Raw genomic sequence first — 72,089 nt, 5'->3', positions numbered from 1 at the left:
CTATTCAATCTGTTGGAGCAACGCCCTAGGGTGTAGCCTAGGTTGCCCGGAAAGTAGAAATGACCACAACTTTCATACTGGTTGCAATTACTCGTTTGATATGATGGAAAGACTGTTGTATTTATATTGTATTTTATGCTTCTGGCGTTCACTTCTTAGGCCCTAACTATTCGATCTGGTGGAACAACGCCCTAGGGTGAAGCCTAGGTTGCCCGGAACGTAGAAATGACCATAACTTTGACACTGGTTGCTATTATTTGTTTTATACGATGGAAAAACTGTTCTATTAATTTTGTGTTTTATGCTTCGGGCGTTGACTTCTAAGGCCCTAACTGTTTGATCTGGTGGAGCAACGCCCTAGAGTGAAGCCTAGGTTGCCCGGAACGTAGAAATGACCATAACTTTCACACTGGTTGCTATTATTCGCTCTATACGATGGAAAAACTGTTATATAAATTTTGTATTTTATGCTTCGGGCGTTGACTTCTAAGGCCCTAACTGTTTGATCTGGTGGACCAACGCCCTAGAGTGAAGCCTAGGTTGCCCGGAACGATGAAATGACCATAACTTTCACACTGGATGCTATTATTCGTTCTATACGATTGAAAAACTGTTATATTTATATTGTATCTTATGCTTCTAGCGTTGACTTCTTAGGCCCTGACAATTCGATCTGGTGGAACAACGCCCTAGTGTGAAGCCTAGGTTGCCTGGAACGTACAAATGACCATCACTTTCACACGGGTTGCAATTATTCCTGTTATAGGATGGAAACCTGTTGTATTTATACTGTATTTTATGCTTCGGCCGTTGACTTCTAAAGCCCTAACTATTCGATCTGTTGGAGCAACGCCCTAGGGTGAAGCCTAGGTTGCCGGAAAGCAGAAATGACCATAACTTTCATACTGGTTGCAATTATTCGTTTTATACGATGGAAAAACTGTTGTATTTATATTGTATTTTATGCTTCTGGCGTTCACTTCTTAGGCCCTAACTAATCTATCTGGTGGAGCAACTCCCTAGAGTGAAGCCGAGGTTGCCTGGAACGTAGAAATGACCATCACTTTCAAACTGGTTGCAATTATTCCGGTTATATGATGGAAAAACTGTTGTATTTTTATTGCATTTTATGCTTCGGGCATTGACTTCTAAGGCCCTAACTATTCAATCTGTTGGAGCAACGCCCTAGGGTGTAGCCTAGGTTGCCCGGAAAGTAGAAATGACCACAACTTTCATACTGGTTGCAATTACTCGTTTGATATGATGGAAAGACTGTTGTATTTATATTGTATTTTATGCTTCTGGCGTTCACTTCTTAGGCCCTAACTATTCGATCTGGTGGAACAACGCCCTAGGGTGAAGCCTAGGTTGCCCGGAACGTAGAAATGACCATAACTTTTACACTGGTTGCAATTATTCGTTTTATATGATGGAAGAACTGTTTTATTTATATTGTATTTTATGCTGCTGGCGTTCACTTCTTAGGTCCTGACTAATCAATCTGTTGCGTCAACGCCCTAGAGTGAAGCCTAGGTTGCCCGGTATGTAGAAATGACCATAACATTCACACAGGTTGCAATTAATCCTTTTATACGATGGAAAAAGTGTTGTATTTTTATTGCATTTTATGCTTCCGGCGTTGACTTCTAAGGCCCTAACTATTCAATCTGTTGGAGCATCGCCCTAGGGTGAAGCCTAGGTTGCCCGGAAAGTAGAAGTGACAATAACTTTCACTCTGGTTGCAATTATTCGTTTTATACGATGGAAAAGCTGTTGCATCTTTATTGTATTTTATGCTTCAGTCGTTGACGTCTAAGGCCGTAGCTATTAGATGTGGTGGAGCAACGCACTAGAGTGACGCCTAGGTTGCCTGCAACGTAGAAATGACCATTACTGTCGCAATGTTTGCAATTATTCATTTTATACGTTGGAAAAACTGTTGTACTTATATTGTATTTTATGCTTCTGGCGTTGACCTCTTATGCCATAACTATTCCATCTGGTGGAACAACGCCCTAGGGTGAAGCCTAGGTTGCCCGGAACGTAGAAATGGAAATAACTTTCACACCGGTAGCAATTATTCGTTTTATACGATGGAAAAACAGTTCTATTTATTTTGTATTTTATGCTGCGGCCGTTGACTTCTAAAGCCCTAACTATTCGATCTGTTGGAGCAACGCCCTAGGGTGAAGCCTAGGTTGCCGGAAAGTAGAAATGACCATAACTTTCATACTGGTTGCAATTATTCGTTTTATACGATGGAAAAACTGTTGTATTTATATTGTATTTTATGCTTCTGGCGTTCACTTCTTAGGCCCTAACTATTCGATCTGGTGGAGCAACTCCCTAGAGTGAAGCCGAGGTTGCCCGGAACGTAGAAATGACCATCACTTTCAAACTGGTTGCAATTATTCCGGTTATATGATGTAAAAACTGTTTTATTTTTATTGCATTTTATGCTTCGGGCATTGACTTCTAAGGCCCTAACTATTCAATCTGTTGGAGCAACGCCCTAGGGTGTAGCCTAGGTTGCCCGGAAAGTAGAAATGACCACAACTTTCATACTGGTTGCAATTACTCGTTTTATATGATGGAAAGACTGTTGTATTTATATTGTATTTTATGCTTCTGGCGTTCACTTCTTAGGCCCTAACTATTCGATCTGGTGGAGCATCGCACTAGAGTGAAGCCTAGGTTGCCCGGAACGATGAAATGACCATAACTTTCACACTGGATGCTATTATTCGTTCTATACGATTGAAAAACTGTTATATTTATATTGTATCTTATGCTTCTAGCGTTGACTTCTTAGGCCCTGACAATTCGATCTGGTGGAACAGCGCCCTAGTGTGAAGCCTAGGTTGCCTGGAACGTACAAATGACCATCACTTTCACACGGGTTGCAATTATTCCTGTTATAGGATGGAAAGACTGTTGTATTTTTATTGCATTTTATGCTTCGGGCATTGACTTCTAAGGCCCTAACTATTCAATCTGTTGGATCAACGCCCTAGGGTGTAGCCTAGGTTGCCCGGAAAGTAGAAATGACCACAACTTTCATACTGGTTGCAATTACTCGTTTTATATGATGGAAACCTGTTGTATTTATATTGTATTTTATGCTTCGGCCGTTGACTTCTAAAGCCCTAACTATTCGATCTGTTGGAGCAACGCCCTAGGGTGAAGCCTAGGTTGCCGGAAAGCAGAAATGACCATAACTTTCATACTGGTTGCAATTATTCGTTTTATACGATGGAAAAACTGTTGTATTTATATTGTATTTTATGCTTCTGGCGTTCACTTCTTAGGCCCTAGCTAATCGATCTGGTGGAGCAACTCCCTAGAGTGAAGCCGAGGTTGCCTGGAACGTAGAAATGACCATCACTTTCAAACTGGTTGCAATTATTCCGGTTATATGATGGAAAAACTGTTGTATTTTTATTGCATTTTATGCTTCGGGCATTGACTTCTAAGGCCCTAACTATTCAATCTGTTGGAGCAACGCCCTAGGGTGTAGCCTAGGTTGCCCGGAAAGTAGAAATGACCACAACTTTCATACTGGTTGCAATTACTCGTTTGATATGATGGAAAGACTGTTGTATTTATATTGTATTTTATGCTTCTGGCGTTCACTTCTTAGGCCCTAACTATTCGATCTGGTGGAACAACGCCCTAGGGTGCAGCCTAGGTTGCCCGGAACGTAGAAATGACCATAACTTTTACACTGGTTGCAATTATTCGTTTTATATGATGGAAGAACTGTTTTATTTATATTGTATTTTATGCTGCTGGCGTTCACTTCTTAGGTCCTGACTAATCAATCTGTTGCGTCAACGCCCTAGAGTGAAGCCTAGGTTGCCCGGTATGTAGAAATGACCATAACATTCACACAGGTTGCAATTAATCCTTTTATACGATGGAAAAAGTGTTGTATTTTTATTGCATTTTATGCTTCCGGCGTTGACTTCTAAGGCCCTAACTATTCAATCTGTTGGAGCATCGCCCTAGGGTGAAGCCTAGGTTGCCCGGAAAGTAGAAGTGACAATAACTTTCACTCTGGTTGCAATTATTCGTTTTATACGATGGAAAAGCTGTTGCATCTTTATTGTATTTTATGCTTCAGTCGTTGACGTCTAAGGCCGTAGCTATTAGATGTGGTGGAGCAACGCACTAGAGTGACGCCTAGGTTGCCTGCAACGTAGAAATGACCATTACTGTCGCAATGTTTGCAATTATTCATTTTATACGTTGGAAAAACTGTTGTACTTATATTGTATTTTATGCTTCTGGCGTTGACCTCTTATGCCATAACTATTCCATCTGGTGGAACAACGCCCTAGGGTGAAGCCTAGGTTGCCCGGAACGTAGAAATGGAAATAACTTTCACACCGGTAGCAATTATTCGTTTTATACGATGGAAAAACAGTTCTATTTATTTTGTATTTTATGCTGCGGCCGTTGACTTCTAAAGCCCTAACTATTCGATCTGTTGGAGCAACGCCCTAGGGTGAAGCCTAGGTTGCCGGAAAGTAGAAATGACCATAACTTTCATACTGGTTGCAATTATTCGTTTTATACGATGGAAAAACTGTTGTATTTATATTGTATTTTATGCTTCTGGCGTTCACTTCTTAGGCCCTAACTATTCGATCTGGTGGAGCAACTCCCTAGAGTGAAGCCGAGGTTGCCCGGAACGTAGAAATGACCATCACTTTCAAACTGGTTGCAATTATTCCGGTTATATGATGTAAAAACTGTTTTATTTTTATTGCATTTTATGCTTCGGGCATTGACTTCTAAGGCCCTAACTATTCAATCTGTTGGAGCAACGCCCTAGGGTGTAGCCTAGGTTGCCCGGAAAGTAGAAATGACCACAACTTTCATACTGGTTGCAATTACTCGTTTTATATGATGGAAAGACTGTTGTATTTATATTGTATTTTATGCTTCTGGCGTTCACTTCTTAGGCCCTAACTATTCGATCTGGTGGAGCATCGCACTAGAGTGAAGCCTAGGTTGCCCGGAACGATGAAATGACCATAACTTTCACACTGGATGCTATTATTCGTTCTATACGATTGAAAAACTGTTATATTTATATTGTATCTTATGCTTCTAGCGTTGACTTCTTAGGCCCTGACAATTCGATCTGGTGGAACAGCGCCCTAGTGTGAAGCCTAGGTTGCCTGGAACGTACAAATGACCATCACTTTCACACGGGTTGCAATTATTCCTGTTATAGGATGGAAAGACTGTTGTATTTTTATTGCATTTTATGCTTCGGGCATTGACTTCTAAGGCCCTAACTATTCAATCTGTTGGATCAACGCCCTAGGGTGTAGCCTAGGTTGCCCGGAAAGTAGAAATGACCACAACTTTCATACTGGTTGCAATTACTCGTTTTATATGATGGAAACCTGTTGTATTTATATCGTATTTTATGCTTCGGCCGTTGACTTCTAAAGCCCTAACTATTCGATCTGTTGGAGCAACGCCCTAGGGTGAAGCCTAGGTTGCCGGAAAGCAGAAATGACCATAACTTTCATACTGGTTGCAATTATTCGTTTTATACGATGGAAAAACTGTTGTATTTATATTGTATTTTATGCTTCTGGCGTTCACTTCTTAGGCCCTAGCTAATCGATCTGGTGGAGCAACTCCCTAGAGTGAAGCCGAGGTTGCCTGGAACGTAGAAATGACCATCACTTTCAAACTGGTTGCAATTATTCCGGTTATATGATGGAAAAACTCTTGTATTTTTATTGCATTTTATGCTTCGGGCATTGACTTCTAAGGCCCTAACTATTCAATCTGTTGGAGCAACGCCCTAGGGTGTAGCCTAGGTTGCCCGGAAAGTAGAAATGACCACAACTTTCATACTGGTTGCAATTACTCGTTTGATATGATGGAAAGACTGTTGTATTTATATTGTATTTTATGCTTCTGGCGTTCACTTCTTAGGCCCTAACTATTCGATCTGGTGGAACAACGCCCTAGGGTGAAGCCTAGGTTGCCCGGAACGTAGAAATGACCATAACTTTTACACTGGTTGCAATTATTCGTTTTATATGATGGAAGAACTGTTTTATTTATATTGTATTTTATGCTGCTGGCGTTCACTTCTTAGGTCCTGACTAATCAATCTGTTGCGTCAACGCCCTAGAGTGAAGCCTAGGTTGCCCGGAATGTAGAAATGACCATAACATTCACACTGGTTGCAATTAATCCTTTTATACGATGGAAAAAGTGTTGTATTTTTATTGCATCTTATGCTTCCGGCGTTGACTTCTAAGGCCCTAACTATTCGATCTGTTGGAGCAACGCCCTAGGGTGAAGCCTAGGTTGCCGGAAAGTAGAAATGACCATAACTTTCATACTGGTTGCAATTATTCGTTTTATACGATGGAAAAACTGTTGTATTTATATTGTATTTTATGCTTCTGGCGTTCACTTCTTAGGCCCTAACTATTCGATCTGGTGGAGCAACTCCCTAGAGTGAAGCCGAGGTTGCCCGGAACGTAGAAATGACCATCACTTTCAAACTGGTTGCAATTATTCCGGTTAGATGATGTAAAAACTGTTTTATTTTTATTGCATTTTATGCTTCGGGCATTGACTTCTAAGGCCCTAACTATTCAATCTGTTGGAGCAACGCCCTAGGGTGTAGCCTAGGTTGCCCGGAAAGTAGAAATGACCACAACTTTCATACTGGTTGCAATTACTCGTTTTATATGATGGAAAGACTGTTGTATTTATATTGTATTTTATGCTTCTGGCGTTCACTTCTTAGGCCCTAACTATTCGATCTGGTGGAGCATCGCACTAGAGTGAAGCCTAGGTTGCCCGGAACGATGAAATGACCATAACTTTCACACTGGATGCTATTATTCGTTCTATACGATTGAAAAACTGTTATATTTATATTGTATCTTATGCTTCTAGCGTTGACTTCTTAGGCCCTGACAATTCGATCTGGTGGAACAGCGCCCTAGTGTGAAGCCTAGGTTGCCTGGAACGTACAAATGACCATCACTTTCACACGGGTTGCAATTATTCCTGTTATAGGATGGAAAGACTGTTGTATTTTTATTGCATTTTATGCTTCGGGCATTGACTTCTAAGGCCCTAACTATTCAATCTGTTGGATCAACGCCCTAGGGTGTAGCCTAGGTTGCCCGGAAAGTAGAAATGACCACAACTTTCATACTGGTTGCAATTACTCGTTTTATATGATGGAAACCTGTTGTATTTATATTGTATTTTATGCTTCGGCCGTTGACTTCTAAAGCCCTAACTATTCGATCTGTTGGAGCAACGCCCTAGGGTGAAGCCTAGGTTGCCGGAAAGCAGAAATGACCATAACTTTCATACTGGTTGCAATTATTCGTTTTATACGATGGAAAAACTGTTGTATTTATATTGTATTTTATGCTTCTGGCGTTCACTTCTTAGGCCCTAGCTAATCGATCTGGTGGAGCAACTCCCTAGAGTGAAGCCGAGGTTGCCTGGAACGTAGAAATGACCATCACTTTCAAACTGGTTGCAATTATTCCGGTTATATGATGGAAAAACTCTTGTATTTTTATTGCATTTTATGCTTCGGGCATTGACTTCTAAGGCCCTAACTATTCAATCTGTTGGAGCAACGCCCTAGGGTGTAGCCTAGGTTGCCCGGAAAGTAGAAATGACCACAACTTTCATACTGGTTGCAATTACTCGTTTGATATGATGGAAAGACTGTTGTATTTATATTGTATTTTATGCTTCTGGCGTTCACTTCTTAGGCCCTAACTATTCGATCTGGTGGAACAACGCCCTAGGGTGAAGCCTAGGTTGCCCGGAACGTAGAAATGACCATAACTTTTACACAGGTTGCAATTAATCCTTTTATACGATGGAAAAAGTGTTGTATTTTTATTGCATTTTATGCTTCCGGGGTTGACTTCTAAGGCCCTAACTATTCAATCTGTTGGAGCATCGCCCTAGGGTGAAGCCTAGGTTGCCCGGAAAGTAGAAGTGACAATAACTTTCACTCTGGTTGCAATTATTCGTTTTATACGATGGAAAAGCTGTTGCATCTTTATTGTATTTTATGCTTCAGTCGTTGACGTCTAAGGCCGTAGCTATTAGATGTGGTGGAGCAACGCACTAGAGTGACGCCTAGGTTGCCTGCAACGTAGAAATGACCATTACTGTCGCAATGTTTGCAATTATTCATTTTATACGTTGGAAAAACTGTTGTACTTATATTGTATTTTATGCTTCTGGCGTTGACCTCTTATGCCATAACTATTCCATCTGGTGGAACAACGCCCTAGGGTGAAGCCTAGGTTGCCCGGAACGTAGAAATGGAAATAACTTTCACACCGGTAGCAATTATTCGTTTTATACGATGGAAAAACAGTTCTATTTATTTTGTATTTTATGCTGCGGCCGTTGACTTCTAAAGCCCTAACTATTCGATCTGTTGGAGCAACGCCCTAGGGTGAAGCCTAGGTTGCCGGAAAGTAGAAATGACCATAACTTTCATACTGGTTGCAATTATTCGTTTTATACGATGGAAAAACTGTTGTATTTATATTGTATTTTATGCTTCTGGCGTTCACTTCTTAGGCCCTAACTATTCGATCTGGTGGAGCAACTCCCTAGAGTGAAGCCGAGGTTGCCCGGAACGTAGAAATGACCATCACTTTCAAACTGGTTGCAATTATTCCGGTTATATGATGTCAAAACTGTTTTATTTTTATTGCATTTTATGCTTCGGGCATTGACTTCTAAGGCCCTAACTATTCAATCTGTTGGAGCAACGCCCTAGGGTGTAGCCTAGGTTGCCCGGAAAGTAGAAATGACCACAACTTTCATACTGGTTGCAATTACTCGTTTTATATGATGGAAAGACTGTTGTATTTATATTGTATTTTATGCTTCTGGCGTTCACTTCTTAGGCCCTAACTATTCGATCTGGTGGAGCATCGCACTAGAGTGAAGCCTAGGTTGCCCGGAACGATGAAATGACCATAACTTTCACACTGGATGCTATTATTCGTTCTATACGATTGAAAAACTGTTATATTTATATTGTATCTTATGCTTCTAGCGTTGACTTCTTAGGCCCTGACAATTCGATCTGGTGGAACAGCGCCCTAGTGTGAAGCCTAGGTTGCCTGGAACGTACAAATGACCATCACTTTCACACGGGTTGCAATTATTCCTGTTATAGGATGGAAAGACTGTTGTATTTTTATTGCATTTTATGCTTCGGGCATTGACTTCTAAGGCCCTAACTATTCAATCTGTTGGATCAACGCCCTAGGGTGTAGCCTAGGTTGCCCGGAAAGTAGAAATGACCACAACTTTCATACTGGTTGCAATTACTCGTTTTATATGATGGAAACCTGTTGTATTTATATTGTATTTTATGCTTCGGCCGTTGACTTCTAAAGCCCTAACTATTCGATCTGTTGGAGCAACGCCCTAGGGTGAAGCCTAGGTTGCCGGAAAGCAGAAATGACCATAACTTTCATACTGGTTGCAATTATTCGTTTTATACGATGGAAAAACTGTTGTATTTATATTGTATTTTATGCTTCTGGCGTTCACTTCTTAGGCCCTAGCTAATCGATCTGGTGGAGCAACTCCCTAGAGTGAAGCCGAGGTTGCCTGGAACGTAGAAATGACCATCACTTTCAAACTGGTTGCAATTATTCCGGTTATATGATGGAAAAACTCTTGTATTTTTATTGCATTTTATGCTTCGGGCATTGACTTCTAAGGCCCTAACTATTCAATCTGTTGGAGCAACGCCCTAGGGTGTAGCCTAGGTTGCCCGGAAAGTAGAAATGACCACAACTTTCATACTGGTTGCAATTACTCGTTTGATATGATGGAAAGACTGTTGTATTTATATTGTATTTTATGCTTCTGGCGTTCACTTCTTAGGCCCTAACTATTCGATCTGGTGGAACAACGCCCTAGGGTGAAGCCTAGGTTGCCCGGAACGTAGAAATGACCATAACTTTTACACTGGTTGCAATTATTCGTTTTATATGATGGAAGAACTGTTTTATTTATATTGTATTTTATGCTGCTGGCGTTCACTTCTTAGGTCCTGACTAATCAATCTGTTGCGTCAACGCCCTAGAGTGAAGCCTAGGTTGCCCGGAATGTAGAAATGACCATAACATTCACACTGGTTGCAATTAATCCTTTTATACGATGGAAAAAGTGTTGTATTTTTATTGCATCTTATGCTTCCGGCGTTGACTTCTAAGGCCCTAACTATTCAATCTGTTGGAGCAACGCCCTAGGGTGAAGCCTAGGTTGCCCGGAAAGTTGAAATGACAATAACTTTCACTCTGGTTGCAATTATTCGTTTTATACGATGGAAAAGCTGTTGCATCTTTATTGTATTTTATGCATCAGTCGTTGACGTCTAAGGCCGTAGCTATTAGATGTGGTGGAGCAACGCACTAGAGTGACGCCTAGGGTGCCTGCAACGTAGAAATGACCATTACTGTCGCAATTTTTGCAATTATTCATTTTATACGTTGGAAAAACTGTTGTACTTATATTGTATTTTATGCTTCTGGCGTTGACCTCTTATGCCATAACTATTCCATCTGGTGGAACAACGCCCTAGGGTGAAGCCTAGGTTGCCCGGAACGTAGAAATGGAAATAACTTTCACACCGGTAGCAATTATTCGTTTTATACGATGGAAAAACAGTTCTATTTATTTTGTATTTTATGCTGCGGCCGTTGACTTCTAAAGCCCTAACTATTCGATCTGTTGGAGCAACGCCCTAGGGTGAAGCCTAGGTTGCCGGAAAGTAGAAATGACCATAACTTTCATACTGGTTGCAATTATTCGTTTTATACGATGGAAAAACTGTTGTATTTATATTGTATTTTATGCTTCTGGCGTTCACTTCTTAGGCCCTAACTATTCGATCTGGTGGAGCATCGCACTAGAGTGACTCCTAGGTTGCCCGGAACGTAGAAATGACCATTACTATCGCAATGTTTGCATTTATTCATTTTATATGTTGGAAAAACTGCTGTACTCATATTGTATTTTATGCTTCTGGCGTTGACCTCTTATGCCATAACTACACCATCTGGTGGAACAACGCCCAAGGGTGAAGCCTAGGTTGCCCGGAACGTAGAAATGGAAATAAGTTTCACACCGGTAGCAATTATTCGTTTTATACGATGGAAAAACAGTTCTATTTATTTTGTATTTTATGCTTCGGCCGTTGACTTCTAAGGCCCTAACTGTTTGATCTGGTGGAGCAACGCCCTAGAGTGAAGCCTAGGTTGCCCGGGACGTAGAAATGACCATAACTTTCACACTGGTTGCTATTATTCGTTCTATACGATGGAAAAACTGTTATATTTATATTGTATCTTATGCTTCTGGCGTTGACTTCTTAGGCCCTAACAATTCGATCTGGTGGAACAACGCCCTAGAGTGAAGCCTAGGTTGCCTGGAACGTACAAATGACCATCACTTTCACACGGGTTGCAATTATTCCTGTTATAGGATGGAAAGACTGTTGTATTTTTATTGTATTTTATGCTTCAGGCGTTGACTCCTGAGGCCGCAGCTATTCGATGTGGTGGAAGAACGCCATAGAGTGAAGCGTAGGTTGCCCGGAACGTAGAAATGACCATAACTTTCATACTGGTTGCAATTATTCGTTTTATATGATGGAAGAACTGTTGTATTTATATTGTATTTTATGCTGCTGGCGTTCACTTCTTAGGCCCTAACTATTCGATCTGGTGAAACAACGCCCTGGGGTGAAGCCTAGGTTGCCCGGAACGTAGAAATGACCATAACTTTGACACTGGTTGCTATTATTCGTTTTATACGATGGAAAAACTGTTCTATTAATTTTGTATTTTATGCTTCGGGCGTTGACTTCTAAGGCCCTAACTGTTTGATCTGGTGGAGCAACGCCCTAGAGTGAAGCCTAGGTTGCCCGGAACGAAGAAATGACCATAACTTTCACACTGGATGCTCTTATTCGTTCTATACGATGGAAAAACTGTTATATTTATATTGTATCTTATGCTTCTGGCGTTGACTTCTTAGGCCCTAACAATTCGATGTGGTAGAACGACGCCCTAGAGTGAAGCCTATGTTACCCGGAACGTAGAAATGACCAGTACTTTCACACTGTTTGCAGTGACTCCTGTTATACGACAGAAAAACTGTTGCATCTTTAATGAATTTTATGCTTCTGGCGTTGACTTCTAAGGCCCTAACTATTCTATTTGGTGTATCAACGCCCCAGAGTGCAGCCTAGGTTGCCCGGAAAGTAGAAATGACAATAACTTTCACTCTGGTTGCAATTATTCGTTTTATACGATGGAAAAGCTGTTGCATCTTTATTGTATTTTATGCTTCTGTCGTCGACGTCTAAGGCTGTAGCTATTAGATGTGGTGGAGCAACGCACTAGAGTGACGCCTAGGTTGCCTGCAACGTAGAAATGACCATCACTTTCAAACTGGTTGCAATTATTCCGGTTATATGATGGAAAAACTGTTGTATTTTTATTGCATTTTTTGCTTCCGGCTTTGACTTCTAAGGCCCTAACTATTCAATCTGTTGGAGCAACGCCCTAGGGTGAAGCCTAGGTTGCCCGGAAAGTAGAAATGACGTTAACTTTAATACTGGTTGCAATTATTCGTTTTATACGATGGAAAAACTGTTGTATTTATATTGTTTTTTATGCTTCTGGCGTTCACTTCTTAGGCCCTAACTATTCGATCTGGTGGAGCAACGCCCTACAGTGAAGCCTAGGTTGCCCGGAACGTAGAAATGACCATAACCTTCATACTGGTTGCAATCATTCGTTTTATATGATGGAAGAACTGTTGTGATTGTATTGTATTTTATGCTGCTGGCGTTCACTTCTTAGGCCCTAACTATTCGATCTGGTGGAACAACGCCCTGGGGTGAAGCCTAGGTTGCCCGGGACGTAGAAATGACCATAACTTTGACACTGGTTGCTATTATTCGTTTTATACGATGGAAAAACTGTTCTATTTATTTTGTGTTTTATGCTTCGGGCGTTGACTTCTAAGGACCTAACTGTTTGGTCTGGTGGAGCAACGCCCTAGAGTGAAGCCTAGGTTGCCAGGAACGTAGAAATGACCATAACTTTCACACTGGTTGCTATTATTCGCTCTATACGATGGAAAAACTGTTATATTTATATGGTATCTTATGCTTCTGGCGTTGACTTCTTAGGCCCTATCAATTCGATCTAGTGGAACAACGCCCTAGAGTGAAGCCTAGGTTGCCTGGAACGTACAAAAGACCATCACTTTCACACGGGTGGCAATTATTCCTGTTGTAGGATGGAAAGACTGTTGTATTTTTATTGTATTTTATGTTTCAGGCGTTGACTTCTGAGGCCGCAGCTATTCGATGTGGTGGAAGAACGCCATAGAGTGAAGCCTAGGTTGCCCGGAACGTAGAAATGACCATAACTTTCATACTGGTTGCAATTATTCGTTTTATATGATGGAAGAACTGTTGTATTTATATTGTATTTTATGCTGCTGGCGTTCACTTCTTAGGCCCTAACTGTTCGATCTGGTGGAACAACGCCCTGGGGTGAAGCCTAGGTTGCCCGGAACGTAGAAATGACCATAACTTTGACACTGGTTGCTATTATTCGTGTTATACGATGGAAAAACTGTTCTATCAATTTTGTATTTTATGCTTCGGGCGTTGACTTCTAAGGCCCTAGATGTTTGATCTGGTGGAGCAACGCCCTAGAGTGAAGCCTAGGTTGCCCGGAACGAAGAAATGACCATAACTTTCACACTGGATGCTATTATTCGTTCTATACGATTGAAAAACTGTTATATTTATATTGTATCTTATGCTTCTGGCGTTGACTCCTTAGGCCCAGACAATTCGATCTGGTGGAACAACGCCCTAGAGTGAAGCCTAGGTTGCCTGGAACGTACAAATGATCATCACTTTCACACGGGTTGCAATTATTCCTGTTATAGGATGGAAAGACTGTTGTATCTTTATTGTTTTTTATGCTTCAGGCGTTGACTTCTGAGGCCGTAGCTATTCGATGTTGTGGAAGAACGCCATAGAGTGAAGCCTAGGTTGCCCGGAACGTAGAAATGACCATAACTTTCATACTGGTTGCAATTATTCGTTTTATATGATGGAAAAACTGTTATATTTATATTCTACTCTATGCTTCTGGCGTTGCCTTCTTAGGCCCTAACTGTTCGATCTGGTAGAACAACGCCCTAGAGTGAAGCCTATGTTACCCGGAACGTAGAAATGACCAGTACTTTCACACTGTTCGCAGTGACTCCTGGTATACGACAGAAAAACTGTTGCATCTTTAATGAATTTTATGCTTCTGGCGTTGACTTCTAAGGCCCTAACTATTCTATTTGGTGTATCAACGCCCCAGAGTGCAGCCTAGGTTGCCCTGAAGGTAGAAATGACAATAACTTTCACTCTGGTTGCAATTATTCGTTTTATACGATGGAAAAGCTGTTGCATCTTTATTGTATTTTATGCTTCTGTCGTTGACGTCTAAGGCTGTAGCTATTAGATGTGGTGGAGCAACGCACTAGAGTGACGCCTAGGTTGCCTGCAACGTAGAAATGACCATCACTTTCAAAATGGTTGCAATTAGTCCGGTTATATGATGGAAAAACTGTTGTATTTTTATTGCATTTTATGCTTCGGGCATTGACTTCTAAGGCCCTAACTATTCAATCTGTTGGAGCAACGCCCTAGGGTGTAGCCTAGGTTGCCCGGAAATTAGAAATGAACACAACTTTCATACTGGTTGCAATTACTCGTTTGATATGATGGAAAGACTGTTGTATTTATATTGTATTTTAGGCTTCTGGCGTTCACTTCTTAGGCCCTAGCAATTCGACCTGGTGGAACAACGCCCTAGAGTGAAGCCGAGGTTGCCCGGAACGTAGAAATGACCACAACATTCATACTGGTTGCAATTACTCGTTTTATATGATGGAAAAACTGTTGTATTTATATTGTATTTTATGCTTCTGGCGTTCACTTCTTAGGCCCTAACTATTCGATCTGGTGGAGCAACGCCCTAGAGTGAAGCCGAGGTTGCCCGGAACGTAGAAATGACCATCACTTTCAAACTGGTTGCAATTATTCCGGTTATATGATGGAAAAACTGTTGTATTTTTATTGCATTTTATGCTTCTGGCATTGACTCCTAAGGCCCTAACTATTCAGTCTGTTGGAGCAACGCCCTAGGGTGTAGCCTAGGTTGCCCGGAAAGTAGAAATGACCACAACTTTCATACTGGTTGCAATTACTCGTTTTATATGATGGAAAAACTGCTGTATTTATATTGTATTTTATGCTTCTGGCGTTCACTTCTTAGGCCCTAACCATTCGATCTGGTGGAGCAACGCCCTATAGTGAAGCCTAGGTTGCCCGGAACGTAGAAATGACCAGAACTTTCACACTGGTTGCTATTATTCGTTTTATACGATGGAAAAACTGTTCTATTTATTTTGTGTTTTATGCTTAGGGCGTTGACTTCTAAGGCGCTAACTGTTGGATCTGGTGGAGCAACGCCCTAGAGTGAAGCCTAGGTTGCGCGGAACGTAGAAATGACCATAACTTTCACACTGGTTGCTATTATTCGTTCTATACGATGGAAAAACTGTTATATTTATATTGTATCTCATGCTCCTGGCGTTGACTTCTTAGGCCTTAACAATTCGATCTGGTGGAACAACGCCCTAGAGTGAAGCCTAGGTTGCCCGGAACGCAGAAATGACCATCACTTTCACACTGGTTGCAATTATTCCTGTTATGCGATGGAAAAGCTCTTGTATATTTAATGTATTTTATGCTTCGGGCGTTGACTTCTATGGCCCTACCTATTCGATCTGGTGGAGCAACGCCCTACAGTCAAGCCTAGGATGCCCGGAACGTAGAAATGATCATAACTTTGACACTGGTTGCTATTATTCGTTTTATACGATGGAAAAACTGTTCTATTTATTTTGTGTTTTATGCTTCGGGCGTTGACTTCTAAGGCCCTAACTGTTTGATCTGGTGGAGCAACGCCCTAGAGTGAAGCCTAGGTTGCCCGGAACGTAGAAATGACCATAACTTTCACACTGGATGCTATTATTCGTTCTATACGATGGAAAGACTGTTATATTTATATTGTATCTTATGTTTCTGGCGTTGACTTCTTAGGCCCTAACAATTCGATCTGGTGGAACAACGCCCTAGAGTGAAGCCTAGGTTGCCTGGAACGTACAAATGACCATAACTTTCACATGGGTTGCAATTATTCCTGTTATAGGATGGAAAGGCTGTTGTATTTTTATTGTATTTTATGCTTCAGGCGTTGACTTCTGAGGCCCTAACTATTCAATCTGTTGGAGCAACGCCCTAGGGTGTAGCCTAGGTTGCCCGGAATGTAGAAATGACCACAACTTTCATACTGGTTGCAATTACTCGTTTTATATGATGGAAAGACTGTTGTATTTATATTGTATTTTATGCTTCTGGCGTCCACTTCTTAGGCCCTAACTATTCGATCTGGTGGAGCAACGCCCTAGAGTGAAGCCGAGGTTGCCCGGAACGTAGAAATGACCATCACTTTCAAACTGGTTGCAATTATTCCTGTTATATGATGGAAAAACTGTTGTATTTTTATTGCATTTTGTGCTTCGGGCATTGACTTCTAAGGCCCTAACTATTCAATCTGTTGGAGCAACGCCCTAGGGTGTAGCCTAGTTTGCCCGGAACGAAGAAATGACCATAACTTTCACACTGGTCGCTATTATTCGTTTTATACGATGGAGAAACTGTTATATTTATATTGTACTTTATGCTTCTGGCGTTGCCTTCTTAGGCCATAACTGTTCGATCTGGTAGAACAACGCCCTAGAGTGAAGCCTAGGTTACCCGGAACGTAGAAATGACCAGGACTTTCACACTGTTTGCAGTGACTCCTGTTATACGACGGAAAAACTGTTGCACCTTTATTGAATTTTATGCTTCTGGCGTTGACTTCTAAGGCCCTAACTATTCTATCTGGTGTATCAACGCCCTAGAGTGAAGCCTAGGTTGCTCGGAATGTAAAAATGACCATAACATTCATACTGGTTGAAATTATTCGTTTTATACGATGGAAAAACTGTTATATTTATAGTGTATCTTATGCTTCTGGCGTTGACTTCTTAGGCCCTAACAATTCGACCTGGTGGAACAACGCCCTAGAGTGAAGCCTAGGTTGCCTGGAACGTACAAATGACCATCACTTTCACACGGGTTGCAATTATTTCTGTTATAGGATGGAAAGACTGTTCTATTTTAATTGTATTTTATGCATCAGGCTTCGACTTCTGAGGCCGTAGCCATTCGATGTGGCGGAAGAACGCCATAGAGTGAAGCCTAGGTTGCCCGGAACGTAGAAATGACCATAACTTTCATACTGGTTGCAATTATTCGTTTTATATGATGGAAGAACTGTTGTATTTATATTGTATTTTATGCTTCTGGCGTTGACTTCTAAGGCCCTAACTGTTCAATCTGTTGGAGCAACGCCTTAGGGTGTAGCCTAGGTTGTCCGGCAGGTAGAAATGACCACAACTTTCATACTAGTTGCAATTACTCGTTTTATATGATGGAAAAACTGTTGTATTTATATTGTATTTTATGCTTCTGGCGTTCACTTCTTAGGCCCTAACTATTCGATCTGGTGGAGCAACGCCCTAGAGTGAAGCCGAGGTTGCCCGGAACGTAGAAATGACCATCACTTTCAAACTGGTTGCAATTATTCCTGTTATAGGATGGAAAGACTGTTGTATTTTTATTGTATTTTATGCTTCTGGCGTTGACTTCTGAGGCCCTAACTATTCAATCTGTTGGAGCAACGCCCTAGTGTGTTGCCTAGGTTGCCCGGAAAGTAGAAATGACCACAACTTTCATACTGGTTGCAATTACTCGTTTTATATGATGGAAAAACTGCTGTATTTATATTGTATTTTATGCTTCTGGCGTTCACTTCTTAGGCCCTAACCATTCGATCTGGTGGAGCAACGCCCTATAGTGAAGCCTAGGTTGCCCGGAACGTAGAAATGACCAGAACTTTCACACTGGTTGCTATTATTCGTTTTATACGATGGAAAAACTGTTCTATTTATTTTGTGTTTTATGCTTAGGGCGTTGACTTCTAAGGCGCTAACTGTTGGATCTGGTGGAGCAACGCCCTAGAGTGAAGCCTAGGTTGCCCGGAACGTAGAAATGACCATAACTTTCACACTGGTTGCTATTATTCGTTCTATACGATGGAAAAACTGTTATATTTATATTGTATCTCATGCTCCTGGCGTTGACTTCTTAGGCCTTAACAATTCGATCTGGTGGAACAACGCCCTAGAGTGAAGCCTAGGTTGCCCGGAACGCAGAAATGACCATCACTTTCACACTGGTTGCAATTATTCCTGTTATGCGATGGAAAAGCTCTTGTATATTTAATGTATTTTATGCTTCGGGCGTTGACTTCTATGGCCCTACCTATTCGATCTGGTGGAGCAACGCCCTACAGTCAAGCCTAGGATGCCCGGAACGTAGAAATGATCATAACTTTGACACTGGTTGCTATTATTCGTTTTATACGATGGAAAAACTGTTCTATTTATTTTGTGTTTTATGCTTCGGGCGTTGACTTCTAAGGCCCTAACTGTTTGATCTGGTGGAGCAACGCCCTAGAGTGAAGCCTAGGTTGCCCTGAACGTAGAAATGACCATAACTTTCACACTGGATGCTATTATTCGTTCTATACGATGGAAAGACTGTTATATTTATATTGTATCTTATGTTTCTGGCGTTGACTTCTTAGGCCCTAACAATTCGATCTGGTGGAACAACGCCCTAGAGTGAAGCCTAGGTTGCCTGGAACGTACAAATGACCATAACTTTCACATGGGTTGCAATTATTCCTGTTATAGGATGGAAAGGCTGTTGTATTTTTATTGTATTTTATGCTTCAGGCGTTGACTTCTGAGGCCCTAACTATTCAATCTGTTGGAGCAACGCCCTAGGGTGTAGCCTAGGTTGCCCGGAATGTAGAAATGACCACAACTTTCATACTGGTTGCAATTACTCGTTTTATATGATGGAAAGACTGTTGTATTTATATTGTATTTTATGCTTCTGGCGTCCACTTCTTAGGCCCTAACTATTCGATCTGGTGGAGCAACGCCCTAGAGTGAAGCCGAGGTTGCCCGGAACGTAGAAATGACCATCACTTTCAAACTGGTTGCAATTATTCCTGTTATATGATGGAAAAACTGTTGTATTTTTATTGCATTTTGTGCTTCGGGCATTGACTTCTAAGGCCCTAACTATTCAATCTGTTGGAGCAACGCCCTAGGGTGTAGCCTAGTTTGCCCGGAACGAAGAAATGACCATAACTTTCACACTGGTCGCTATTATTCGTTTTATACGATGGAGAAACTGTTATATTTATATTGTACTTTATGCTTCTGGCGTTGCCTTCTTAGGCCATAACTGTTCGATCTGGTAGAACAACGCCCTAGAGTGAAGCCTAGGTTACCCGGAACGTAGAAATGACCAGGACTTTCACACTGTTTGCAGTGACTCCTGTTATACGACGGAAAAACTGTTGCACCTTTATTGAATTTTATGCTTCTGGCGTTGACTTCTAAGGCCCTAACTATTCTATCTGGTGTATCAACGCCCTAGAGTGAAGCCTAGGTTGCTCGGAATGTAAAAATGACCATAACATTCATACTGGTTGAAATTATTCGTTTTATACGATGGAAAAACTGTTATATTTATAGTGTATCTTATGCTTCTGGCGTTGACTTCTTAGGCCCTAACAATTCGACCTGGTGGAACAACGCCCTAGAGTGAAGCCTAGGTTGCCTGGAACGTACAAATGACCATCACTTTCACACGGGTTGCAATTATTTCTGTTATAGGATGGAAAGACTGTTCTATTTTAATTGTATTTTATGCATCAGGCTTCGACTTCTGAGGCCGTAGCCATTCGATGTGGCGGAAGAACGCCATAGAGTGAAGCCTAGGTTGCCCGGAACGTAGAAATGACCATAACTTTCATACTGGTTGCAATTATTCGTTTTATATGATGGAAGAACTGTTGTATTTATATTGTATTTTATGCTTCTGGCGTTGACTTCTAAGGCCCTAACTGTTCAATCTGTTGGAGCAACGCCTTAGGGTGTAGCCTAGGTTGTCCGGCAGGTAGAAATGACCACAACTTTCATACTAGTTGCAATTACTCGTTTTATATGATGGAAAAACTGTTGTATTTATATTGTATTTTATGCTTCTGGCGTTCACTTCTTAGGCCCTAACTATTCGATCTGGTGGAGCAACGCCCTAGAGTGAAGCCGAGGTTGCCCGGAACGTAGAAATGACCATCACTTTCAAACTGGTTGCAATTATTCCTGTTATAGGATGGAAAGACTGTTGTATTTTTATTGTATTTTATGCTTCTGGCGTTGACTTCTGAGGCCCTAACTATTCAATCTGTTGGAGCAACGCCCTAGTGTGTTGCCTAGGTTGCCCGGAAAGTAGAAATGACCACAACTTTCATACTGGTTGCAATTACTCGTTTTATATGATGGAAAAACTGCTGTATTTATATTGTATTTTATGCTTCTGGCGTTCACTTCTTAGGCCCTAACCATTCGATCTGGTGGAGCAACGCCCTATAGTGAAGCCTAGGTTGCCCGGAACGTAGAAATGACCAGAACTTTCACACTGGTTGCTATTATTCGTTTTATACGATGGAAAAACTGTTCTATTTATTTTGTGTTTTATGCTTAGGGCGTTGACTTCTAAGGCGCTAACTGTTGGATCTGGTGGAGCAACGCCCTAGAGTGAAGCCTAGGTTGCCCGGAACGTAGAAATGACCATAACTTTCACACTGGTTGCTATTATTCGTTCTATACGATGGAAAAACTGTTATATTTATATTGTATCTCATGCTCCTGGCGTTGACTTCTTAGGCCTTAACAATTCGATCTGGTGGAACAACGCCCTAGAGTGAAGCCTAGGTTGCCCGGAACGCAGAAATGACCATCACTTTCACACTGGTTGCAATTATTCCTGTTATGCGATGGAAAAGCTCTTGTATATTTAATGTATTTTATGCTTCGGGCGTTGACTTCTATGGCCCTACCTATTCGATCTGGTGGAGCAACGCCCTACAGTCAAGCCTAGGATGCCCGGAACGTAGAAATGATCATAACTTTGACACTGGTTGCTATTATTCGTTTTATACGATGGAAAAACTGTTCTATTTATTTTGTGTTTTATGCTTCGGGCGTTGACTTCTAAGGCCCTAACTGTTTGATCTGGTGGAGCAACGCCCTAGAGTGAAGCCTAGGTTGCCCGGAACGTAGAAATGACCATAACTTTCACACTGGATGCTATTATTCGTTCTATACGATGGAAAGACTGTTATATTTATATTGTATCTTATGTTTCTGGCGTTGACTTCTTAGGCCCTAACAATTCGATCTGGTGGAACAACGCCCTAGAGTGAAGCCTAGGTTGCCTGGAACGTACAAATGACCATAACTTTCACATGGGTTGCAATTATTCCTGTTATAGGATGGAAAGGCTGTTGTATTTTTATTGTATTTTATGCTTCAGGCGTTGACTTCTGAGGCCCTAACTATTCAATCTGTTGGAGCAACGCCCTAGGGTGTAGCCTAGGTTGCCCGGAATGTAGAAATGACCACAACTTTCATACTGGTTGCAATTACTCGTTTTATATGATGGAAAGACTGTTGTATTTATATTGTATTTTATGCTTCTGGCGTCCACTTCTTAGGCCCTAACTATTCGATCTGGTGGAGCAACGCCCTAGAGTGAAGCCGAGGTTGCCCGGAACGTAGAAATGACCATCACTTTCAAACTGGTTGCAATTATTCCTGTTATATGATGGAAAAACTGTTGTATTTTTATTGCATTTTGTGCTTCGGGCATTGACTTCTAAGGCCCTAACTATTCAATCTGTTGGAGCAACGCCCTAGGGTGTAGCCTAGTTTGCCCGGAACGAAGAAATGACCATAACTTTCACACTGGTCGCTATTATTCGTTTTATACGATGGAGAAACTGTTATATTTATATTGTACTTTATGCTTCTGGCGTTGCCTTCTTAGGCCCTAACTGTTCGATCTGGTAGAACAACGCCCTAGAGTGAAGCCTAGGTTACCCGGAACGTAGAAATGACCAGTACTTTCACACTGTTTGCAGTGACTCCTGTTATACGACGGAAAAACTGTTGCATCTTTATTGAATTTTATGCTTCTGGCGTTGACTTCTAAGGCCCTAACTATTCTATCTGGTGTATCAACGCACTAGAGTGAAGCCTAGGTTGCTCGGAATGTAAAAATGACCATAACATTCATACTGGTTGAAATTATTCGTTTTATACGATGGAAAAACTGTTATATTTATATTGTATCTTATGCTTATGGCGTTGACTTCTTAGGCCCTAACAATTCGACCTGGTGGAACAACGCCCTAGAGTGAAGCCTATGTTGCCTGGAACGTACAAATGACCATCACTTTCACACGGGTTGCAATTATTTCTGTTATAGGATGGAAAGACTGTTCTATTTTAATTGTATTTTATGCATAAGGCATCGACTTCTGAGGCCGTAGCCATTCGATGTGGTGGAAGAACGCCATAGAGTGAAGCCTAGGTTGCCCGGAACGTAGAAATGACCATAACTTTCATACTGGTTGCAATTATTCGTTTTATATGATGGAAGAACTGTTGTATTTATATTGTATTTTATGCTTCTGGCGTTGACTTCTAAGGCCCTAACTGTTCAATCTGTTGGAGTAACGCCTTAGGGTGTAGCCTAGGTTGTCCGGAAGGTAGAAATGACCACAACTTTCATACTGGTTGCAATTACTCGTTTTATATGATGGAAAAACTGTTGTATTTATATTGTATTTTATGCTTCTGGCGTTCACTTCTTAGGCCCTAACTATTCGATCTGGTGGAGCAACGCCCTAGAGTGAAGCCGAGGTTGCCCGGAACGTAGAAATGACCATCACTTTCAAACTGGTTGCAATTATTCCGGTTATATGATGGAAAAACTGTTGTATTTTTATTGCATTTTATGCTTCTGGCATTGACTCCTAAGGCCCTAACTATTCAGTCTGTTGGAGCAACGCCCTAGGGTGTAGCCTAGGTTGCCCGGAAAGTAGAAATGACCACAACTTTCATACTGGTTGCAATTACTCGTTTTATATGATGGAAAGACTGTTGTATTTTTATTGTATTTTATGCTTCTGGCGTTCACTTCTTAGGCCCTAACTATTCAATCTGTTGGAGCAACGCCCTAGGGTGTAGCCCAGTTTGCCCGGAACGAAGAAATGACCATAACTTTCACACTGGTCGCTATTATTCGTTTTATACGATGGAGAAACTGTTATATTTATATTGTACTTTATGCTTCTGGCGTTGCCTTCTTAGGCCCTAACTGTTCGATCTGGTAGAACAACGCCCTAGAGTGACGCCTAGGTTGCCCGGAACGTAGAAATGACCATCACTTTCACACTGGTTGCAATTATTCCTGTTATACGATGGAAAAGCTCTTGTATATTTAATGTATTTTATGCTTCTGTCGTTGACTTCTTAGGCCCTAACTATTCGATCTGGTGGAACGACGCCCTAGAGTGAAGCCTAGGTTTCCCAGAACGTAGAAATGACCATCACTTTCACACTGGTTGCAATTATTCCTGTTATACGATGGAAAAACTCTTGTATATTTATTGTATTTTATGCTTCGGGCGTTGACTTCCATGGCCCTACCTATTCGATTTGGTGGAGCAACACCCTACGGTGAAGCCTAGGTTGTCAGAAACGTAGAAATGAACATAACTTTCACACTGGTAGCAATTATTCGTTTTATAGAATGGAAAAGCTGTTCTATTTATTTTGTATTTTATGCTTCGGGCGTTGACTTCTAAGGCCGTAACTATTCGATCTGGTGGTGCAACGCCCTAGAGTGAAGCCGAGGTTGCCCGGAACGTAGAAATGACCACAACTTTCATACTGGTTGCAATTACTCGTTTTATATGATGGGAAAGCTGTTGTATTTATATTGTATTTTATGCTTCTGGCGTTCACTTCTTAGGCCCTAACTATTCGATCTGGTGGAACAACGCCCCAGGGTGAAGCCAAGGTTGCCCGGAACGTAGAAATGACCATACCTTTTTCACTGGTAGCAATTATTCGTTCTATACAATGGAAAGACTGTTCTATTTATTTTGTATTTTATGCTTCGGGCGTTGACTTCTAAGGCCCTAACTGTTGGATCTGGTGGAGCAACGCCCTAGAGTGAAGCCTAGGTTGCCCGGAATATAGAAATGACCATAACTTTCACACTGGTTGCTATTATTCGTTCTATACGATGGAAAAACTGTTATATTTATATTGTATCTCATGCTCCTGGCGTTGACTTCTTAGGCCTTAACAATTCGATCTGGTGGAACAACGCCCTAGAGTGAAGCCTAGGTTGCCTGGAACGTACAAATGACCATCACTTTCACACGGGTTGCAATTATTCCTGTTATAGGATGGAAAGACTGTTGTATTTTTATTGTATTTTATGCCTCGGGCGTTGACTTCTAAGGCCCTAACAATTGGATCTGGTGGAGCAACGCCCTAGAGTGAAGCCTAGGTTGCCCGGAACGTAGAAATGACCAGAATATTCACACTGGTTGCTATTATTCGTTTTACACGATGGAAAATCTGTTATATTTATATTGTATTTTACGCTTCTGGCGTTGACTTCTTAGGCCCTAACTTTTCGATCTGGTGGAACAACGCCCTAGAGTGAAGCCTAGGTTGCCCGGAACGTAGTAATGACCATCACTTTTACACTGGTTGCAATTATTCGTTTTATACAATGGAGAAACTGTTCTATTTATTTTGTATTTTATGCTTCGGGCGTTGACTTCTATGGCCCGACCTATTCGATCTGGTGGAGCAACACCCTATAGTCTAGCCTAGCTTGCCCGGAACGTAGAAATGATCATAACATTCACACCGGTTGCAATTATTCATGCTATACGTTGAAAAAACTGTTGCATTTTTAATGTAATTTATGCTTCTAGCGTTGACTGCTAAGGGCGTAGCTATTAGATGTGGTGGAGTAACGCCCTAGAGTGACGCCTACGTTGCCTGGAACGTAGAAAGGACCATTACTTTCACAATGTTTCCAATTACTCATTTTATACGTTGGAAAAACTGTTGCATCTTTATTGTATTTTATGCTTCTGGCGTTGACTTCTAAGGCCCTAACTATTCGATCTGGTGGAGCAACGCCCAAGAGTGAAGCCTAGGTTGCCCGGAAAGTAGAAATGACCATACCTTTCATACTGGTTGCCATTATTTGTTCTATACGATGGAAAAGCTATTGTATTTATACCGTATTTTATGCTTCTGGCGTTGACTTCTTATGCCCTAACTATTCCATCTGGTGGAACAACGCCCTAGGGTGAAGGCAGGGTTGGCGGGACGTAGAAATGACCATAACTTTCACACCGGTAGCAATTATTCGTTTTATACAATGGAAAAACTGTTCTATTTATATTGTACTTTATGCTTCTGGCGTTGCCTTCTTAGGCCCTAACTGTTCGATCTGGTAGAACAACGCCCTAGAGTGACGCCTAGGTTGCCCGGAACGTAGAAATGACCATCACTTTCACACTGGTTGCAATTATTCCTGTTATACGATGGAAAAGCTCTTGTATATTTAATGTATTTTATGCTTCTGTCGTTGACTTCTTAGGCCATAACTATTCGATCTGGAGGATCGACGCCCTAGAGTGAAGCCTAGGTTTCCCAGAACGTAGAAATGACCATCACTTTCACACTGGTTGCAATTATTCCTGTTATACGATGGAAAAACTCTTGTATATTTATTGTATTTTATGCTTCGGGCGTTGACTTCCATGGCCCTACCTATTCGATTTGGTGGAGCAACACTCTACGGTGAAGCCTAGGTTGTCAGAAACGTAGAAATGAACATAACTTTCACACTGGTAGCAATTATTCGTTTTATAGAATGGAAAAGCTGTTCTATTTATTTTGTATTTTATGCTTCGGGCGTTGACTTCTAAGGCCCTAACTATTCGATCTGGTGGAGCAACGCCCTAGAGTGAAGCCTAGGTTGCCCGGAACGTAGAAATGACCAGAATTTTCACACTGGTTGCTATTATTCGTTTTACACGATGGAAAATCTGTTATACTTATATTGTATTTTATGCTTCTGGCGTTGACTTCTTGGGCCCTAACTTTTCGATCTGGTGGAACAACGCCCTAGAGTGAAGCCTAGGTTGCCCGGAACGTAGTAATGACCGTCACTTTTACACTGGTTGCAATTATTCGTTTTATACAATGGAAAAACTGTTCTATTTATTTTGTATTTTATGCTTCGGGCGTTGACTTCTATGGCCCGACCTATTCGATCTGGTGGAGCAACACCCTATAGTCTAGCCTAGGTTGCCCGGAACGTAGAAATGATCATAACATTCACACCGGTTGCAATTATTCATGCTATACGTTGAAAAAACTGTTGCATTTTTAATGTAATTTATGCTTCTAGCGTTGACTGCTAAGGGCGTAGCTATTAGATGTGGTGGAGTAACGCCCTAGAGTGACGCCTACGTTGCCTGGAACGTAGAAAGGACCATTACTTTCACAATGTTTCCAATTACTCATTTTATACGTTGGAAAAACTGTTGCATCTTTATTGTATTTTATGCTTCTGGCGTTGACTTCTAAGGCCCTAACTATTCGATCTGGTGGAGCAACGCCCAAGAGTGAAGCCTAGGTTGCCCGGAAAGTAGAAATGACCATACCTTTCATACTGGTTGCCATTATTTGTTCTATACGATGGAAAAGCTATTGTATTTATACCGTATTTTATGCTTCTGGCGTTGACTTCTTATGCCCTAACTATTCCATCTGGTGGAACAACGCCCTAGGGTGAAGGCTGGGTTGGCGGGACGTAGAAATGACCATAACTTTCACACCGGTAGCAATTATTCGTTTTATACAATGGAAAAACTGTTCTATTTATTTTGTATTTTATGCTTCGGGCGTTGACTTCTAAGGCCCTAACTGTTTGATCTGGTGGAGCAACGCCCTAGAGTGAAGCCTAGGTTGCCCGGAATGTAGAAATGACCATAACTTTCACACTGGTTGCTATTATTCGTTCTATACGATGGAAAAACTGTTATATTTATATTGTATCTCATGCTCCTGGCGTTGACTTCTTAGGCCTTAACAATCCGATCTGGTGGAACAACGCCCTAGACTGAAGCCTAGGTTGCCTGGAACGTACAAATGACCATCACTTTCACACGGGTTGCAATTATTCCTGTTATAAGATGGAAAGACTGTTGTATTTTTATTGTATTTTATACTTCAGGCGTTGACATCTGAGGCCGTAGCTATTCGATCTGGTGGAGCAACGCCCTAGAGTAAAGCCTAGGTTGCGCGGAACGTAGAAATGACAATAACTTTCACACTGGTAGCAATTATTCGTTTTATACAATGGAAAAACTGTTCATTTATTTTGTATTTTATGCTTCTGGCGTTGACTTCTTAGGCCCTAACTTTTCGATCTGGCGGAACAACGCCCTAGAGTGAAGCCTAGGTTGCCCGGAAAGTAGAAATGACCTCCACTTTCACACTGGTTGCAATTATTCCTGTTATACGATGGAAAAGCTCTTGTATATTTAATGTATTTTATGCTTCGGGCGTTGACTTCTATGGCCCTAACAATTCGATCTGGTGGAGCAACGGCCTACAGTCAAGCCTAGGTTGCCCGGAACGTAGAAATGAACATAACTTTCACACTGGTAGCAATTATTCGTTTTATACAATGGAAAAACTGTTCTATTTATTTTGTATTTTATGCTTCGGGCGTTGGCTTCTATGGCCCGACCTATTCGATCAGGTGGAGCAACACCCTACTGTCAAGCCTAGGTTGCCCGGAACGTAGAAATGACCATAACATTCACACCGGTTGCAATTATTCATGCTATACGTTGGAAAAACTGTTGCATTTTTATTGTAACTTATGCTTCTAGCGTTGACTGCTAAGGCCGTAGCTATTAGATGTGGTGGAGTAACGGCCCTAGGGTGAAGCCTGGGTTGCCCGGAACGTAGAAATGACCATAACTTTCACACCGGTAGCAATTATTCGTTTTATACGATGGAAAAACTGTTCTATTTATTTTGTATTTTATGCTTCGGGCGTTGACTTCTAAGGCCCTAACTATTCAATCTGTTGGAGCAACGCCCTAGGGTGAAGCCTAGGTTGCCCGGAAAGTAGAAATAACCACAACCTTCATACTTGTTGCAATTATTCGTTTTATACGATGGAAAAACTGTTATATTTATATTATATTTTATGCTTCTGGCGTTGACTTCTTAGGCCCTAACTATACGATCCGGTGGAACGACGCCCTAGGGTGAAGCCTGGGTTGCCGAGAACGTAGAAATGACCATCACTTTCACAGTGGTTGCAATTATTCCTGTTATACGATGGAAAAACTCTTGTATATTTATTGTGATTTATACTTCGGGCGTTGACTTCCATGGCCCTACCTATTCGATTTGGTGGTGCAACGCCCTAGAGGGAAGCTGAGGTTGCCCGGAACGTAGAAATGACCAGAACTTTCATACTGGTTGCAATTATTCGTTATATACGATGGAAAAACTGTTGTATTGATATTGTATTTTATGCTTCTGGCGTTGCCTTCTGAGGCACTAACTATCCGATCTGGTGGAGCAACGCCCTAGAGTGAAGCCGAGGTTGCCCGGAACGTAGAAATGACCATCACTTTCAAACTGGTTGCAATTATTCCGGTTATATGATGGAAAGACTGTTGTATTTTTATTGCATTTTATGCTTCGGGCATTGACTTCTAAAGCCCTAACTATTCAATCTGTTGGAGCAACGCTCTAGGGTGTAGCCTAGGTTTCCCGGAAAGTAGAAATGACCACAACTTTCATACTGGTTGCAATTACTCGTTTTATATGATGGAACAACTGTTGTATTTATATTGTATTTTATGCTTCTGGCGTACACTTCTTAGGCCCTAACTATTCGATCTGGTGGAACAACGCCCTAGGGTGAAGCCTAGGTTGCCCGGAACGTAGAAATGACCATAACTTTTACACTGGTAGCAATTATTCGTTTTATACAATGGAAAAACTGTTCTATTTATTTTGTATTTTATGCTTCGGGCGTTGACTTCTAAGGCCCTAACTGTTGGATCTGGTGGAGCAACGCCCTAGAGTGAAGCCGAGGTCGCCCGGAACATAGAAATGGCCATAACTTTCACACTGATTGCTATTATTCGTTCTATACGATGGAAAAACTGTTATATTTATATTGTACCTTATGCTTCTGGCGTTGACTTCTTAGGCCCTAGCAATTCGATCTGGTGGAACAACGCCCTAGAGTGAAGCCTAGGTTGCCTCGAACGTAGAAATGACCATCACTTTCACACTGGTTGCAATTACTCCTGTTATACGATGGAAAAGCTCTTGTATATTTAATGTATTTTATGCTTCGGGCGTTGACTTCTATGGCCCGACCTATTCGATCTGGTGTAGCAACACCCTACAGTCAAGCCTAGGTTGCCCGGAACGTAGAAATGACCATAACATTCACACCGGTTGCAATTATTTATGCTATACGTTAGAAAAACTGTTGCATTTTTATTGTAATTTATGCTTCTAGCGTTGACTTCTAAGGCCGTAGCTATTCGATGTGGTGGAGAAACGCCCTAGAGTGAAGCCTAGGTTGTCCGCAACGTAGAAATGACCATTACTTTCATACTGTTTGCTATTATTCATTTTATACGATGGAAAAGGTGTTGTATTTATATTCTATTTTATGCTTCTAGCGTTGACTGCTAAGGCCGTAGCTATTAGATGTGCTGGAGTAACGCCCTAGAGTGACGCCTACGTTGCCTGGAACGTAGAAATGACCATTACTTTCACAATGTTTCCAATTATTCATTTTATACGATGGAAAAACTGTTGTACTTATATTGTATTTTATTCTTATGGCGTTGATTTCTAAGTCCCTAGCTATGCGATCTGGTGGAGCAACGTCCTAGAGTGAAGCCTAGGTTGCCCGGAAAGTAGAAATGACTATAACTTTCACATCGGTAGCAATTATTCGTTTTATACGATGGTAAAACTGTTGTATTTATTTTGTATTTGGTGCTTCTGGCGTTGACTTCTTAGGCCTTAACTATTCGATCTGGTGGAGCAGCGCCATAGAGTGAAGCCTAGGGTGCCCGGAAAGTAGAAATGAACATTATTTTCACACTGGTTGCAATAATTCGTTTTATACGATGGAAAAACTGTTGTATTTATTACGTATTTTATGCTTCTGACGTTGTATTTTAAGGCCGTAGCTATTCGATGTGGTGGAGCAATGCCCTAGAGTGAAGCCTAGGTTGCCCGGAACCTAGAAATGACCATTACTTTCACACTGGTTGCAATTATTCGATTTATACGATGGAAAAGCTGTTGTATTTATTTTGTATTTTATGCTTCGGGCGTTGACGTCTAAGGCCCTAACTATTCAATCGGTTGCAGCAACGGCCTAGGGTGGATCCTAGGTTGCCCGGAAAGTAGAAATGACCATAACCTTCATACTGGTTGCAATTATTCGTTTTATACGATGGAAAAACTGTTGTATTGATATTGTATTTTATGCTTCTGGCGTTGACTTCTAACGCACTAACTATTCGATCTGGTGGAGCAACGCCCTAGAGTGATGCCGAGGTTGCCCGGAACGTAGAAATGACCATCACTTTCAAACTGGATGCAATTATTCCGGTTATATGATGGAAAGACTGTTGTATTTTTATTGCATTTTATGCTTCGGGCATTGACTTCTAAGGCCCTAACTATTCAATCTGTTGGAGCAACGACCTAGGGTGTAGCCTAGGTTGCCCGGAACGTAGAAATGACCACAACTTTTATACTGGTTGCAATTACTCGTTTTATATGATGGAAAAACTGTTGTATTTATATTGTATTTTATACTTCTGGCGTTCACTTCCTAGGCCCTAACTATTCGATCTGGTGGAGCAATGCCCTAGAGTGAAGCCGAGGTTGCCCGGAACGTAGAAATGACCATCACTTTCACACTGGTTGCAATTATTCCTGTTATACGATGGAAAAGCTCTTGTATATTTAACGTATTTTATGCTTCGGGCGTTGACTTTTATGGCCCTACCTATTCGATCTGGTGGAGCAACGCCCTACAGCCAAGCGTAGGTTGCCCGGAACGTAGAAATGAACATAACTTTAACACTGATAGCAATTACTCGTTTTATACAATGGAAAAACTGTTGTATTTATTTTGTATTTTATGCTTCGGTCGTTGACTTCTATGGCCCGACCTATTCGATCTGGTGGAGCAACACCCTACAGTCAAGCCTAGGTTGCCCGGAACGTAGAAATGACCATAACATTCACACCGGTTGCAATTATTCATGCTATAAGTTGGAAAAACTGTTGCATTTTTAATCTAATTTATGCTTCTAGCGTTGACTGCTAAGGGCGTAGCTATTAGATGTGGTGGAGTAACGCCCTAGAGTGACGCCTAGGTTGCCCGGAACGTGGAAATGACCATCACTTTCACACTGGTTGCAATTATTCCTGTTATACGATGGAAAAGCTCTTGTATATTTAATGTATTTTATGCTTCTGTCGTTGACTTCTTAGGCCCTAACTATTCGATCTGGTGGAACGACGCCCTAGAGTGAAGCCTAGGTTTCCTAGAACGTAGAAATGACCATCACTTTCACACTGGTTGCAATTATTCCTGTTATACGATGGAAAAACTCTTGTATATTTATTGTATTTTATGCTTCGGGCGTTGACTTCCATGGCCCTACCTATTCGATTTGGTGGAGCAACACCCTACGGTGAAGCCTAGGTTGTCAGAAACGTAGAAATGAACATAACTTTCACACTGGTAGCAATTATTCGTTTTATACAATGGAAAAGCTGTTCTATTTATTTTGTATTTTATGCTTCGGGCGTTGACTTCTAAGGCCCTAACTATTCGATCTGGTGGTGCAACGCCCTAGAGTGAAGCCGAGGTTGCCCGGAACGTAGAAATGACCACAACTTTCATACTGGTTGCAATTACTCGTTTTATATGATGGGAAAACTGTTGTATTTATATTGTATTTTATGCTTCTGGCGTTCACTTCTTAGGCCCTAACTATTCGATCTGGTGGAACAACGCCCCAGGGTGAAGCCTAGGTTGCCCGGAACGTAGAAATGACCATACCTTTTACACTGGTAGCAATTATTCGTTTTATACAATGGAAAGACTGTTCTATTTATTTTGTATTTTATGCTTCGGGCGTTGACTTCTAAGGCCCTAACTGTTGGATCTGGTGGAGCAACGCCCTAGAGTGAAGCCTAGGTTGCCCGGAATGTAGAAATGACCATAACTTTCACACTGGTTGCTATTATTCGTTCTATACGGTGGAAAAACTGTTATATTTATATTGTATCTCATGCTCCTGGCGTTGACTTCATAGGCCTTAACAATTCGATCTGGTGGAACAACGCCCTAGAGTGAAGCCTAGGTTGCCTGGAACGTACAAATGACCATCACTTTCACACGGGTTGCAATTATTCCTGTTATAGGATGGAAAGACTGTTGTATTTTTATTGTATTTTATGCCTCGGGCGTTGACTTCTAAGGCCCTAACAATTGGATCTGGTGGAGCAACGCCCTAGAGTGAAGCCTAGGTTGCCCGGAACGTAGAAATGACCAGAATTTTCACACTGGTTGCTATTATTCGTTTTACACGATGGAAAATCTGTTATATTTATATTGTATTTTATGCTTCTGGCGTTGACTTCTTAGGCCCTAACTTTTCGATCTGGTGGAACAACGCCCTAGAGTGAAGCCTAGGGTGCCCGGAAAGTAGAAATGAACATTATTTTCACACTGGTTGCAATAATTCGTTTTATACGATGGAAAAACTGTTGTATTTATTATGTATTTTATGCTTCTGACGTTGTATCTTAAGGCCGTAGCTATTCGATGTGGTGGAGCAATGCCCTAGAGTGAAGCCTAGGTTGCCCGGAACCTAGAAATGACCATTACTTTCACACTGGTTGCAATTATTCGATTTATACGATGGAAAAGCTGTTGTATTTATTTTGTATTTTATGCTTCGGGCGTTGACGTCTAAGGCCCTAACTATTCAATCGGTTGCAGCAACGGCCTAGGGTGGATCCTAGGTTGCCCGGAAAGTAGAAATGACCATAACCTTCATACTGGTTGCAATTATTCGTTTTATACGATGGAAAAACTGTTATATTTATATTATATTTTATGCTTCTGGCGTTGACTCCTTAGGCCCTAACTATACGATCCGGTGGAACGACGCCCTAGAGTGAAGCCTGGGTTGCCCAGAACGTAGAAATGACCATCACTTTCACAGTGGTTGCAATTATTCCTGTTATACGATGGAAAAACTCTTGTATATTTATTGTGATTTATACTTCGGGCGTTGACTTCCATGGCCCTACCTATTCGATTTGGTGGTGCAACGCCCTAGAGGGAAGCTGAGGTTGCCCGGAACGTAGAAATGACCAGAACTTTCATACTGGTTGCAATTATTCGTTTTATACGATGGAAAAACTGTTGTATTGATATTGTATTTTATGCTTCTGGCGTTGCCTTCTGAGGCACTAACTATCCGATCTGGTGGAGCAACGCCCTAGAGTGAAGCCGAGGTTGCCCGGAACGTAGAAATGACCATCACTTTCAAACTGGTTGCAATTATTCCGGTTATATGATGGAAAGACTGTTGTATTTTTATTGCATTTTATGCTTCGGGCATTGACTTCTAAGGCCCTAACTATTCGATCTGGTGGAGCAACGCCCAAGAGTGAAGCCTAGGTTGCCCGGAAAGTAGAAATGACCATACCTTTCATACTGGTTGCCATTATTTGTTCTATACGATGGAAAAGCTATTGTATTTATACCGTATTTTATGCTTCTGGCGTTGACTTCTTATGCCCTAACTATTCCATCTGGTGGAACAACGCCCTAGGGTGAAGGCTGGGTTGGCGGGACGTAGAAATGACCATAACTTTCACACCGGTAGCAATTATTCGTTTTATACAATGGAAAAACTGTTCTATTTATTTTGTATTTTATGCTTTGGGCGTTGACTTCTAAGGCCCTAACTGTTTGATCTGGTGGAGCAACGCCCTAGAGTGAAGCCTAGGTTGCCCGGAATGTAGAAATGACCATAACTTTCACACTGGTTGCTATTATTCGTTCTATACGATGGAAAAACTGTTATATTTATATTGTATCTCATGCTCCTGGCGTTGAATTCTTAGGCCTTAACAATCCGATCTGGTGGAACAACGCCCTAGACTGAAGCCTAGGTTGCCTGGAACGTACAAATGACCATCACTTTCACACGGGTTGCAATTATTCCTGTTATAAGATGGAAAGACTGTTGTATTTTTATTGTATTTTATACTTCAGGCGTTGACATCTGAGGCCGTAGCTATTCGATCTGGTGGAGCAACGCCCTAGAGTAAAGCCTAGGTTGCGCGGAACGTAGAAATGACCATAACTTTCACACTGGTAGCAATTATTCGTTTTATACAATGGAAAAACTGTTCATTTATTTTGTATTTTATGCTTCTGGCGTTGACTTCTTAGGCCCTAACTTTTCGATCTGGTGGAACAACGCCCTAGAGTGAAGCCTAGGTTGCCCGGAAAGTAGAAATGACCTCCACTTTCACACTGGTTGCAATTATTCCTGTTATACGATGGAAAAGCTCTTGTATATTTAATGTATTTTATGCTTCGGGCGTTGACTTCTATGGCCCTAACTATTCGATCTGGTGGAGCAACGGCCTACAGTCAAGCCTAGGTTGCCCGGAACGTAGAAATGAACATAACTTTCACACTGGTAGCAATTATTCGTTTTATACAATGGAAAAACTGTTCTATTTATTTTGTATTTTATGCTTCGGGCGTAGGCTTCTATGGCCCGACCTATTCGATCAGGTGGAGCAACACCCTACTGTCAAGCCTAGGTTGCCCGGAACGTAGAAATGACCATAACATTCACACCGGTTGCAATTATTCATGCTATACGTTGGAAAAACTGTTGCATTTTTATTGTAACTTATGCTTCTAGCGTTGACTGCTAAGGCCGTAGCTATTAGATGTGGTGGAGTAACGGCCCTAGGGTGAAGCCTGGGTTGCCCGGAACGTAGAAATGACCATAACTTTCACACCGGTAGCAATTATTCGTTTTATACGATGGAAAAACTGTTCTATTTATTTTGTATTTTATGCTTAGGGCGTTGACTTCTAAGGCCCTAACTATTCAATCTGTTGGAGCAACGCCCTAGGGTGAAGCCTAGGTTGCCCGGAAAGTAGAAATAACCACAACCTTCATACTTGTTGCAATTATTCGTTTTATACGATGGAAAAACTGTTATATTTATATTATATTTTATGCTTCTGGCGTTGACTTCTTAGGCCCTAACTATACGATCCGGTGGAACGACGCCCTAGAGTGAAGCCTGGGTTGCCCAGAACGTAGAAATGACCATCACTTTCACAGTGGTTGCAATTATTCCTGTTATACGATGGAAAAACTCTTGTATATTTATTGTGATTTATACTTCGGGCGTTGACTTCCATGGCCCTACCTATTCGATTTGGTGGTGCAACGCCCTAGAGGGAAGCTGAGGTTGCCCGGAACGTAGAAATGACCAGAACTTTCATACTGGTTGCAATTATTCGTTTTATACGATGGAAAAACTGTTGTATTGATATTGTATTTTATGCTTCTGGCGTTGCCATCTGAGGCACTAACTATCCGATCTGGTGGAGCAACGCCCTAGAGTGAAGCCGAGGTTGCCCGGAACGTAGAAATGACCATCACTTTCAAACTGGTTGCAATTATTCCGGTTATATGATGGAAAGACTGTTGTATTTTTATTGCATTTTATGCTTCGGGCATTGACTTCTAAGGCCCTAACTATTCAATCTGTTGGAGCAACGCCCTAGGGTGTAGCCTAGGTTTCCCGGAAAGTAGAAATGACCACAACTTTCATACTGGTTGCAATTACTTGTTTTATATGATGGAACAACTGTTGTATTTATATTGTATTTTATGCTTCTGGCATACACTTCTTAGGCCCTACCTATTCGATCTGGTGGAGCAACACCCTACAGTGAAGCCTATGTTGCCCGGAACGTAGATATGACCATAACCTTCACGCAGGTTGCAATTATTCGTTTTCTACGATGGAAAAGCTGTTGTACTTAAATTGTATTTTATGCTTCCGGTGTTGACTTCTTAGACCCTAACTCTTCGATCTGGTGGAGCAACGCCTCAGAGTTAAGTCTAGGATGCCCGAAACGTCGAAATGATCGTTACTTTCGCACTGGTTGCAATTAGTCATGCTATGCAATGGAAAAATTGTTGTACTTATACTGTATTTTAAGATTCTGGCGTTGACTTCTAAGGCCGCAGCTATTCGATTTGGTGGAGCAACGCCCTAGAGTGAAGCCAAGGTTTCCCGGAACGTAGAAATGCCCATTACTTTCACACTGGTTGCAATTATTAGTTTAATACGATGGAAAAACTGTTCTATTTATTTTGTATTTTATGCTTCGGGCGTTGACTTCTAAGGCCCTAACTATTCAATCTGTTGGAGCAACGCCCTAGCGTGAAGCCTAGGTTGCCCGGAAAGTAGAAATGACCATACCTTTCATACTGGTTGCAATTATTCCTGTTATACGATGGAACAGCTGTTGCATTCATATCGTATTTTATGTCTCTGGCGTTGACGTCTTAGGCCCTAACTATTCTATCTGCTGGAGCAATGCCATCTAGTGAAACGTAGGTTGCCCAGAACGTAGAAATGACCATTCGTTTCACACTGGTTGCAATTATTCCTCTTATACGATGGTAAAACTGTTGTATTTTTATTGTATTTTATGCTTCTGGCGTTGAATGCTAAGTCCATAGCTATTCGATCTGTTGGAGCAACGCCCTAGAGTGAGGCCTAGGTTGCCCGGAACGTAGAAATGACCATAATTTTCACACTGGTTACTATTATTCGTTTTATACAATGGAAAAACTGTTCTATTTATTTTGTATTTTATGCTTCGGGCATTGACTTCTAAGGCCCTAACTATTCGAACTGGTTTAGCAACACGCTAGGGTGTAGCCAAGCTGGCTCGGAACGTAGGACATACCATTACCTTCACACTGGTTGCAATTGTTCCTGTTATACGATGGATAAGTTGTTGCATCTTTATTGTATTTTATGCTTGTGGCGTTGACTTCTAAGGCTCTATCTATTCGATCTGGTGGAGCAACGCCCCAGAGTGAAGCCTAGGTTGCCCGGAACGTAGAAATGACCATAACTTTCACACTGGTTGCAATTATTCGTTTTATACGACGGAAAAGCTGTGGTATTTATATCGTATTTTATGCTTCGGGCATTGACTTCGAAGGCCCTAACTATTCGATCTGGTTTAGCAACACCCTAGGGTGTAGCCAAGCTGGCTCGGAACGTAGGACATACCATTACCTTCACACTGGTTGCAATTATTCCTGTTATACGATGGAAAAACTGTTGCATCTTTATTGTATTTTATGCTTCTGGCGTTGACTTCTAAGTCCCTAACTATTCGATCTGGTAGAGCAACGCACTAGAGTGAAGCCTAGGTTGCTCGGAATGTAGAAATGTCCATAACTTTCACACTGGTTGCAATAATTCGTTTTATACGATGGAAAAACTGTTGTATTTATTATGTATTTTATGCTTCTGACGTTGTATTTTAAGGCCGTAGCCATTCGATGTGGTGGAGCAACGCTCTAGAGTGAAGCCTAGGTTGCCCGGAACCTAGAAATGACCATTACTTTCACACTGGTTGCAATTATTCGTTTTATACAATGGAAAAACTGTTCATTTATTTTGTATTTTATGCTTCTGGCGTTGACTTCTTAGGCCCTAACTTTTCGATCTGGTGGAACAACGCCCTAGAGTGAAGCCTAGGTTGCCCGGAAAGTAGAAATGACCTCCACTTTCACACTGGTTGCAATTATTCCTGTTATACGATGGAAAAGCTCTTGTATATTTAATGTATTTTATGCTTCGGGCGTTGACTTCTATGGCCCTAACTATTCGATCTGGTGGAGCAACGGCCTACAGTCAAGCCTAGGTTGCCCGGAACGTAGAAATGAACATTACTTTCACACTGGTAGCAATTATTCGTTTTATACAATGGAAAAACTGTTCTATTTATTTTGTATTTTATGCTTCGGGCGTTGGCTTCTATGGCCCGACCTATTCGATCAGGTGGAGCAACACCCTACTGTCAAGCCTAGGTTGCCCGGAACGTAGAAATGACCATAACATTCACACCGGTTGCAATTATTCATGCTATACGTTGGAAAAACTGTTGCATTTTTATTGTAACTTATGCTTCTAGCGTTGACTGCTAAGGCCGTAGCTATTAGATGTGGTGGAGTAACGGCCCTAGGGTGAAGCCTGGGTTGCCCGGAACGTAGAAATGACCATAACTTTCACACCGGTAGCAATTATTCGTTTTATACGATGGAAAAACTGTTCTATTTATTTTGTATTTTATGCTTAGGGCGTTGACTTCTAAGGCCCTAACTATTCAATCTGTTGGAGCAACGCCCTAGGGTGAAGCCTAGGTTGCCCGGAAAGTAGAAATAACCACAACCTTCATACTTGTTGCAATTATTCGTTTTATACGATGGAAAAACTGTTATATTTATATTATATTTTATGCTTCTGGCGTTGACTTCTTAGGCCCTAACTTTTCGATCTGGTGGAACAACGCCCTAGAGTGAAGCCTAGGTTGCCCGGAAAGTAGAAATGACCTCCACTTTCACACTGGTTGCAATTATTCCTGTTATACGATGGAAAAGCTCTTGTATATTTAATGTATTTTATGCTTCGGGCGTTGACTTCTATAGCCCTAACTATTCGATCTGGTGGAGCAACGGCCTACAGTCAAGCCTAGGTTGCCCGGAACGTAGAAATGAACATAACTTTCACACTGGTAGCAATTATTCGTTTTATACAATGGAAAAACTGTTCTATTTATTTTGTATTTTATGCTTCGGGCGTTGGCTTCTATGGCCCGACCTATTCGATCAGGTGGAGCAACACCCTACTGTCAAGCCTAGGTTGCCCGGAACGTAGAAATGACCATAACATTCACACCGGTTGCAATTATTCATGCTATACGTTGGAAAAACTGTTGCATTTTTATTGTAACTTATGCTTCTAGCGTTGACTGCTAAGGCCGTAGCTATTAGATGTGGTGGAGTAACGGCCCTAGGGTGAAGCCTGGGTTGCCCGGAACGTAGAAATGACCATAACTTTCACACCGGTAGCAATTATTCGTTTTATACGATGGAAAAACTGCTCTATTTATTTTGTATATTATGCTTAGGGCGTTGACTTCTAAGGCCCTAACTATTCAATCTGTTGGAGCAACGCCCTAGGGTGAAGCCTAGGTTGCCCGGAAAGTAGAAATAACCACAACCTTCATACTTGTTGCAATTATTCGTTTTATACGATGGAAAAACTGTTATATTTATATTATATTTTATGCTTCTGGCGTTGACTTCTTAGGCCCTAACTATACGATCCGGTGGAACGACGCCCTAGAGTGAAGCCTGGGTTGCCCAGAACGTAGAAATGACCATCACTTTCACAGTGGTTGCAATTATTCCTGTTATACGATGGAAAAACTCTTGTATATTTATTGTGATTTATACTTCGGGCGTTGACTTCCATGGCCCTACCTATTCGATTTGGTGGTGCAACGCCCTAGAGGGAAGCTGAGGTTGCCCGGAACGTAGAAATGACCAGAACTTTCATACTGGTTGCAATTATTCGTTTTATACGATGGAAAAACTGTTGTATTGATATTGTATTTTATGCTTCTGGCGTTGCCTTCTGAGGCACTAACTATCCGATCTGGTGGAGCAACGCCCAAGAGTGAAGCCGAGGTTGCCCGGAACGTAGAAATGACCATCACTTTCAAACTGGTTGCAATTATTCCGGTTATATGATGGAAAGACTGTTGTATTTTTATTGCATTTTATGCTTCGGGCATTGACTTCTAAGGCCCTAACTATTCAATCTGTTGGAGCAACGCCCTAGGGTGTAGCCTAGGTTTCCCGGAAAGTAGAAATGACCACAACTTTCATACTGGTTGCAATTACTCGTTTTATATGATGGAACAACTGTTGTATTTATATTGTATTTTATGCTTCTGGCATACACTTCTTAGGCCCTACCTATTCGATCTGGTGGAGCAACACCCTACAGTGAAGCCTATGTTGCCCGGAACGTAGATATGACCATAACCTTCACGCAGGTTGCAATTATTCGTTTTCTACGATGGAAAAGCTGTTGTATTTAAATTGTATTTTATGCTTCCGGTGTTGACTTCTTAGACCCTAACTCTTCGATCTGGTGGAGCAACGCCTCAGAGTTAAGTCTAGGATGCCCGAAACGTCGAAATGATCGTTACTTTCGCACTGGTTGCAATTAGTCATGCTATGCAATGGAAAAATTGTTGTATTTATACTGTATTTTAAGATTCTGGCGTTGACTTCTAAGGCCGCAGCTATTCGATTTGGTGGAGCAACGCCCTAGAGTGAAGCCAAGGTTTCCCGGAACGTAGAAATGCCCATTACTTTCACACTGGTTGCAATTATTAGTTTAATACGATGGAAAAACTGTTCAATTTATTTTGTATTTTATGCTTCGGGCGTTGACTTCTAAGGCCCTAACTATTCAATCTGTTGGAGCAACGCCCTAGCGTGAAGCCTAGGTTGCCCGGAAAGTAGAAATGACCATACCTTTCATACGGGTTGCAATTATTCCTGTTATACGATGGAACAGCTGTTGCATTCATATCGTATTTTATGTCTCTGGCGTTGACGTCTTAGGCCCTAACTATTCTATCTGGTGGAGCAATGCCATAGAGTGAAACGTAGGTTGCCCAGAACGTAGAAATGACCATTCGTTTCACACTGGTTGCAATTATTCCTCTTATACGATGGTAAAACTGTTGTATTTTTATTGTATTTTATGCTTCTGGCGTTGAATGCTAAGTCCATAGCTATTCGATCTGTTGGAGCAACGCCCTAGAGTGAGGCCTAGGTTGCCCGGAACGTAGAAATGACCATAATTTTCACACTGGTTACTATTATTCGTTTTATACAATGGAAAAACTGTTCTATTTATTTTGTATTTTATGCTTCGGGCATTGACTTCTAAGGCCCTAACTATTCGAACTGGTTTAGCAACACGCTAGGGTGTAGCCAAGCTGGCTCGGAACGTAGGACATACCATTACCTTCACACTGGTTGCAATTGTTCCTGTTATACGATGGATAAGTTGTTGCATCTTTATTGTATTTTATGCTTGTGGCGTTGACTTCTAAGGCTCTATCTATTCGATCTGGTGGAGCAACGCCCCAGAGTGAAGCCTAGGTTGCCCGGAACGTAGAAATGACCATAACTTTCACACTGGTTGCAATTATTCGTTTTATACGACGGAAAAGCTGTGGTATTTATATCGTATTTTATGCTTCGGGCATTGACTTCGAAGGCCCTAACTATTCGATCTGGTTTAGCAACACCCTAGGGTGTAGCCAAGCTGGCTCGGAACGTAGGACATACCATTACCTTCACACTGGTTGCAATTATTCCTGTTATACGATGGAAAAACTGTTGCATCTTTATTGTATTTTATGCTTCTGGCGTTGACTTCTAAGTCCCTAACTATTCGATCTGGTAGAGCAACGCACTAGAGTGAAGCCTAGGTTGCTCGGAATGTAGAAATGTCCATAACTTTCACACTGGTTGCAATAATTCGTTTTATACGATGGAAAAACTGTTGTATTTATTATGTATTTTATGCTTCTGACGTTGTATTTTAAGGCCGTAGCCATTCGATGTGGTGGAGCAACGCCCTAGGGTGAAGCCTAGGTTGCCCGGAAAGTAGAAATAACCACAACTTTCACACTGGTAGCAATTATTCTTTTTATAGAATGGAAAAACTGTTCTACTTATTTTGTAGTTTATGCTTCGGGCGTTGACTTCTAAGGCCCTAACTATTCGATCTGGTGGTGCAACGCCCTAGAGTGAGGCCTAGGTTGCCCGGAACGTAGAAATGACCATAATTTTCACACTGGTTACTATTATTCGTTTTATACAATGGAAAAACTGTTCTATTTATTTTGTATTTTATGCTTCGGGCATTGACTTCTAAGGCCCTAGCTATTCGATCTGGTTTAGCAACACGCTAGGGTGTAGCCAAGATGGCTCGGAACGTAGGACATGCCATTACCTTCACACTGGTAGCAATTATTCCTGTTATACGATGGAAAAAGAGTTGCATCATTATTGTATTGTATGCTTCTGGCGTTGACTGCTAAGTCCCAAACTATTCGATCTGGTGGAGCAACGCACTAGAGTGAAGCCTAGGTTTCCCGGAACGTAGAAATGACCATAGCTTTCACGCCGGTAGCAATTATTCGTTTTATACGATGGAAAAACTGTTGTATTTATTTTGTATTTTATGCTTCGGGCGTTGACTTCTAAGGCCCTAACTATTCAATCTGTTGGAGCAACGCCCTAGGGTGAAGCCTAGGTTGCCCGGAAAGTAGAAATAACCACAACTTTCACACTGGTAGCAATTATTCTTTTTATAGAATGGAAAAACTGTTCTACTTATTTTGTAGTTTATGCTTCGGGCGTTGACTTCTAAGGCCCTAACTATTCGATCTGGTGGTGCAACGCCCTAGAGTGATGCCTAGGTTGCCCGGAACGTAGAAATGACCATAATTTTCACACTGGTTACTATTATTCGTTTTATACAATGGAAAAACTGTTCTATTTATTTTGTATTTTATGCTTCGGGCATTGACTTCTAAGGCCCTAGCTATTCGATCTGGTTTAGCAACACGCTAGGGTGTAGCCAAGATGGCTCGGAACGTAGGACATGCCATTACCTTCACACTGGTAGCAATTATTCCTGTTATACGATGGAAAAAGAGTTGCATCATTATTGTATTGTATGCTTCTGGCGTTGACTGCTAAGTCCCAAACTATTCGATCTGGTGGAGCAACGCACTAGAGTGAAGCCTAGGTTGCTCGGAATGTAGAAATGTCCATAACTTTCACACTGGTTGCAATTATACGTTTTATACGATGGAAAAACTGTTGTATCTATATTGTATTTTATGCTTCTGGCGTTGACTTCTAAGGCCCTAACTATTCAATCTGTTGGTGCAACGCCCTAGGGTGAAGCCTAGGTTGCCCGGAAAGTAGAAATAACCACAACTTTCACACTGGTAGCAATTATTCTTTTTATAGAATGGAAGAACTGTTCTATTTATTTTGTAGATTATGCTTCGGGCGTTGACTTCTAAGGCCCTAACTATTCGATCTGGTGGTGCAACGCCCTAGAGTGAAGCCTAAGTTGCCCGGAACGTAGAAATGAACATAACTTTCACACTGGTAGCAATTATTCGTTTTATACAATGGAAAAGCTGTTCTATTTATTTTGTATTTTATGCTTCTAGCGTTGACTTCTAAGGCCGTAGCTATTAGATGTGGTGGAGTAACGCCCTAGAGTGACGCCTAGGTTGCCTGGAACGTAGAAATGACCATTACTTTCACAATGTTTCCAATTATTCATTTTATACGATGGAAAAACTGTTGTACTTATATTGTATTTTATTCTTATGGCGTTGAATTCTAAGTCCCTAGCTATGCGATCTGGTGGAGCAACGCCATAGAGTGAAACCAAGGTTGCCCGGAACGTAGAAATGACCATTACTTTTACACTGGTTTCAATTATTCGTTTTATACGATGGAAAAACTGTTGCATCTTTATTGTATTTTATGTCTCTGGCGTTGACTTCTAAGGCCCTGACTATTCGATCTGGTGGAGCAACGCCCTAGAGTGAAGCCTAGGTTTCCCGGCACGTAGAAATGACCATAACTTTCAAAATGGTAGCAATTATTCGTTTTATACAATGGAAAAACTGTTCTATTTATTTTGTAGTTTATGCTTCGGGCGTTGACTTCTAAGGCCCTAACTATTCGATCTGGTGGTGCAACGCCCTAGAGTGAGGCCTAGGTTGCCCGGAACGTAGAAATGACCATAATTTTCACACTGGTTACTATTATTCTTTTTATACAATGGAAAAACTGTTCTATTTATTTTGTATTTTATGCTTCGGGCATTGACTTCTAAGGCCCTATCTATTCGATCTGGTTTAGCAACACCCTAGGGTGTAGCCAAGCTGGCTCGGAACGTAGGACATACCATTACCTTCACACTGGTTGCAATTATTCCTGTTATACGATGGAAAAACTGTTGCATCTTTATTGTATTTTATGCTTCTGGCGTTGACTTCTAAGTCCCTAACTATTCGATCTGGTGGAGCAACGCACTAGAGTGAAGCCTAGGTTGCTCGGAATGTAGAAATGTCCATAACTTTCACACTGGTTGCAATTATACGTTTTATACGATGGAAAAGCTGTTGTATTTTTATTGCATTTTATGCTTCGGGCGTTGACTTCTAAGGCCCTAACTATTCAACCTGTTGGGCCAACGCCCTAGCGAGAAGCCTAGGTTGCCCGGAAAGTAGAAATGACCATAACTTTCGTACTGGTCGCAATTATTCGTTTTATAGGATGGAAAAGCTGTTGTATTTATATTGTATTTTATGCTTCTGGCGTTATCTTCTTAGGCCCTAACAATTCGATCTGGTGGAACAACGGCCTAGGGTGAAGCCTAGGTCGCCGGAACGTAGAAATGTCCATAACTTTCACACTGGTAGCAATTACTCGTTATATACAATGGAAAAACTGTTCTACTTATTTTGTATTTTATGCTTCGGGCGTTGACTTCTAAGGCCCTAACTCTTCGATCCGGTGGAGCAACGCCTCAGAGTTAATTCTGGGATGCCCGAAACGTCGAAGTGATCATTACTATCGCACTGGTTGCAATTAGTCATGCTATACGATGGAAAAACAGTTGCATTTTTATTATATTTACTGCTTCTGGCTTCGACTTCTAAGGTCGTAGCTACTCGATCTGGTGGAGCAACGCCCTAGAGTGAAGCCTAGGTTGTCCGGAACGTAGAAATGACCATTACTTTCACACTGGTAGCAATTATTCGTTTAATACAATGGAAAGACTGTTCTATTTATTTTGTATTTTATGCTTCGGGCGTTGACTTCTTAGGCCCTAACTTTTCGATCTGGTGGAACAACGCCCTAGAGTGAAGCCTAAGTTGCCCGGAACGTAGAAATGAACATAACTTTCACACTGGTAGCAATTATTCGTTTTATACAATGGAAAAGCTGTTCTATTTATTTTGTATTTTATGCTTCTAGCGTTGACTTCTAAGGCCGTAGCTATTAGATGTGGTGGAGTAACGCCCTAGAGTGACGCCTAGGTTGCCTGGAACGTAGAAATGACCATTACTTTCACAATGTTTCCAATTATTCATTTTATACGATGGAAAAACTGTTGTACTTATACTGTATTTTATTCTTATGGCGTTGAATTCTAAGTCCCTAGCTATGCGATCTGGTGGAGCAACGCCATAGAGTGAAACCAAGGTTGCCCGGAACGTAGAAATGACCATTACTTTTACACTGGTTTCAATTATTCGTTTTATACGATGGAAAAACTGTTGCATCTTTATTGTATTTTATGTCTCTGGCGTTGACTTCTAAGGCCCTGACTATTCGATCTGGTGGAGCAACGCCCTAGAGTGAAGCCTAGGTTTCGCGGCACGTAGAAATGACCATAACTTTCACAATGGTAGCAATTATTCGTTTTTTACAATGTAAAAACTGTTCTATTTATTTTGTAGTTTATGCTTCGGGCGTTGACTTCTAAGGCCCTAGCTATTCGATCTGGTGGTGCAACGCCCTAGAGTGAGGCCTAGGTTGCCCGGAACGTAGAAATGACCATAATTTTCACACTGGTTACTATTATTCGTTTTATACAATGGAAAAACTGTTCTATTTATTTTGTATTTTATGCTTCGGGCATTGACTTCTAAGGCCCTAACTATTCGATCTGGTTTAGCAACACCCTAGGGTGTAGCCAAGCTGGCTCGGAACGTAGGACATACCATTACCTTCACACTGGTTGCAATTATTCGTTTTATACGATGGAAAAACTGTTGTATTTATATTGTATTTTATGCTTGTGGCGCTAACTTCTAGGGCACTAACTATTCGATCTGGTGGAGCAGCGCCCTAGGGCGAAGCCTAGGTTGCCCGGAACGTAGAAATGACCATAACATTCACACCGGTTGCAATTATTCGTTTTATACGATGGAAAAGCTGTTGTATTAATATTGCATTTTATGCTTCTGGCGTTGACTTCTTAGGACCTAACTACTCGATCTGGTGGAGTAATGCCTCACAGTTAAGTCTAGGATGCCCGAAACGCCGAAATGATCATTACTTTCACACTGGTAGCAATTATTCATGCTATACGATGGAAAAAATGTTGAATTCTTCTTGTATTTCCTGTTTCTGGCTTCGACTTCTAAGGCCCTAACTATTCCATCTGGTGGAACAACGCCCTAGGGTGAAGCCTAGGTTGCCCGGAACGTAGAAATGACCATAACTTTCACATCGGTAGCAATTATTCGTTTTATACGATGGAAAAACTGTTCTATTTATTTTGTAGTTTATGCTTCGGGCGTTGACTTCTAAGGCCCTAACTATTCGATCTGGTGGTGCAACGCCCTAGAGTGAGGCCTAGGTTGCCCGGAACGTAGAAATGACCATAATTTTCACACTGGTTACTATTATTCTTTTTATACAATGGAAAAACTGTTCTATTTATTTTGTATTTTATGCTTCGGGCATTGACTTCTAAGGCCCTATCTATTCGATCTGGTTTAGCAACACCCTAGGGTGTAGCCAAGCTGGCTCGGAACGTAGGACATACCATTACCTTCACACTGGTTGCAATTATTCCTGTTATACGATGGAAAAACTGTTGCATCTTTATTGTATTTTATGCTTCTGGCGTTGACTTCTAAGTCCCTAACTATTCGATCTGGTGGAGCAACGCACTAGAGTGAAGCCTAGGTTGCTCGGAATGTAGAAATGTCCATAACTTTCACACTGGTTGCAATTATACGTTTTATACGATGGAAAAGCTGTTGTATTTTTATTGCATTTTATGCTTCGGGCGTTGACTTCTAAGGCCCTAACTATTCAACCTGTTGGGCCAACGCCCTAGCGAGAAGCCTAGGTTGCCCGGAAAGTAGAAATGACCATAACTTTCGTACTGGTCGCAATTATTCGTTTTATAGGATGGAAAAGCTGTTGTATTTATATTGTATTTTATGCTTCTGGCGTTATCTTCTTAGGCCCTAACAATTCGATCTGGTGGAACAACGGCCTAGGGTGAAGCCTAGGTCGCCGGAACGTAGAAATGTCCATAACTTTCACACTGGTAGCAATTACTCGTTATATACAATGGAAAAACTGTTCTACTTATTTTGTATTTTATGCTTCGGGCGTTGACTTCTAAGGCCCTAACTCTTCGATCCGGTGGAGCAACGCCTCAGAGTTAATTCTGGGATGCCCGAAACGTCGAAGTGATCATTACTATCGCACTGGTTGCAATTAGTCATGCTATACGATGGAAAAACAGTTGCATTTTTATTATATTTACTGCTTCTGGCTTCGACTTCTAAGGTCGTAGCTACTCGATCTGGTGGAGCAACGCCCTAGAGTGAAGCCTAGGTTGTCCGGAACGTAGAAATGACCATTACTTTCACACTGGTAGCAATTATTCGTTTAATACAATGGAAAGACTGTTCTATTTATTTTGTATTTTATGCTTCGGGCGTTGACTTCTTAGGCCCTAACTTTTCGATCTGGTGGAACAACGCCCTAGAGTGAAGCCTAAGTTGCCCGGAACGTAGAAATGAACATAACTTTCACACTGGTAGCAATTATTCGTTTTATACAATGGAAAAGCTGTTCTATTTATTTTGTATTTTATGCTTCTAGCGTTGACTTCTAAGGCCGTAGCTATTAGATGTGGTGGAGTAACGCCCTAGAGTGACGCCTAGGTTGCCTGGAACGTAGAAATGACCATTACTTTCACAATGTTTCCAATTATTCATTTTATACGATGGAAAAACTGTTGTACTTATATTGTATTTTATTCTTATGGCGTTGAATTCTAAGTCCCTAGCTATGCGATCTGGTGGAGCAACGCCATAGAGTGAAACCAAGGTTGCCCGGAACGTAGAAATGCCCATTACTTTTACACTGGTTTCAATTATTCGTTTTATACGATGGAAAAACTGTTGCATCTTTATTGTATTTTATGTCTCTGGCGTTGACTTCTAAGGCCCTAACTATTCAATCTGGTGGAGCAACGCCCTAGAGTGATGCCGAGGTTGCCCGGAACGTAGAAATGACCATCACTTTCAAATTGGTTGCAATTAATCCTTTTATACGATGGAAAAACTGTTGTATTTATATTGCATTTTATGCTTCTGGCGCTGACTTCTAAGGCCGTAGCTATTCGATGTGGTGGAGCAACGCCCTAGAGTGAAGCCTAGGTTGCCCGGAACGTAGAAATGCCCATTACTTTCACACTGGTTGCAATTATTAGTTTTATACGGTGGAAAAACTGATCTATTTATTTTGTATTTTATGCTTCGGGCGTTGACTTCCAAGGCCCTAACTATTCAATCTGTTGGAGCAACGCCCTAGGGTGAAGCCTAGGTTTCCCGGAACGTAGAAATGACCATCACTTTCAAACTGGTTGCAATTAATACTTTTATACGATGGAAAAACTGTTGTATTTATATTGCATTTTATGCTTCTGGCGCTCACTTCTAAGGCCGTAGCTATTCGATGTGGTGGAGCAACGCCCTAGAGTGAAGCCTAGGTTGCCCGGAACCTAGAAATGCCCATTACTTTCACACTGATTGCTATTACTCGTTTTATACGATGGAAAAACTGTTGCATCTTTGTTGTGTTTTATGCTTCGAGCGTTGACTTCTAAGGCCCTAACTATTCCATCTGGTGGAACAACGCCCTAGGGTGAAGCCTAGGTTGCCCGGAACGTAGAAATGACCATAACTTTCACATCGGTAGCAATTATTCGTTTTATACGATTAAAAAACAGTTGTATTGATATTGTGTTTTATGCTTCTGGCGTTGCCTTCTTAGGCCCTAAGTGTTCGATCTGGTGGAGCAACGCCCTAGAGTGAAGCCTAGGTTGCCCGGAACGTAGAAATGATCATCACTTTCAAATTGGTTGCAATTAATCCTTTTATACGATGGAAAAACTGTTGTATTTATATTGCATTTTATGCTTCTGGCGCTGACTTCTAAGGCCGTAGCTATTCGATGTGGTGGAGCAACGCCCTAGAGTGAAGCCTAGGTTGCCCGGAACCTAGAAATGCCCATTACTTTCACACTGGTTGCAATTATTCGTTTAATACAATGGAAAAACTGTTCTATTTATTTTGTATTTTATGCTTCGGGCGTTGACTTCTAAGGCCCTAACTATTCGATCTGGTGGAGCAACGCCCTAGAGTGAAGCCAAGCTGGCTCGGAACGTAGGACATACCATTACCTTCACACTGGTTGCAATTATTCGTTTTATACGATGGAAAAACTGTTGTATTTATATTGTATTTTATGCTTGTGGCGCTAACTTCTAGGGCACTAACTATTCAATCTGTTGGAGCAACGCCCTAGGGTGAAGCCTAGGTTTCCCGGAACGTAGAAATGACCATCACTTTCAAACTGGTTGCAATTATTGCTGTTATATGATGGAAAAGCTGTTGTATTTTTATTGCATTTTATGCTTCTGGCATTGACTTATAAGGCCCTAACTATTCAATCTGTTGTAGCAAACGCCCTAGGGTGAAGCCTGGGTTTCCCCGAACGTAGAAATGACCATAACTTTCACGCCGGTAGCAATTATTCGTTTTATACGATGGAAAAACTGTTCTATTTATTTTGTATTTTATGTTTCGGTCGTTGACTTCTAAGGCCCTAACTATTCAATCTGTTGGAGCAACGCCCTAGGGTGAAGCCTAGGTTTCCCGGAACGTAGAAATGTCCAGAAATTTCACACTGGTTGCTATTATTCGTTTTATACGATGGAAAAACTGTTGCATCTTTGTTGTATTTTATGCTTCGAGCGTTGACTTCTAAGGCCCTAACTATTCCATCTGGTCGAACAACGCCCTAGGGTGAAGCCTAGGTTGCCCGGAACGTAGAAATGACCATAACTTTCACATCGGTAGCAATTATTCGTTTTATACGATGGAAAAACTGTTGTATTGATATTGTATTTTATGCTTCTGGCGTTGCCTTCTGAGGCACTAACTATTAGATCTGGTGGAGCAACGCCCTAGAGTGATGCCGAGGTTGCCCGGAACGTAGAAATGACCATCACTTTCAAACTGGTTGCAATTATTCCGGTTATATGATGGAAAGACTGTTGTATTTTTATTGCATTTTATGCTTCGGGCATTGACTTCTAAGGCACTAACTATGAAATCTGTTGTAGCAACGGCCTAGGGTGTAGCCTAGGTTGCCCGGAAAGTAGAAATGACCACCACTTTCATACAGGTTGCTATTATTCGTCTTATACGATGGAAAAACTGTAATATTTATATTGTATTTTATGCTTCTGGCGGTGCCTTCTTAGGCCCTAAGTGTTCGATCTGGTGGAGCAACGCCCTAGAGTGAAGCCTAGGTTGCCCGGAACGTAGAAATGATCATCAGTTTCAAATTGGTTGCAATTAATCCTTTTATACGATGGAAAAACTGTTGTATTTATATTGCATTTTATGCTTCTGGCGCTGACTTCTAAGGCCGTAGCTATTCGATGTGGTGGAGCAACGCCCTAGAGTGAAGCCTAAGTTGCCCGGAACCTAGAAATGCCCATTACTTTCACACTGGTTGCAATTATTCGTTTAATACAATGGAAAAACTGTTCTATTTATTCTGTATTTTATGCTTCGGGCGTTGACTTCTAAGGCCGTAACTATTCGATCTGGTGGAGCAACGCCCTAGAGTGAAGCCTAGGTTGCCCGGAACGTAGAAATGCCCATTACATTCACACTGGTTGCAATTATTAGTTTTATACGGTGGAAAAACTGTTCTATTTATTTTGTATTTTATGCCTCGGGCGTTGACTTCTAAGGCCCTAACTATTCAATCTGTTGGAGCAACGCCCTAGGGTGAAGCCTAGGTTACCCGGAAAGTAGAAATAACCACAACTTTCATACTTGTTGCAATTATTCGTTTTATACGATGGAAAAGCTGTTCTATTTATTTTGTGTTTTATGCTTCGGGCGTTGACTTCTAAGGCCCTAATTATTCGGTCTGGTTGAGGAACGCCCTGGAGTGAAGCCTAGGTTGCCCGGAACGTAGAAATGACCAGAAGTTTCACACTGGTTGCTATTATTCGTTTTATACGATGGAAAAACTGTTATATTTATATTGTATTTTATGCTTCTGGCGTTGACTTCTTAGGCCCTAACTTTTCGATCTGGTGGAACAACGCCCTAGAGTGAAGCCTAGGTCGCCCGGAACGTAGAAATGACCATCACTTTCACACTGGTAGCAATTATTCGTTTAATACAATGGAAAAACTGTTCTATTTATTTTGTATTTTATGCTTCGGGCGTTGACTTCTAAGGCCCTAACTATTCGATCTGGTGGAGCACCGCCCTAGAGTGAAGCCTAGGTAGCCCGGAACGTAGAAATGAACATAACTTTCACACTGGTAGCAATTATTCGTTTTATACAATGGAAAAGCTGTTCTATTCATTTTGTATTTTATGCTTCGGGCGTTGACTTCTTTGGCCATACCTATTCCATCTGGTGGAGCAACAACCCACAGTCAAGCCTAGGTTGCCCGGAACGTAGAAATGACCATAACATTCACACCCGTTGCAATTATTCGTTTTATACGATGGAAAAACTGTTCTATTTATTTTGTATTTTCTGCTTCGGGCGTTGACTTCTAAGGCCCTAACTATTCAATCGGTTGCAGCAACGCCCTAGGATGGATCCTAGGTTGCCCGGAAAGTGGAAATGACCATTACTTTCATACTGGTTGCAATTATTCGTTTTATACAATGGAAAAACTGTTGTATTTATATTGTATTTTATGCTTGTGGGGTTGACTTCTTAGGTCCTAACTGCTCGATCTGGTGGAGTAATGCCTCACAGTTAAGTCTAGGATGCCCGAAACGCCGAAATGATCATTACTTTCACACTGGTTGCAATTATTCATGCTATACGACGGAAAAACTGTTGCATTCCTGTTGTATTTTCTGTTTCTGGCTTCGACTTCTAAGGTCCTAGCTATTCGATCTGGTGGGGCAACGTCCAAGAGTGAAGCCTGTGTTGCCCGGAACGTAGAAATGACCATAACTTTCACACTGGTTGCAATTACTCTTTTTATACAATGGAAAAACAGTTGCATCTATATTGTATTTTATGCTTCTGGCGTTGACTTCTAAGGCCGTAGCTATTCGATGTGGTGGAGCAACACCCTACAGTCAAGCCCAGGCTGCCGGGAACGTAGAAATGAACATAACTTTCACACTGGTAGTAATTATTCGTTTTATACAATGGAAAATCTGTTCTATTTATTTTGTATTTTATGCTTCGGGATTTGACTTCTATGGCCCTACCTATCCGATCTGGTGGAGGAACACCCTACAGTCAAGCCTAGGTTGCCCGGAACGTAGAAATGAAAATAACATTCACACCGGTTGCAATTATTCATGCTATAAGATGGAAAGACTGTTGCATTTTTATTGTATTTTATGCTTCGGGATTTGACTTCTATGGCCCTACCTATCCGATCTGGTGGAGGAACACCCTACAGTCAAGCCTAGGTTGCCCGGAACGTAGAAATGAAAATAACATTCACACCGGTTGCAATTATTCATGCTATAAGATGGAAAGACTGTTGCATCTTTATTGTATTTTATGTCTCTGGCGTTGACTTCTAAGGCTCTGACTATTCGATCTGGTGGAGCAACGCCCTAGAGTGAAGCCTAGGTTTCCCGGCACGTAGAAATGACCATAACTTTCACAATGGTAGCAATTATTCGTTTTTTACAATGGAAAAACTGTTCTATTTATTTTGTAGTTTATGCTTCGGGCGTTGACTTCTAAGGCCCTAACTATTCGATCTGGTGGTGCAACGCCCTAGAGTGAGGCCTAGGTTGCCCGGAACGTAGAAATGACCATAATTTTCACACTGGTTACTATTATTCGTTTTATACAATGGAAAAACTGTTCTATTTATTTTGTATTTTATGCTTCGGGCATTGACTTCTAAGGCCCTAACTATTCGATCTGGCTTAGCAACACCCTAGGGTGTAGCCAAGCTGGCTCGGAACGTAGGACATACCATTACCTTCACACTGGTTTCAATTATTCGTTTTATACGATGGAAAAACTGTTGTATTTATATTGTATTTTATGCTTGTGGCGCTAACTTCTAGGGCACTAACTATTCAATCTGTTGGAGCAACGCCCTAGGGTGAAGCCTAGGTTTCCCGGAACGTAGAAATGACCATCACTTTCAAACTGGTTGCAATTATTGCTGTTATATGATGGAAAAGCTGTTGTATTTTTATTGCATTTTATGCTTCTGGCATTGACTTATAAGGCCCTAACTATTCAATCTGTTGTAGCAACGCCCTAGGGTGAAGCCTGGGTTTCCCCGAACGTAGAAATGACCATAACTTTCACGCCGGTAGCAATTATTCGTTTTATACGATGGAAAAACTGTTCTATTTATTTTGTATTTTATGTTTCGGGCGTTGACTTCTAAGGCCCTAACTATTCAATCTGTTGGAGCAACGCCCTAGGGTGAAGCCTAGGTTTCCCGGAACGTAGAAATGTCCAGAACTTTCACACTGGTTGCTATTATTCGTTTTATACGATGGAAAAACTGTTGCATCTTTGTTGTATTTTATGCTTCGAGCGTTGACTTCTAAGGCCCTAACTATTCCATCTGGTCGAACAACGCCCTAGGGTGAAGCCTAGGTTGCCCGGAACGTAGAAATGACCATAACTTTCACATCGGTAGCAATTATTCGTTTTATACGATGGAAAAACTGTTGTATTGATATTGTATTTTATGCTTCTGGCGTTGCCTTCTGAGGCACTAACTATTAGATCTGGTGGAGCAACGCCCTAGAGTGATGCCGAGGTTGCCCGGAACGTAGAAATGACCATCACTTTCAAACTGGTTGCAATTATTCCGGTTATATGATGGAAAGACTGTTGTATTTTTATTGCATTTTATGCTTCGGGCATTGACTTCTAAGGCACTAACTATGAAATCTGTTGTAGCAACGGCCTAGGGTGTAGCCTAGGTTGCCCGGAAAGTAGAAATGACCACCACTTTCATACAGGTTGCTATTATTCGTCTTATACGATGGAAAAACTGTAATATTTATATTGTATTTTATGCTTCTGGCGGTGCCTTCTTAGGCCCTAAGTGTTCGATCTGGTGGAGCAACGCCCTAGAGTGAAGCCTAGGTTGCCCGGAACGTAGAAATGATCATCAGTTTCAAATTGGTTGCAATTAATCCTTTTATACGATGGAAAAACTGTTGTATTTATATTGCATTTTATGCTTCTGGCGCTGACTTCTAAGGCCGTAGCTATTCGATGTGGTGGAGCAACGCCCTAGAGTGAAGCCTAAGTTGCCCGGAACCTAGAAATGCCCATTACATTCACACTGGTTGCAATTATTCGTTTAATACAATGGAAAAACTGTTCTATTTATTCTGTATTTTATGCTTCGGGCGTTGACTTCTAAGGCCCTAACTATTCGATCTGGTGGAGCAACGCCCTAGAGTGAAGCCTACGTTGCCCGGAACGTAGAAATGAAAATAACTTTCAAACTGGTTGCAATTATTGCTGTTATATGATGGAAAAACTGTTGCATTTTTATTGTATTTTATGCTTCTGGCGTTGACTTCTAGGGCCGTAGCTATTCGATGTGGTGGAGCAACGCCCTAGAGTGAAGCCTAGGTTGCCCGGAACGTAGAAATGCCCATTACATTCACACTGGTTGCAATTATTAGTTTTATACGGTGGAAAAAATGTTCTATTTATTTTGTATTTTATGCCTCGGGCGTTGACTTCTAAGGCCCTAACTATTCAATCTGTTGGAGCAACGCCCTAGGGTGAAGCCTAGGTTACCCGGAAAGTAGAAATAACCACAACTTTCATACTTGTTGCAATTATTCGTTTTATACGATGGAAAAGCTGTTCTATTTATTTTGTATTTTATGCTTCGGGCGTTGACTTCTAAGGCCCTAACTATTCGGTCTGGTTGAGGAACGCCCTGGAGTGAAGCCTAGGTTGCCCGGAACGTAGAAATGACCAGAAGTTTCACACTGGTTGCTATTATTCGTTTTATACGATGGAAAAACTGTTATATTTATATTGTATTTTATGCTTCTGGCGTTGACTTCTTAGGCCCTAACTTTTCGATCTGGTGGAACAACGCCCTAGAGTGAAGCCTAGGTCGCCCGGAACGTAGAAGTGACCATCACTTTCACACTGGTAGCAATTATTCGTTTAATACAATGGAAAAACTATTCTATTTATTTTGTATTTTATGCTTCGGGCGTTGACTTCTAAGGCCCTAACTATTCGATCTGGTGGAGCACCGCCCTAGAGTGAAGCCTAGGTAGCCCGGAACGTAGAAATGAACATAACTTTCACACTGGTAGCAATTATTCGTTTTATACAATGGAAAAGCTGTTCTATTCATTTTGTATTTTATGCTTCGGGCGTTGACTTCTTTGGCCATACCTATTCGATCTGGTGGAGCAACAACCCACAGTCAAGCCTAGGTTGCCCGGAACGTAGAAATGACCATAACATTCACACCCGTTGCAATTATTCGTTTTATACGATGGAAAAACTGTTCTATTTATTTTGTATTTTCTGTTTCGGGCGTTGAGTTCTAAGGCCCTAACTATTCAATCGGTTGCAGCAACGCCCTAGGATGGATCCTAGGTTGCCCGGAAAGTGGAAATGACCATTACTTTCATACTGGTTGCAATTATTCGTTTTATACAATGGAAAAACTGTTGTATTTATATTGTATTTTATGCTTGTGGGGTTGACTTCTTAGGTCCTAACTGCTCGATCTGGTGGAGTAATGCCTCACAGATAAGTCTAGGATGCCCGAAACGCCGAAATGATCATTACTTTCACACTGGTTGCAATTATTCATGCTATACGACGGAAAAACTGTTGCATTCCTGTTGTATTTTCTGTTTCTGGCTTCGACTTCTAAGGTCCTAGCTATTCGATCTGGTGGGGCAACGTCCAAGAGTGAAGCCTGTGTTGCCCGGAACGTAGAAATGACCATAACTTTCACACTGGTTGCAATTACTCTTTTTATACAATGGAAAAACAGTTGCATCTATATTGTATTTTATGCTTCTGGCGTTGACTTCTAAGGCCGTAGCTATTCGATGTGGTGGAGCAACACCCTACAGTCAAGCCCAGGCTGCCGGGAACGTAGAAATGAACATAATTTTCACACTGGTAGTAATTATTCGTTTTATACAATGGAAAATCTGTTCTATTTATTTTGTATTTTATGCTTCGGGATTTGACTTCTATGGCCCTACCTATCCGATCTGGTGGAGGAACACCCTACAGTCAAGCCTAGGTTGCCCGGAACGTAGAAATGAAAATAACATTCACACCGGTTGCAATTATTCATGCTATAAGATGGAAAGACTGTTGCATTTTTATTGTATTTTATGCTTCTGGCGTTGACTTCTAAGGCCGTAGCTATACGATGTGGTGGAGCAACGCCCTAGAGTGAAGCCTAGGTTGTCCGGAACGTAGAAATGACCATTACTTTCACACTGGTAGCAATTATCCGTTTAATACAATGGAAAGACTGTTCTATTTATTTTGTATTTTATGCTTCGGGCGTTGACTTCTTAGGCCCTAACTTTTCGATCTGGTGGAACAACGCCCTAGAGTGAAGCCTAAGTTGCCCGGAACGTAGAAATGAACATAACTTTCACACTGGTAGCAATTATTCGTTTTATACAATGGAAAAGCTGTTCTATTTATTTTGTATTTTATGCTTCTAGCGTTGACTTCTAAGGCCGTAGCTATTAGATGTGGTGGAGTAACGCTCTAGAGTGACGCCTAGGTTGCCTGGAACGTAGAAATGACCATTACTTTCACACCGGTTGCAATTATTCGTTTTATACGATGGAAAAGCTGTGGTATTAATATTGCATTTTATGCTTCTGGCGTTGACTTCTTAGGACCTAACTACTCGATCTGGTGGAGTAATGCCTCACAGTTAAGTCTAGGATGCCCGAAACGCCGAAATGATCATTACTTTCACACAGGTAGCAATTATTCATGCTATACGATGGAAAAAATGTTGCATTCTTCTTGTATTTCCTGTTTCTGGCTTCGACTTCTAAGGCCCTAACTATTCCATCTGGTGGAACAACGCCCTAGGGTGAAGCCTAGGTTGCCCGGAACGTAGAAATGACCATAACTTTCACATCGGTAGCAATTATTCGTTTTATACGATGGAAAAACTGTTGTATTGATATTGTATTTTATGCTTCTGGCGTTGCCTTCTGAGGCACTAACTATTAGATCTGGTGGAGCAACGCCCTAGAGTGATGCCGAGGTTGCCCGGAACGTAGAAATGATCATCACTTTCAAATTGGTTGCAATTAATCCTTTTATACGATGAGAAAACTGTTGTATTTATATTGCATTTTATGCTTCTGGCGCTGACTTCTAAGGCCGTAGCTATTCGATGTGGTGGAGCAACGCCCTAGAGTGAAGCCTAGGTTGCCCGGAACGTAGAAATGCCCATTACTTTCACACCGGTTGCAATTATTCGTTTTATACGATGGAAAAGCTGTTGTATTAATATTGCATTTTATGCTTCTGGCGTTGACTTCTTAGGACCTAACTACTCGATCTGGTGGAGTAATGCCTCACAGTTAAGTCTAGGATGCCCGAAACGCCGAAATGATCATTACTTTCACACAGGTAGCAATTATTCATGCTATACGATGGAAAAAATGTTGCATTCTTCTTGTATTTCCTGTTTCTGGCTTCGACTTCTAAGGCCCTAACTATTCCATCTGGTGGAACAACGCCCTAGGGTGAAGCCTAGGTTGCCCGGAACGTAGAAATGACCATAACTTTCACATCGGTAGCAATTATTCGTTTTATACGATGGAAAAACTGTTGTATTGATATTGTATTTTATGCTTCTGGCGTTGCCTTCTGAGGCACTAACTATTAGATCTGGTGGAGCAACGCCCTAGAGTGATGCCGAGGTTGCCCGGAACGTAGAAATGATCATCACTTTCAAATTGGTTGCAATTAATCCTTTTATACGATGAGAAAACTGTTGTATTTATATTGCATTTTATGCTTCTGGCGCTGACTTCTAAGGCCGTAGCTATTCGATGTGGTGGAGCAACGCCCTAGAGTGAAGCCTAGGTTGTCCGGAACGTAGAAATGCCCATTACTTTCACACTGGTTGCAATTATTAGTTTTATACGGTGGAAAAACTGTTCTATTTATTTTGTATTTTATGCTTCGGGCGTTGACTTCCAAGGCCCTAACTATTCAATCTGTTGGAGCAACGCCCTAGGGTGAAGCCTAGGTTTCCCGGAACGTAGAAATGACCATCACTTTCAAACTGGTTGCAATTAATACTTTTATACGATGGAAAAACTGTGGTATTTATATTGCATTTTATGCTTCTGGCGCTGACTTCTAAGGCCGTAGCTATTCGATGTGGTGGAGCAACGCCCTAGAGTGAAGCCTAGGTTGCCCGGAACCTAGAAATGCCCATTACTTTCACACTGATTGCTATTATTCGTTTTATACGATGGAAAAACTGTTGCATCTTTGTTGTATTTTATGCTTCGAGCGTTGACTTCTAAGGCCCTAACTATTCCATCTGGTGGAACAACGCCCTAGGGTGAAGCCCAGGTTGCCCGGAACGTAGAAATGACCATAACTTTCTCATCGGTAGCAATTATTCGTTTTATACGATTGAAAAACTGTTGTATTGATATGGTGATTTATGCTTCTGGCGTTGCCTTCTTAGGCCCTAAGTGTTCGATCTGGTGGAGCAACGCCCTAGAGTGAAGCCTAGGTTGCCCGGAACGTAGAAATGATCATCACTTTCAAATTGGTTGCAATTAATCCTTTTATACGATGGAAAAACTGTTGTATTTATATTGCATTTTATGCTTCTGGCGCTGACTTCTAAGGCCATAGCTATTCGATGTGGTGGAGCAACGCCCTAAAGTGAAGCCTAGGTTGCCCGGAACCTAGAAATGCCCATTACTTTCACACTGGTTGCAATTATTCGTTTAATACAATGGAAAAACTGTTCTATTTATTTTGTATTTTATGCTTCGGGCGTTGACTTCTAAGGCCCTAACTATTCGATCTGGTGGAGCAACGCCCTAGAGTGAAGCCTACGTTGCCCGGAACGTAGAAATGAACATAACTTTCACACTGGTAGCAATTATTCGTTTTATACAATAGAAAAGCTGTTCTTTTTATTTTGTATTTTATGCTTCGGGCGTTGACTTCTTTGGCCATACCTATTCGATCTGGTGGAGCAACACCCTACAGTCAAGCCTAGGTTGCCCGGAACGTAGAAATGACCATAACATTCACACCCGTTGCAATTAATCCTTTTATACGATGGAAAAACTGTTGTATTTATATTGCATTTTATGCTTCTGGCGCTGACTTCTAAGGCCGTAGCTATTCGATGTGGTGGAGCAACGCCCTAGAGTGAAGCCTAAGTTGCCCGGAACCTAGAAATGCCCATTACATTCACACTGGTTGCAATTATTCGTTTTATACAATGGAAAAACTGTTCTATTTATTTTGTATTTTATGCTTCGGGCATTGACTTCTAAGGCCCTATCTATTCGATCTGGCTTAGCAACACCCTAGGGTGTAGCCAAGCTGGCTCGGAACGTAGGACATACCATTACCTTCACACTGGTTGCAATTATTCGTTTTATACGATGGAAAAACTGTTGTATTTATATTGTATTTTATGCTTGTGGCGCTAACTTCTAGGGCACTAACTATTCAATCTGTTGGAGCAACGCCCTAGGGTGAAGCCTAGGTTTCCCGGAACGTAGAAATGACCATCACTTTCAAACTGGTTGCAATTATTGCTGTTATATGATGGAAAAGCTGTTGTATTTTTATTGCATTTTATGCTTCTGGCATTGACTTATAAGGCCCTAACTATTCAATCTGTTGTAGCAACGCCCTAGGGTGAAGCCTGGGTTTCCCCGAACGTAGAAATGACCATAACTTTCACGCCGGTAGCAATTATTCGTTTTATACGATGGAAAAACTGTTCTATTTATTTTGTATTTTATGTTTCGGGCGTTGACTTCTAAGGCCCTAACTATTCAATCTGTTGGAGCAACGCCCTAGGGTGAAGCCTAGGTTTCCCGGAACGTAGAAATGTCCAGAACTTTCACACTGGTTGCTATTATTCGTTTTATACGATGGAAAAACTGTTGCATCTTTGTTGTATTTTATGCTTCGAGCGTTGACTTCTAAGGCCCTAACTATTCCATCTGGTCGAACAACGCCCTAGGGTGAAGCCTAGGTTGCCCGGAACGAAGAAATGACCATAACTTTCACATCGGTAGCAATTATTCGTTTTATACGATGGAAAAACTGTTGTATTGATATTGTATTTTACGCTTCTGGCGTTGCCTTCTGAGGCACTATCTATTAGATCTGGTGGAGCAACGCCCTAGAGTGATGCCGAGGTTGCCCGGAACGTAGAAATGACCATCACTTTCAAACTGGTTGCAATTATTCCGGTTATATGATGGAAAGACTGTTGTATTTTTATTGCATTTTATGCTTCGGGCATTGACTTCTAAGGCACTAACTATGAAATCTGTTGTAGCAACGGCCTAGGGTGTAGCCTAGGTTGCCCGGAAAGTAGAAATGACCACCACTTTCATACAGGTTGCTATTATTCGTCTTATACGATGGAAAAACTGTAATATTTATATTGTATTTTATGCTTCTGGCGGTGCCTTCTTAGGCCCTAAGTGTTCGATCTGGTGGAGCAACGCCCTAGAGTGAAGCCTAGGTTGCCCGGAACGTAGAAATGATCATCAGTTTCAAATTGGTTGCAATTAATCCTTTTATACGATGGAAAAACTGTTGTATTTATATTGCATTTTATGCTTCTGGCGCTGACTTCTAAGGCCGTAGCTATTCGATGTGGTGGAGCAACGCCCTAGAGTGAAGCCTAAGTTGCCCGGAACCTAGAAATGCCCATTACTTTCACACTGGTTGCAATTATTCGTTTAATACAATGGAAAAACTGTTCTATTTATTCTGTATTTTATGCTTCGGGCGTTGACTTCTAAGGCCCTAACTATTCGATCTGGTGGAGCAACGCCCTAGAGTGAAGCCTAGGTTGCCCGGAACGTAGAAATGAACATAACTTTCAAACTGGTTGCAATTATTGCTGTTATATGATGGAAAAACTGTTGCATTTTTATTGTATTTTATGTTTCTAGCGTTGACTTCTAAGGCCGTAGCTATTAGATGTGGTGGAGTAACGCCCTAGAATGACGCCTAGGTTGCCTGGATCGTAGAAATGACCATTACTTTCACAATGTTTCCAATTATTCATTTTATACGATGGAAAAACTGTTGTACTTATACTGTATTTTATTCTTATGGCGTTGAATTCTAAGTCCCTAGCTATGCGATCTGGTGGAGCAACGCCATAGAGTGAAGCCTACTTTGCCCGGCACGTAGAAATGACCATAACTTTCACAATGGTAGCAATTATTCGTTTTATACAATGGAAAAACTGTTCTATTAATTTTGTAGTTTATACTTCGGGCGTTGACTTCTTAGGCCCTAACTTTTCGATCTGGTGGAACAACGCCCTAGAGTGAAGCCTAGGTCGCCCGGAACGTAGAAATGACCATCACTTTCACACTGGTAGCAATTATTCGTTTAATACAATGGAAAAACTGTTCTATTTATTTTGTATTTTATGCTTGTGGCGTTGACTTCTTAGGTCCTAACTGCTCGATCTGGTGGAGTAATGCCTCACAGTTAAGTCTAGGATGCCCGAAACGCCGAAATGATCATTACTTTCACACTGGTTGCAATTATTCATGCTATACGACGGAAAAACTGTTGCATTCCTGTTGTATTTTCTGTTTCTGGCTTCGACTTCTAAGGTCCTAGCTATTCGATCTGGTGGGGCAACGTCCAAGAGTGAAGCCTGTGTTGCCCGGAACGTAGAAATGACCATAACTTTCACACTGGTTGCAATTACTCTTTTTATACAATGGAAAAACAGTTGCATCTATATTGTATTTTATGCTTCTGGCGTTGACTTCTAAGGCCGTAGCTATTCGATGTGGTGGAGCAACACCCTACAGTCAAGCCCAGGCTGCCGGGAGCGTAGAAATGAACATAACTTTCACACTGGTAGTAATTATTCGTTTTATACAATGGAAAATCTGTTCTATTTATTTTGTATTTTATGCTTCGGGATTTGACTTCTATGGCCCTACCTATCCGATCTGGTGGAGGAACACCCTACAGTCAAGCCTAGGTTGCCCGGAACGTAGAAATGAAAATAACATTCACACCGGTTGCAATTATTCATGCTATAAGATGGAAAGACTGTTGCATTTTTATTGTATTTTATGCTTCTGGCGTTGACTTCTAAGGCCGTAGCTATACGATGTGGTGGAGCAACGCCCTAGAGTGAAGCCTAGGTTGTCCGGAACGTAGAAATGACCATTACTTTCACACTGGTAGCAATTATTCGTTTAATACAATGGAAAGACTGTTCTATTTATTTTGTATTTTATGCTTCGGGCGTTGACTTCTTAGGCCCTAACTTTTCGATCTGGTGGAACAACGCCCTAGAGTGAAGCCTAAGTTGCCCGGAACGTAGAGATGAACATAACTTTCACACTGGTAGCAATTATTCGTTTTATACAATGGAAAAGCTGTTGTATTTATATTGTATTTTATGCTTGTGGCGCTAACTTCTAGGGCACTAACTATTCGATCTGGTGGAGCAGCGCCCTAGGGTGAAGCCTAGGTTGCCCGGAACGTAGAAATGACCATAACATTCACACCGGTTGCAATTATTCGTTTTATACGATGGTAAAGCTGTTGTATTAATATTGCATTTTATGCTTCTGGCGTTGACTTCTTAGGACCTAACTACTCGATCTGGTGGAGTAATGCCTCACAGTTAAGTCTAGGATGCCCGAAACGCCGAAATGATCATTACTTTCACACTGGTAGCAATTATTCATGCTATACGATGGAAAAAATGTTGCATTCTTCTTGTATTTCCTGTTTCTGGCTTCGACTTCTAAGGCCCTAACTATTCCATCTGGTGGAACAACGCCCTAGGGTGAAGCCTAGGTTGCCCGGAACGTAGAAATGACCATAACTTTCACATCGGTAGCAATTATTCGTTTTATACGATGGAAAAACTGTTGTATTGATATTGTAATTTATGCTTCTGGCGTTGCCTTCTGAGGCACTAACTATTAGATCTGGTGGAGCAACGCCCTAGAGTGATGCCGAGGTTGCCCGGAACGTAGAAATGACCATAACTTTCACGCCGGTAGCAATTATTCGCTTTATACGATGGAAAAACTGTTCTATTTATTTTGTATTTTATGCTTCGGGCGTTGACTTCTAAGGCCCTAACTATACAATCTGGTGGAGCAACGCCCTAGAGTGATGCCGAGGTTGCCCGGAACGTAGAAATGACCATCACTTTCAAATTGGTTGCAATTAATCCTTTTATACGATGGAAAAACTGTTGTATTTATATTGCATTTTATGCTTCTGGCGCTGACTTCTAAGGCCGTAGCTATTCGATGTGGTGGAGCAACGCCCTAGAGTGAAGCCTAGGTTGCCCGGAACGTAGAAATGCCCATTACTTTCACACTGGTTGCAATTATTAGTTTTATACGGTGGAAAAACTGTTCTATTTATTGTGTATTTTATGCTTCGGGCGTTGACTTCCAAGGCCCTAACTATTCAATCTGTTGGAGCAACGCCCTAGGGTGAAGCCTAGGTTTCCCGGAACGTAGAAATGACCATCACTTTCAAACTGGTTGCAATTAATCCTTTTATACGATGGAAAAACTGTTGTATTTATATTGCATTTTATGCTTCTGGGGCTGACTTCTAAGGCCGCAGCTATTCGATGTGGTGGAGCAACGCCCTAGAGTGAAGCCTAGGTTGCCCGGAACCTAGAAATGCCCATTACTTTCACACTGATTTCTATTATTCGTTTTATACGATGGAAAAACTGTTGCATCTTTGTTGCATTTTATGCTTCGACCGTTGACTTCTAAGGCCCTAACTATTCCATCTGGTGGAACAACGCCCTAGGGTGAAGCCTAGGTTGCCGGAACGTAGAAATGTCCATAACTTTCACACTGGTAGCAATTATTCGTTATATACAATGGAAAAACTGTTCTACTTATTTTGTATTTTATGCTTCGGGCGTTGACTTCCATGGCCCTACCTATTTGATCTGGTGGAGCAACGCCCTACAGTGAAGCCTAGTTTGCCCGGAACGTAGAAATGATCATCACTTTCAAATTGGTTGCAATTAATCCTTTTATACGATGGGAAAACTGTTGTATTTATATTGCATTTTATGCTTCTGGCGCTGACTTCTAAGGCCGTAGCTATTCGATGTGATGGAGCAACGCCCTAGAGTGAAGCCTAGGTTGCCCGGAACGTAGAAATGCCCATTACTTTCACACTGGTTGCAATTATTCGTTTAATACAATGGAAAAACTGTTCTATTTATTTTGTATTTTATGCTTCGGGCGTTGACTTCTAAGGCCCTAACTATTCGATCTGGTGGAGCAACGCCCTAGAGTGAAGCCTAGGTTGCCCGGAACGTAGAAATGAACATAACTTTCACACTGGTAGCAATTATTCGTTTTATACAATAGAAAAGCTGTTCTTTTTATTTTGTATTTTATGCTTCGGGCGTTGACTTCTTTGGCCATACCTATTCGATCTGGTGGAGCAACACCCTACAGTCAAGCCTAGGTTGCCCGGAACGTAGAAATGACCATAACATTCACACCCGTTGCAATTATTCATGTTATACGATGGAAAAACTGTTGCATTTTTATTGTATTTTATGCTTCTAGCGTTGACTTCTAAGGCCGTAGCTATTAGATGTGGTGGAGTAACGCCCTAGAGTGACGCCTAGGTTGCCTGGAACGTAGAAATGACCATTACTTTCACAATGTTTCCAATTATTCATTTTATACGATGGAAAAACTGTTGTACTTATACTGTATTTTATTCTTATGGCGTTGAATTCTAAGTCCCTAGCTATGCGATCTGGTGGAGCAACGCCATAGAGTGAAACCAAGGTTGCCCGGCACGTAGAAATGACCATAACTTTCACAATGGTAGCAATTATTCGTTTTATACAATGGAAAAACTGTTCTATTTATTTTGTAGTTTATGCTTCGGGCGTTGACTTCTAAGGCCCTAACTATTCGATCTGGTGGTGCAACGCCCTAGAGTGAGGCCTAGGTTGCCCGGAACGTAGAAATGACCATAATTTTCACAGTGGTTACTATTATTCGTTTTATACAATGGAAAAACTGTTCTATTTATTTTGTATTTTATGCTTCGGGCATTGACTTCTAAGGCCCTAACTATTCGATCTGGCTTAGCAACACCCTAGGGTGTAGCCAAGCTGGCTCGGAACGTAGGACATACCATTACCTTCACACTGGTTGCAATTATTCGTTTTATACGATGGAAAAACTGTTGTATTTATATTGTATTTTATGCTTGTGGCGCTAACTTCTAGGGCACTAACTATTCAATCTGTTGGAGCTACGCCCTAGGGTGAAGCCTAGGTTTCCCGGAACGTAGAAATGACCATCACTTTCAAACTGGTTGCAATTATTGCTGTTATATGATGGAAAAGCTGTTGTATTTTTATTGCATTTTATGCTTCTGGCATTGACTTATAAGGCCCTAACTATTCAATCTGTTGTAGCAACGCCCTAGGGTGAAGCCTGGGTTTCCCCGAACGTAGAAATGACCATAACTTTCACGCCGGTAGCAATTATTCGTTTTATACGATGGAAAAACTGTTCTTTTTATTTTGTATTTTATGTTTCGGGCGTTGACTTCTAAGGCCCTAACTATTCAATCTGTTGGAGCAACGCCCTAGGGTGAAGCCTAGGTTTCCCGGAACGTAGAAATGTCCAGAACTTTCACACTGGTTGCTATTATTCGTTTTATACGATGGAAAAACTGTTGCATCTTTGTTGTATTTTATGCTTCGAGCGTTGACTTCTAAGGCCCTAACTATTCCATCTGGTCGAACAACGCCCTAGGGTGAAGCCTAGGTTGCCCGGAACGTAGAAATGACCATAACTTTCACATCGGTAGCAATTATTCGTTTTATACGATGGAAAAACTGTTGTATTGATATTGTATTTTATGCTTCTGGCGTTGCCTTCTGAGGCACTAACTATTAGATCTGGTGGAGCAACGCCCTAGAGTGATGCCGAGGTTGCCCGGAACGTAGAAATGATCATCACTTTCAAATTGGTTGCAATTAATCCTTTTATACGATGAGAAAACTGTTGTATTTATATTGCATTTTATGCTTCTGGCGCTGACTTCTAAGGCCGTAGCTATTCGATGTGGTGGAGCAACGCCCTAGAGTGAAGCCTAGGTTGCCCGGAACGTAGAAATGCCCATTACTTTCACACTGGTTGCAATTATTAGTTTTATACGGTGGAAAAACTGTTCTATTTATTTTGTAGTTTATGCTTCGGGCGTTGACTTCTAAGGCCCTAACTATTCGATCTGGTGGTGCAACGCCCTAGAGTGAGGCCTAGGTTGCCCGGAACGTAGAAATGACCATAATTTTCACAGTGGTTACTATTATTCGTTTTATACAATGGAAAAACTGTTCTATTTATTTTGTATTTTATGCTTCGGGCATTGACTTCTAAGGCCCTAACTATTCGATCTGGCTTAGCAACACCCTAGGGTGTAGCCAAGCTGGCTCGGAACGTAGGACATACCATTACCTTCACACTGGTTGCAATTATTCGTTTTATACGATGGAAAAACTGTTGTATTTATATTGTATTTTATGCTTGTGGCGCTAACTTCTAGGGCACTAACTATTCAATCTGTTGGAGCTACGCCCTAGGGTGAAGCCTAGGTTTCCCGGAACGTAGAAATGACCATCACTTTCAAACTGGTTGCAATTATTGCTGTTATATGATGGAAAAGCTGTTGTATTTTTATTGCATTTTATGCTTCTGGCATTGACTTATAAGGCCCTAACTATTCAATCTGTTGTAGCAACGCCCTAGGGTGAAGCCTGGGTTTCCCCGAACGTAGAAATGACCATAACTTTCACGCCGGTAGCAATTATTCGTTTTATACGATGGAAAAACTGTTCTTTTTATTTTGTATTTTATGTTTCGGGCGTTGACTTCTAAGGCCCTAACTATTCAATCTGTTGGAGCAACGCCCTAGGGTGAAGCCTAGGTTTCCCGGAACGTAGAAATGTCCAGAACTTTCACACTGGTTGCTATTATTCGTTTTATACGATGGAAAAACTGTTGCATCTTTGTTGTATTTTATGCTTCGAGCGTTGACTCCTAAGGCCCTAACTATTCCATCTGGTCGAACAACGCCCTAGGGTGAAGCCTAGGTTGCCCGGAACGTAGAAATGACCATAACTTTCACATCGGTAGCAATTATTCGTTTTATACGATGGAAAAACTGTTGTATTGATATTGTATTTTATGCTTCTGGCGTTGCCTTCTGAGGCACTAACTATTAGATCTGGTGGAGCAACGCCCTAGAGTGATGCCGAGGTTGCCCGGAACGTAGAAATGATCATCACTTTCAAATTGGTTGCAATTAATCCTTTTATACGATGAGAAAACTGTTGTATTTATATTGCATTTTATGCTTCTGGCGCTGACTTCTAACGCCGTAGCTATTCGATGTGGTGGAGCAACGCCCTAGAGTGAAGCCTAGGTTGCCCGGAACGTAGAAATGCCCATTACTTTCACACTGGTTGCAATTATTAGTTTTATACGGTGGAAAAACTGTTCTATTTATTTTGTATTTTATGCTTCGGGCGTTGACTTCCAAGGCCCTAACTATTCAATCTGTTGGAGCAACGCCCTAGGGTGAAGCCTAGGTTTCCCGGAACGTAGAAATGACCATCACTTTCAAACTGGTTGCAATTAATACTTTTATACGATTGAAAAACTGTTGTATTTATATTGCATTTTATGCTTCTGGCGCTGACTTCTAAGGCCGTAGCTATTCGATGTGGTGGAGCAACGCCCTAGAGTGAAGCCTAGGTTGCCCGGAACCTAGAAATGCCCATTACTTTCACACTGATTGCTATTATTCGTTTTATACGATGGAAAAACTGTTGCATCTTTGTTGTATTTTATGCTTCGAGCGTTGACTTCTAAGGCCCTAACTATTCCATCTGGTGGAACAACGCCCTAGGGTGAAGCCCAGGTTGCCCGGAACGTAGAAATGACCATAACTTTCACATCGGTAGCAATTATTCGTTTTATACGATTGAAAAACTGTTGTATTGATATTGTGTTTTATGCTTCTGGCGTTGCCTTCTTAGGCCCTAAGTGTTCGATCTGGTGGAGCAACGCCCTAGAGTGAAGCCTAGGTTGCCCGGAACGTAGAAATGATCATCACTTTCAAATTGGTTGCAATTAATCCTTTTATACGATGGAAAAACTGTTGTATTTATATTGCATTTTATGCTTCTGGCGCTGACTTCTAAGGCCGTAGCTATTCGATGTGGTGGAGCAACGCCCTAGAGTGAAGCCTAGGTTGCCCGGAACCTAGAAATGCCCATTACTTTCACACTGGTTGCAATTATTCGTTTAATACAATGGAAAAACTGTTCTATTTATTTTGTATTTTATGCTTCGGGCGTTGACTTCTAAGGCCCTAACTATTCGATCTGGTGGAGCAACGCCCTAGAGTGAAGCCTAGGTTGCCCGGAACGTAGAAATGAACATAACTTTCACACTGGTAGCAATTATTCGTTTTATACAATAGAAAAGCTGTTCTTTTTATTTTGTATTTTATGCTTCGGGCGTTGACTTCTTTGGCCATACCTATTCGATCTGGCGGAGCAACACCCTACAGTCAAGCCTAGGTTGCCCGGAACGTAGAAATGACCATAACATTCACACCCGTTGCAATTATTCATGTTATACGATGGAAAAACTGTTGCATTTTTATTGTATTTTATGCTTCTAGCGTTGACTTCTAAGGCCGTAGCTATTAGATGTGGTGGAGTAACGCCCTAGAGTGACGCCTAGGTTGCCTGGAACGTAGAAATGACCATTACTTTCACAATGTTTCCAATTATTCATTTCATACGATGGAAAAACTGTTGTACTTATACTGTATTTTATTCTTATGGCGTTGAATTCTAAGTCCCTAGCTATGCGATCTGGTGGAGCAACGCCATAGAGTGAAACCAAGGTTGCCCGGCACGTAGAAATGACCATAACTTTCACAATGGTAGCAATTATTCGTTTTATACAATGGAAAAGCTGTTCTATTTATTTTGTAGTTTATGCTTCGGGCGTTGACTTCTAAGGCCCTAACTATTCGATCTGGTGGTGCAACGCCCTAGAGTGAGGCCTAGGTTGCCCGGAACGTAGAAATGACCATAATTTTCACACTGGTTACTATTATTCGTTTTATACAATGGAAAAACTGTTCTATTTATTTTGTATTTTATGCTTCGGGCATTGACTTCTAAGGCCCTAACTATTCGATCTGGCTTAGCAACACCCTAGGGTGTAGCCAAGCTGGCTCGGAACGTAGGACATACCATTACCTTCACACTGGTTGCAATTATTCGTTTTATACGATGGAAAAACTGTTGTATTTATATTGTATTTTATGCTTGTGGCGCTAACTTCTAGGGCACTAACTATTCAATCTGTTGGAGCAACGCCCTAGGGTGAAGCCTAGGTTTCCCGGAACGTAGAAATGACCATCACTTTCAAACTGGTTGCAATTATTGCTGTTATATGATGGAAAAGCTGTTGTATTTTTATTGCATTTTATGCTTCTGGCATTGACTTATAAGGCCCTAACTATTCAATCTGTTGTAGCAACGCCCTAGGGTGAAGCCTGGGTTTCCCCGAACGTAGAAATGACCATAACTTTCACGCCGGTAGCAATTATTCGTTTTATACGATGGAAAAACTGTTCTATTTATTTTGTATTTTATGTTTCGGGCGATGACTTCTAAGGCCCTAACTATTCAATCTGTCGGAGCAACGCCCTAGGGTGAAGCCTAGGTTTCCCTGAACGTAGAAATGTCCAGAACTTTCACACTGGTTGCTATTATTCGTTTTATACGATGGAAAAACTGTTGCATCTTTGTTGTATTTTATGCTTCGAGCGTTGACTTCTAAGGCCCTAACTATTCCATCTGGTCGAACAACGCCCTAGGGTGAAGCATAGGTTGCCCGGAACGTAGAAATGACCATAACTTTCACATCGGTAGCAATTATTCGTTTTATACGATGGAAAAACTGTTGTATTGATATTGTATTTTATGCTTCTGGCGTTGCCTTCTGAGGCACTAACTATTAGATCTGGTGGAGCAACGCCCTACAGTGATGCCGAGGTTGCCCGGAACGTAGAAATGACCATCACTTTCAAACTGGTTGCAATTATTCCGGTTATATGATGGAAAGACTGTTGTATTTTTATTGCATTTTATGCTTCGGGCGCTGACTTCTAAGGCCGTAGCTATTCGATGTGGTGGAGCAACGCCCTAGAGTGAAGCCTAAGTTGCCCGGAACCTAGAAATGCCCATTACTTTCACACTGGTTGCAATTATTCGTTTAATACAATGGAAAAACTGTTCTATTTATTCTGTATTTTATGCTTCGGGCGTTGACTTCTAAGGCCCTAACTATTCGATCTGGTGGTGCAACGCCCTAGAGTGAGGCCTAGGTTGCCCGGAACGTAGAAATGACCATAATTTTCACACTGGTTACTATTATTCGTTTTATACAATGGAAAAACTGTTCTATTTATTTTGTATTTTATGCTTCGGGCATTGACTTCTAAGGCCCTAACTATTCGATCTGGTTTAGCAACACCCTAGGGTGTAGCCAAGCTGGCTCGGAACGTAGGACATACCATTACCTTCACACTGGTTGCAATTATTCGTTTTTTACGATGGAAAAAATGTTGTATTTATATTGTATTTTATGCTTGTGGCGCTAACTTCTAGGGCACTAACTATTCGATCTGGTGGAGCAGCGCCCTAGGGTGAAGCCTAGGTTGCCCGGAACGTAGAAATGACCATAGCATTCACACCGGTTGCAATTATTCGTTTTATACGATGGAAAAGCTGTTGTATTAATATTGCATTTTATGCTTCTGGCGTTGACTTCTTAGGACCTAACAACTCGATCTGGTGGAGTAATGCCTCACAGTTAAGTCTAGGATGCCCGAAACGCCGAAATGATCATTACTTTCACACTGGTAGCAATTATTCATGCTATACGATGGAAAAAATGTTGCATTCTTGTTGTATTTCCTGTTTCTGGCTTCGACTTCTAAGGTCCTAGCTATTCGATCTGGTGGAGCAACGTCCAAGAGTGAAGCCTAGGTTGCCCGGAACGTAGAAATGTC

The sequence above is a fragment of the Calliopsis andreniformis genome, unplaced genomic scaffold, assembly GCF_051401765.1.
Source record: "Calliopsis andreniformis isolate RMS-2024a unplaced genomic scaffold, iyCalAndr_principal scaffold0025, whole genome shotgun sequence".
In the NCBI taxonomy this organism is placed as follows: domain Eukaryota; kingdom Metazoa; phylum Arthropoda; class Insecta; order Hymenoptera; family Andrenidae; genus Calliopsis; species Calliopsis andreniformis.
Note: the sequence above shows the minus strand (reverse complement) of the source record.